Consider the following 72089-nt stretch of genomic DNA (forward strand, 5'->3'; position numbering starts at 1 on the left):
CGTTGGTTGTTTGTCCTGTTGGGTGTGGTCTTTCATTAATCCTATTGTGTTTCTTGGATTTACTGTGAGTGTCTGCAAGAAACGAATCTCAGAGTTGTGTATGGTGATATATGTGTACTTATATAATAAATTTCTTTTGAACTTTGAAGTTTTGTATGTTTGAAGTTTGTTTAATAAAGACATTCTTTTACAGCCCGAGAGCACTTCCTGCCTCGAAATGTGTGTTTGTTTAAAGATTATCTTTCATCAGTTGATTTGGTAAAACTCCAATAATCCAGCATACTGGTCATGTCAGACTAGGATTTTACAGACTATTTAATGCTATTCATATTTGGGATTTCCTCCGGGTGCTCCGCTTTCTTCCCACTTTCCAATGACATACAAGTTAGCAGGTTAATTGGTCAGGTGGGTGTAATTGGGGCAGTGCGGGCTTGTTGGTTTGGAAGGGCCTGTTACCGTTCTGTATCTCTAAACAAAAAGTGTTAATAATTATTATTAAAATCACAAGTTTAGAACACAGTGCATTACAGCACAGTATTGCATTGAACTGTTGCTGCTCAGTTAACAAATTTCATGTCACATGCTGATGATGATAAACCTGATTCTGATCGTGATGTTGTACCAGCCTTTTAACCTACTCCGATCAATCTAACCTTTCCCTCCTATATAACCCTCCATTTTTCTACCATTCATGTGCCTATCTAATAGTCTGTTACATGCCCCGACTGTATCTGCTTCTACCACCACCCCTGGCAGGGCATTCCACGCACCCACCTTCTCAGTGTAAACTAAACTTCACTCTGACATCATCCCATCTATGCTTTCCTCCAATCACACTACAATTATGCCCCCTAGTGTTAGCCATTTCCACCCTGGGACGAAGTCTCTGGCTATCCACTCTCACTATGCCTCATCATCGTGTATACCTCAATCATGTCACTTCTCTTCCTCCTTCGCTCCAAAGGGAAAAGCCTTAGCTCACTGTGGTGGGCAATTTGAACCAAATCAAATTGCCACTGCTGGCAACCCCCATAATCAACACAGCACTAAGTTCAAAGTACATTTATTATCGAAGCATGTCTACATTATACAACCCCGAGATAAGTATCCTAACAGGCAGCCACAAAACAAAGTAACCCAAAAGAACAAACACGAGGAAATCTGCAGATGCTGGAAATTCAAACAACACATACAAAATGCTGGTGGAATGCAGCAGGCCAGGCAGCATCTATAGGGAGAAGCGCCATCGACGTTTCGGGCCGAGACCCTTCGTCAGGACTAACCGAAAGGAAAGATAGTAAGAGATTTGAAAGTAGTGGGGGGAGGGGGAAATGCGAAATGATAGGAGAAGACCGGAGGGGAGTGGGATGAAGCTAAGAGCTGGAAAGGTGATTGGCGAAAGTGATACAGAGCTGGCGAAGGGAAAGGATCATGGGATGGGAGGTCTCGGGAGAAAGAAAGGGGAGGGAGGAGCACCAGAGGGAGATGGAGAACAGGCAGAGTGATGGGCAGAGAGAGAGAAAAAAAAAACAACCAAATATGTCAGGGATGGGGTAAGAAGGGGAGGAGGGGCATTAACGGAAGTTAGAGAAGTCAATGTTCATGCCATCAGGTTGGAGGTTACCCAGCCGGTATATAAGGTGTTGTTCCTCCAGCCTGAGTTTGGATTATAAAGTGTTGTTCCTCCAACCCAAAAGAAGCCAGATTAAAAATAAAACCGTCAAACACCCAATGTGCTGAGAAAAAAAGCACATCTTGCAAACAGTAACACAGTTCTGAACTGGAGTCTGCAAAGAGAGGCCCATCAATCAACACAGAATGCAAAGCGGGTAGAGAACAGATGCATGGCTCCTACACTCACTTTAATTAATTTCTTTTGGATATTATACTATAGATAATAATAGATTATTTAGTGAAACTGGTAAATTTGAAGGGAGTGCAGGAATGTAGGCACTGGTAAGTTTCAGATTTCTAGGGCAGGAGTGCTCACTCTCAGAAGCCCTAGTCTTGTAAAATAACCAAATGCCACATTTTTCTTGATTTATCCTAGCTGCGTGTCTGGGCAGCTCCCTGGCCGTGGGGTTAATGGAAGATGTCAGCTGTCAGGGGGAGTATGTGTTACGTAATAGTTGCATTCCTGAGTACTGCCCGTACACTGATTTCTCTATAAGCAACACACACACACAATGCTGGAGCAACTCAGCAGGTCAGGCAGTGCCAATGGAAACAGACAGATAATTGACATTTAGTGCCGAGGCCCTTTTTCAAGACTGAGAAGGAAAGGGGAAGATGCCCAGGATAAAAGATGGTGGGAGGGGAATGAGGATAGCTGGAAAGGGATAGGTGGGAAAGGGCAAGGGCTGGAGAAGAAAGAATCTGATAGTAGAGGTAACTTCTATAACTTCTCTGTAAGTTAGAAACATCTGTCATTTCTATCTGCTCACGTTGATTCACTCTACGTACACTTGCCTTAATGCTTTCATCACCCTAACACTACCCATAATAAACTTTATGGAATAAGCATGGTCGGCACAACATGGTGGGCCTCAAATGTGCTGTTGATTTCTCTATTCTATAAATACTGTGACAAGTCCTTAATGAATACATTATTATTCACCTCAACTCTGAACTGATTCCACAACCCATGGACTCACTTTCAAGAGAAAAAATGTGCAGTTGTACAGTAGGAGCAATCAAACTCCTGTCATCTGATGTCGAACATTGAGGTATTAATGAACATAACAAAGTACTAAAGCACGTAAGCAGTCCCTTTGGCCCATCCAGTCCATGCTGAAATATTATTCTGCCTAGCGTCTCTTGCATCTGGACCATAGCCCTATCCATCCCTTCAAGTAGCCCTGATAATCTGCCAATCCCGGACCCATCAATATCCTAAATCATCCGAATTGTTAGTGTTTTATTATAATAATGTAAAGATTATTTGTCACGTGTACAATGAAATGTGTTATTTTGAGTCAATGGCCAACATAAGTCAGAGGATGTGCAGGGGCAGCCCGCAATTGTTGCTGTATTTATGTTTAGTATACATAAACATAATTTTTATTTTAGTAATTATTTAAGTTGAATAAAATTAATTGTTTTATAAATATTTAATGAAATTAAATAATTTTATATTTATTGTAATAATGCATTCTACTGCGGCCTAAATAATTGCACGTCCTCTCTTTGAGCAGTAGAGGGAGCTACTGATCAACAGTAAACTGGGCGAATTCAACAGGATACTGACAAGTGTTAAAAGTTACTGAATCTCAGTTATCTGATAATTCAAAAACGTTTAAAGCACTAGATCCTAAACTACCTATGTCATTTAAAATATCAAATGGTTAGCTGGATTCCAGTTTTTTAGGCAGAAGTCTGATGCTTGAACTATGAAGTCGGAACTTCATTGTCGGGGTTTGCACGTTAAAGCCTTCGGAGTTTTTGCTGTTCACCGAAGTTCAAAGTTCAAAGTAAATTTATTGTTAAAGTACATTTATGTCACCATGTGCAACCTTGGGATTCATTCACACTTCACAAGCAATTCATTCACAATTGTTTCAAATAAAACAGTTTGATTTATAGTGTGTGCAAATAGGAGATGAAGACAAAGGCATCTCTGCTCATAAAACACACCTTATTCAGATCAGAGTGGGACTGGCTGTAGAAGGAAGACCAAAGTGCAACATACTGGGGGTGGGGGGTGGGAGAGTGTTGTACAAGGCAGTGCTCGGAACTGAGCTTTGGAGGTATGCCCTTGAGTACCGGAACAGAATAGGTTGGGAGCTCGATCACAATTTACTCTGAGCTACGGGCGCAGGATTTTTAATGCTGATTTCTTTTTGCAGGTAGGAAACTCTGATAACTTATCTACAATGGAAATCTGCGCCTGCTTTGGTGTTTGGTTTTCCTGTTAGTGGCCATTGTTCAGAGTACTGGTTTATGCCGGTTCGTAACCGTGGATGAAGAGGGGAAATAATGTTAAATTTCATTAGGTTTGCCATTCTTTACACACGTTGTCGTCGGAACCTGGAAATTGTGTGTGTCAGAGACTTTTCAGTAATGCAAAAAATCTTGCACCTACATAGTGAATGAAAGACAGTAAAATGTCCCCAGGCATAATATGAAACTGGGTCCCCTCGGGAGATGTCAGGACAGGGAGTGAGCTTTAAAGGGAATATTGAAGGAGGTGGGTGGCGGGGTCTTTACCGGAGAATGTGTAAGGCACCCCTTCCCTTCACTGGCCCCCAGATCATCTTTGGGCAAGGTGTAGCACCTGCCTAGCAACTCCCCTGATCAGTGTCACATGAAATACTTATGCACTTAGAGTATTGTGTTCAATTCTGGCCACCTCATTATAGGAAGGATGTGGAAGCTATGGAGAGGGTGCAGAGGAGATTTACTGAGATGTTGCCTGGTTTGGGGAATAAGTCATAAGAAGCAAGGTTAGCAGAGCTGGGACTTTTCTTTTTGGAGTGTAGAAGAATGAGAGGGGACTTGACAGAGGTCTACAAGATTATGAGAGGCATAGATAGAGTGGATAGACAGTACCTGTTTCCCAGGGCACAATAGCAAACACCAGAAGGCATATGTACAAAATTAAGGGAGGGGAGTTTAGGGGAGACATCAGGGGTAAGTTTTTTTACACAGAGGGTTGTGAGTGCCTGGAATGACTTGCCAGGGATGGTGGTGGAGGCTAAAACATTAGGGGTATTTAAGAGCCTCTTGGACAGGCACATGGATGAAAGAAAAATGGAGTGTTATGGGGTTGTGTGGGTTTAGTAGTTTTTTTTTAAGGATTATATGGGTCGGCACAACATGGAGGGCTGAAGGGCCTGTACTGTGCTGTAGTGTTCTATGGTTCTATGAAGCCATGGGAGTAGGTGGTGGATGGTCGTATGAGCAGCTGGTGCATATCACAAGTCCTGGTTATGTGACCACTGAAACCAGGCAGACAATCTCTGAAGAGTATTGATAACGGCTGGGGTCACCCATCTGGTAAAGATACTGCCCAGAAGAAGGCAATGGCAAACCACTTCTGTAGAAAAATTTGCCAAGAACAATCATAGTCATGGAAGGATCATTATCGTCCACATCATAGGACACTACACATAATGAATGAATGAAAGGATAAATGAGTTGAAGGAGGAGTGAAATAAAGAGATGCTGGGGGATATGTGGCGGATGCTGGAGAGTTTATCTTGCAATTAAAATCTCTGCAGTAAAATGAAGGGATCCGGGTCTTGTGCGACTGCATTGCTTCCTAGTTAACTGAAAGTACAATGCAGCATCAGCTCTATCTGCTCACCCCACCAGTATATTTGTAAACACAAGAGGTTTGGCAGATGCTGCAAATCCAGAGTAACACACACAGAATGCTGGAGGAACACAGCAGGTCAGACAGCGTCCATGGAGAGGAAAACCAGTCAACTTTTCAGGCTGAGAGCCTTCATCAGGACCTGGTGTCCCGATGAATGGTCTCAGCCTAAATCTATTACTTCCTAAGGCCTTCAACCCTACTGGAGCACAGGCCACCATTAGCAGTTTGCCAGGGTCCTCTGTCCTGGGCCTGTCTTTCATGTTGCCTCCAGGTGTAGCCCATTTTCTTGCTGTATCCTTCCTCTCTCCCAGGGTTGAGATGTTTGGAGCCTCTGGTGGAGTTTCTGTCGCTCTGGGCTTATAGGATGGGGTTGCTAGCCCCATGCCCAACCCTCCTCTTTTTGTGGTGTATGGTGGACTGATGTTTTATTCCTCTCCATTGATGCTGCCTGTCCTGCTGAGTTCTTCCAGCATTTTGTGTGGAGCACACTTGCTGAGGTAACTTTTTACTTACATAAAAAGTTTACGTTTTTAAAAAATGTGGAATTGAATGCAAAATTCCATCTTCCCAGAACATGCTGATACAATTCTACACAGTTATCACAGAGAGCTTCCTCACGTCAGCCATTACTGTCTGGTTTGGTGCAGGATCCTCACACGATATCTGAAAATTACAGCAAATTGTCAGATCAGCAGAAAAGATTTGTAGTCTACCATCGCTGCAGGACATGTATGTGTCCAGGATAAAGAAATGGACACGAAAACCCAATGTAGACACTACCCACTCAGCAAACTGCCTTTTCCTAAATCTCCCTTTTGGAAAGCGTTGTAGGGCTACTAAAACAAAAGCTTCACCCCACCTCAAAAGTTTCTTCCGCCAGACAGTATTCTGATCCACCATTCAAATTAACCCTGTCACTGCAGTGCACTGCAGACACTCTAAACCACTTCTTACAATACTGACATGACACACATGAAATGCTGGAGGAGCTCAGCAGGTCAGGCAGCATCTATGGAGAGGATTACAGAGTCGATGTTTTGGGTAAAGAACCTTCATCAGGGCTGAAATGTTGACTCTTTGTTCCTTTCTATAAATGCAGCCTGGTCTGCTGAGTTCCTCCAGCCTTTTCAAATTCAAAATTCAAGGTAAGTTTACCATCAAAGTACATATACATCACCTTGAGATTCATTTTCTTTCGGGCATACTCAAAAAACAAAATAGATTCAATGAAAGGCCCCACCAACAAGTGTGAAAAAGACAACAAACTACAAATAGAAAAAGCAGGAAACCATATAACCATATAACAATTACAACACGGAAACAGGCCATCTTGGCCCTTCTAGTCAGTGCCGAATGCTTACTCTCACCTAGTCCCACCGACCTGCACTCAGCCCATAACCCTCCATTCCTTTCCTGTCCATATACCTTTCCAATTTTACTTTAAATGACAATATCGAACCTGCCTCTACCACTTCTACTGGAAGTTCGTTCCACACAGCTACCACTCTCTGAGTAAAGAAATTCCCCCTCGTATTACCCTTAAACTTTTGCCCCCTAACTCTCAACTCATGTCCTCTTGTTTGAATCTCCCCTACTCTCAATGGAAAAAGCCTATCCACGTCTACTCTATCTATTCCCCTCATAATTTTAAATACCTCTATCAAGTCCCCCCTCAACCTTCTACACTCCAAAGAATAAAGACCTAACTTGTTCAACCTTTCCCTGTAACTTAGGTGCTGAAACCCAGGTAACATTCTACTAAATCTTCTCTGTCCTCTCTCTATTTTGTTGACATCTTTCCTATAATTTGGTGACCAGAACTGTACACAATACTCCAAATTCGGTCTTACCAATGCCTTGTACAATTTTAACATTACATCCCAACTCCTATACTCAATGCTCTGATTTATAAAGGCCAACATACCAAAAGCTTTCTTCACCACCCTATCCACATGAGATTCTACCTTCAGGGAACTATGCACCATTATTCCTAGATCACTCTGTTCTACTGCATTCTTCAATGCCCTACCATTTACCATGTATGTCCTATTTTGATTATTCCTACCAAAATGTAGCACCTCACACTTATCAGCATTAAACTCCATCTGCCATCGTTCAGCCCACTCTTCTAACTGGCCTAAATCTCCCTGCAAGCTTTGAAAACCTACTTCATTATCCACAATGCCACCTACCTATCATCTGTATACTTACTAATCCAATTTACCACCCCATCATCCAGATCATTAAAGTATATGACAAACAACATTGGACCCAGTACAGATCCCTGAGGCACACCACTAGTCACAGGCCTCCAACCTGACAAACAGTTATCCACCACTACTCTCTGACATCTCCCATCCAGCCACTGTTTTACTGCTTCAATATTAATACCTAATGATTGAACCTTCCTAACTAACCTTCCATGTGGAACCTTGTCAAAGGCCTTACTCAAGTCCATATAGACAACATCCACTGCTTTACCCTCGTCAACATTCCTCGTAACTTCTTCAAAAAATTCAATAAGATTTGTCAAACATGACCTTCCATGCACAAATCCATGTTGACTGTTCCTAATCAGACTCTGTCTATCCAGATAATTATATATACCATCTCTAAGAATACTTTCCATTAATTTACCCACCACTGACGTCAAACTGACAGGCCTATAATTTCTAGGTTTACTCTTAGAACCCTTCTTAAACAATGGAACCACATGAGCAATATGCCAATCCTCTGGCACCATCCCCATCTCTAATGACATTTGAAATATTTCTGTCAGAGCCCCTGCTATTTCTACACCAACTTCCCTCAAGGTCCTAGGGAATATCCTGTCAGGACTCAGAGATTTATCTACTTTTATATTCCTTAAAAGCACCAGTACTTTCTCCTCTTTAATTGTCATAGTTTCCATAACTTCCCTACTTGTTTCCCTTACCTTACACAATTCAATATCCTACTCCTTCGTGAATACCGAAGAAAAGAAATTATTCAAAATCTCCCCCATCTCTTCCGGCTCCACACATAGCTGTCCACTCGGATTCTCTAAGGGACCAATCTTATCCCTCACTATCCTTTTGCTATTAATATAACTGTAGAAACCCTTTGGATTTATTTTCACCTTACTTGCCAAAGCAACCTCATATCTTCTTTTAGCTTTTCTAATTTCTTTCTTAAGATTCTTCTTACTTTCTTTATATTCCTCGAGCACCTCATTTACTCCATGCTGCCTATATTTATTGTAGATATCTCTCTTTTTCCTAACCAAGTTTCCAATATCCACTGAAAACCATGGCTCTCTCAAACTTTTAACCTGTCCTTTCAACCTAACAGGAACATAAAGATTCTCTACCCTCAAAATTTCACCTTTAAATGACCTCCATTTCTCTATTACATCCTTCTCATAAAACAAATTGTCCCAATCCACTCCTTCTAAATCTTTTCGCATCTCCTCAAAGTTAGCCTTTCTCCAATCAACAATCTCAACCCTGGGTCCAGTCCCATCCTTCTCCATAATTATATTGAAACTAATAGCATTGTGATCACTGGACCCGAAGTGCTCCCCAACACATACCTCCTTCACCTGATTTCATTCCCTGATCACTAATTCATTCCCTAACAGAAGATCCAACTCTGCCCCTTCTCTAGTCAGTACCTCTATGTATTGCTGCAAAAAACTATCCTGTACACATTTTACAAACTCCAAACCATCCATCCCTTTTACAGTATGGGCTTCCCAGTCTATGTATGGAAAATTAAAATCTCCCACAATCAAAACCCTGTGCTTACTACAAATATCTGCTATCTCCTTGCAAATTTGCTCCTCCAATTCTCGCTCCCCATTAGGTGGCCTATAATACACCCCTATAAGTGTTACTATCCCTTTCCCATTCCTCAATTCCACCCAAATGGTCTCCCTAGACGAGCCCTCTAATCTATCCTACCAGAGCACCGCTGTAATATTTTCTCTGACAAGCAATGCAACACCTCCCCCTCTTGTCCCTACAATTCTATCACACCTGAAGCAACAAAATCCAGGAATATTTAGTTGCCAATCACACCCCTCCTGCAATCATGTTTCACTAATAGCTACAACATCATATTTCCAGGTATCAATCCATGCTCTAAGCTCATCCACCTTTCTTACAATGCTCCTAGCATTAAAATAAATGCATTTAAGAAATTCTCCACCTCTTCCTCTCTGTTTATCTCTAACAGTACAAAGAACTTTACTGTCTTCTTTTTCTTCCTTCTCCCATAAATCTGTTCCTACACTCTGGTTCCCCTCCCCTCTCATATCTAGTTTAAATCCACTGGAGCCTCTCTAGCAAACCTACCTGCAAGAATATTTGTCCCCCTCTAGTTCAGATATAAACAGTCCCACCAGAACAGGTCCCACCTTGCCTGGAAAACTGCCCAATTATCTATAAATCTGAAGCTCTCCCTCCTGCACCATGTCTTCAGCCACGTGTTGATCTGCACTATCTTACTATTTCTAAACCCACCTTCATGGGGCACTGGTAGCAATCCTGAGATTGCTATCCTGGAGGTCCTGTCCTTTAACTTGGCACCTGGCTCCCTAAACTTACCTTTCAGGACCTCCTCACTCTTCCTACCCACGTCATTGGTCCCTACATGGACCACGACATCCGGCTGTTCACCCTCCCTCTTGAGAATACTGAGAACTCGATCCGAGATATCGCGGACCCTGGCACCAGGGAGGCCACAGAACATCCGGGATTCTCGACTTCTTCCACAGAACCTCCTATCTGCCCCCCTAACTATCGAATCCCCTATCACTACTGCTCTCCTCTTTTCCGTCCTTCCCTTCTGAGCTGAGGGTCCAGTCTCGGTGCCAGAGACGTGACCACTGCAACTTGTCCCTGGTAGGTCGTCCCCACCAACAGTATCCAAAACGGTATACTTATTGTTGATGGGATCGGCCACAGGGGTGCTCTGCTCTTCCTGTCTACTCCCCTTCCCTCTCCTGACAGTCACCCAGCTACCTGTCTCCTGACTCCTAGGGGTGACTATCTCCCTGAAACTCCTGTCTATTTCTGCCTCCGCCTCCTGAATGATCCGAAGTTCATCCAGCTCCAGCTCCAGTTCCCTAACACGGTTTGTCAGGAGACAAACAAAAGCAAAAGAAATAGTAATAAATAAATAAGCAATAAATTTTGAGAACATGTGATGAAGAGTCCTTGAACGTGAGTCACATTGGTTGTGGGAACAGTTCAGCGATGGGGCAAGTGAAGTTGAATGAAGTTATCCCCTCTAGTTCAAGAGCCTGATGGTTGAGGGGTGATAGCTATTCCAGATCCTGGTGGTGTGAGTCCTGAGGCTCTTGTACCTTCTTCCTGATGGCAGCAGTGAGAAGGGAGCATGGCCTGGTTGATGGGGGTCCCTGATGATGGATGCTGCCTTCCTGTGGTAATACTCCATGTAGAGGTGCTCAGTGGTGGGGAGGGCTTAACCCGTGATGGACTGGCCCGTATACACTACTTTTTGTGGGCTTTTCCATAAGGCATTGGTGTTTCCATACCAGGCCATGAAGCAATCAGTCAGCATACACTGCACTGCACATCTATGGAAGTCTGTCAAAGTTTTAGATGACTTGCCGAATCTTTGCAAAGTTCTAAGAAAGTAGAGGTACCGTCTGAAATGATAACACAGAGAAGTTTAAAGTTGCTGACCTCCTCCACCTCTAATTCCCTGATGAGGACATACCTCTTATTGTATTACGTATTGCAATGTAAACTAAAAAAAATTCACGACACACGCCAGTGATATTAAACCTGATTCTGATTCTGATTACAAGATAATAAAAGGCAACGATAGATTGAACAGCCAGAGATTTATTCCCAGGGCAGAAATGGCTAATACAGGAAATTGGAGCACGTTTGAGAAAGTTGCGGGTTGTGGAACACCCTGTTAGGGGTGATGGTAGTGGTAGATACATTAAGAACATTTAAGAGACTCTTAGGCACAAGGATGAAAGAAAAATAGAGGGCTAAGTAGGAGGGAAGGGTTAGATTGATTTTAGGGTAGGTTACATTATCTTGGGTCAAAGGGCTGCTACTTTGTGGTAGTGTTCTTTGTTCAGTTACATTTTATTCTGCAGTGTTATTATTTGATCATAATTAAGGACCTTTATCACCCAGAACATGTCATCACTTCAGGAAGTCTGATCACCTGGCTGTACTTCTACTCCTGAGTACAGGCAGAGACTGAAGACTGCAGCACCAGCAGTGAGGACCAAGAAGGTACGGACAAGGGAAGCACAGGAGTGCCTACAGGACTACTTTGATCCAGCCCAAGATCTTAAGGCACAAACTAACGGAGATGGGAGTAGACTCTCACATGGTGGATTGGATAGTGGACTACTTGACAGATAGACCTCAGTATGTGCGGTTGGGAGACTGTAGGTCTGACACGGTGGTCAGCAGCACAGGGGCGCCGCAGGGAACCGTACTCTCTCCGGTCCTGTTCACCCTGTACACATCAGACTTCCAATATAACTCGGAGTCCTGCCATGTGCAGAAGTTCGCTGATGACACGGCCATAGTGGGGTGTGTCAGGAATGGACAGGAGGAGGAGTATAGGAAACTGATACAGGACTTTGTGATATGGTGCAACTCAAACTACCTGCGTCTCAATATCACCAAGACCAAGGAGATGGTGGTGGACTTTAGGAGATCTAGGCCTCATATGGAGCCAGTGATCATTAATGGAGAATGTGTGGAGCAGGTTAAGACCTACAAGTATCTGGGAGTACAGTTAGACGAGAAGCTAGACTGGACTGCCAACACAGATGCCTTGTGCAGGAAGGCACAGAGTCGAATGTACTTCCTAAGAAGGTTGGCGTCATTCAATGTCTGTAGTGAGATGCTGAAGATGTTCTATAGGTCAGTTGTGGAGAGCGCCCTCTTCTTTGTGGTGGCGTGTTGGGGAGGAAGCATTAAGAAGAGGGACGCCTCACGTCTTAATAAGCTGGTAAGGAAGGCGGGCTCTGTCGTGGGCAAAGTACTGGAGAGTTTAACATCGGTAGCTGAGCGAAGGGCGCTGAGTAGGCTACGGTCAATTATGGATAACTCTGAACATCCTCTACATAGCACCATCCAGAGACAGAGAAGCAGTTTCAGCGACAGGTTACTATCGATGCAATGCTCCTCAGACAGGATGAAGAGGTCAATACTCCCCAATGCCATTAGGCTTTACAATTCTACCGCCAGGACTTAAGAACTTTTTAAAGCTATTATTAATGCTTTTTGAGATGGTGATTTAGATGCATATCATATTTTTTTTACTGAGTTAAGTATTGTATGTAATTAGTTTTACTACAACAAGTGTATGGGACATTGGAAAAAAGTTGAATTTCCCCATGGGGATGAATAAAGTATCTATCTATCTATCTTGAATCGGTGGACTGGACTGTATTCAGGGATTTATCTTCGAACCTGGATAAGTATGCTATAGTTGTTACCAACTTCATTAAAGCCTGTGTGGATGAGAGTGTGCGTGCAAAGACTTACTGTCCATTCCCAAACCAAAAGCCGTGGATGAACCAGGAGGTATGTCGTCTGCTGAAGGCTAGATCTGTAGCATTCAAGTCTGGCAACCCAGCCCTGTACCAGAAAACCAGATATGACTTGTGGAGGGTTATTTCAAGGGCAAAGAGATAATTTCAAATGAGGTTGGAGGCAACATCGGATGTACGGCAATTCTGGCAGGGTCTGCAAGACATTACTGCCTACAAAGCGAAACCCAATAGTATGAATGGCAGCGATGATTCACTACCAGATGAACTCAATGCCTTCAATGGACGCTTTGAAAGGTTGAATATAATGACAGCTGTGAAGATCCCTGCTGCACCTGATGACCCTGTGATCTCCGTCTCAGAGAGATGTTAAACTGTCTTTAAAGAGAGTGAACCCTCGCAAGGTGGAAGGTCCCGATGGAGTACCTGGTAAGGCTCTGAAAACCTGTGCCAAACAACTAGCGGGAGTTGGCAACAACTAAAGGCAACAATCATACCAGTGCCTAAGAAGAATAATGTGAGCTGCCTTAATGACTATCGCCCGGTAGCACTCACATCGACAGTGATGAAATGCTTTGAGAGGTTGGTCATGACTAGACTGAACTCCTGCCTCAGCAAGGACCTGGACCCATTGCAATTTGCCCATCGCCACAATAGGTCAACGGCAGATGCAATCTTAGTGGCTCACTACACGGCTTTAGACCAGCTGGATAACACAAACACCTACGCCAGAATGCTGTCCATCGGCTATAGTTCAGCATTTAATACCATCATTCCCACAATCCTGGTTGAGAAGTTGCAGAACTTGGGCCTCTGTACCTCCCTCTGCAATTGGTCCTCAACTTCCTAACCGGAAAACCACAATCTGTGCGGATTGGTGATAACATATCCTCCTCGCTGATGATCAACTCTGGTGCACCTCAGGGGTGTGTGCTTAGCCTGCTGCTCTACTCTCTGTATACACATGACTGTGTGTCTAGGCATAGCTCAAATACCATCTATAAATTTGCTGACAATACAACCATTGTTGGTAGAATCTCAGGTGGTGACGAGAGGGCATACAGGAGTGAGATATGCCAACTAGTGGAGTGGTGTTGCAGCAACAACCTGGCACTCAACATCAGTAAGACAAAAGAGCTGATTGTGGACTTCAGGAGAGGTAAGACAAGGAACACATACCAATCCTCATAGAGGGATCAGAAGTGGAGAGAGTGAGCAGCTTCAAGTTCCTGGGTGTCAAGATCTCTGAGATTCTAACCTGGTCCCAACATATCGATGTAGTTATAAAGAAGGCAAGACAGCAGCTATACTTTATCAGGAGTTTGAAGAGATTTGGCATGTCAACAAATACACTCAAAAACTTCTATAGTTGTACCGTGGAGAGCATTCTGACAGGCTACATCACTGTCTGGTATGGAGGGGCTACTGCACAGGACCGAAAGAAGCTGCAGAAGGTTGTAAATCTAGTCAGCTCCATCTTGGGTACTAGCCTACAAAGTACCCAGGACATCTTTAGGGAGCGGTGTCTGAGAAAGGCAGCGTCCATTATTAAGGACTTCCAGCACCCAGGACATGCCCTTTTCTCACTGTTACCATCAGGGAGGAGGTAAAGAAGCCTGAAGGCACACACTCAGTGATTCAGGAACAGCTTCTTCCCCTCTGCCTTCCGATTCCTAAATGGACGTTGAATCTTTGGACACTACCTCACTTTTTTTTAATATACAGTATTTCTGTTTTTGCAATTTTTAAAATCTTTTCAATATATGTAATTGATTTACTTGTTTATTTATTATTATTATTATTTTATTTACTATTAATATTATTTCTCTGCTAGATTATCTATTGCATTGAACTGCTGCTGCTAAGTTAACAAATTTCATGTCACATGCTGGTGATAATAAGAACATAAGAAATAGGAGCAGGAGTAGGCCATCCGGCCCATCGAGCCTGCCCCGCCATTCAATAAGATCATGGCTGATCTGTCCGTAAACTCAGCTCCATCTACCTGCCTTTTCCCCATAACCCTTAATTCCCCTACTATGTAAAAACCTATCTAACTGTTTCTTAAATATATTTAGTGAGGAAGCCTCAACTGTTTCCCTGGGCAGAGAATTCCACAGATTCATCACTCTCTGGGAAAAACAGTTTCTCCTCATCTCCATCCTAAATCTCCTCCCCTGAATCTTGAGGCAATGTCCCCTAGTTCTAGCCTCACCTACCAATGGAAACAACTTTCCTACTTCTATCTTATCTATCCCTTTCAAAATTTTGTATGTTTCTATAAGATCCCTTCACATTCTTCTGAATTCCAGAGAGTATAGTCCCAGGTGACTCAATCTCTCCTCATAGGTTAACCCCTTCATCTCTGGAATCAATCTAGTGAACCTCCTCTGCACTGCCTTCAAAGCCAGTATATTCTGGAGACCAGAACTGCACACAGTACTCCAGGTGCGGCCTCACCAGTACCCTGTATAGTTGCAGCATGACCTCCCTGCTCTTGAATTCAATCCCTCGAGCAATGAAGGCCAACATTCCATTTGCCTTCTTAATAACCTGTTATACCTGCAAGCCAACTTTTTGTGGATTCATGAACAAGCACTCCCAAGTCCCTCTGCACAACAGCATGCTGCAAATCCTTCACCATTTAAATAATAATCTGCTCTTCTATTACTCCTTGCAAACCTGATTCTGATTCTTCTCATTATTGCCATCAGGGAGAAGGTACAGGAGCCTGAGGACTCACACTCTATATTTTAGGAACAGTCTCTTCCCCCGCCATCAGATCTCTGAACCGTCAATGAACCTATGAGCACTTTTGCACTATTTATTTTGATTGTAACATAGTAATTTACTTTGTGTTGCACTGTACAGCTGTCACAAAATCATCAAATTTCATGACATATGTCGGTGAAAATAAACCAGATTTGATTCTTATTATTTTTGCTGTGTTCTACCTCAACGCACTGCGTAATGATTTGATCTGTATGAACTGTCTGCATGACAGGCTTTTCACCAGTACCTATGACAATAATAATAATAAACCAATTGTTGTGTCTGCACAACTTTACATACAATTAAATAAAAGCACACACGTGGGTGCTGGTGTATTGAATTGAATTGAATTGACTTTATTTCTTACATCCTTCACATACGTGAGGAGTAAAAAGCTTTATGTTACGTCTCCGTCTAAATGTGTAATGTGCAATCATAGTAATTTATAATAAATAGAACAGTCAATGTAATATAGAGTACACTCAAATCAGCGTGTGTTCATCAGTCTGATGGCCTGGTGGAAGAAGCTGTCCCGGAGCCTGTTGTAATGAGGGAATTCACATCGTAATGAGAGAGAGAGAGAGAGACAATGCGCGTACGTAAACAACAGTGTATGTGCAGACAACAGATCAATACCTAGTGCTAGGGGGACATTGCTGTAAAAGAAATAGATCCATACATTATTCCTCCTTCTTTAGATTAATGCAACATAAAACTGTATATGTCCAAAACATTCAATTTCCCTTTATTAAACCCATATTCCCTTTTAAACATGCTTTCACAATATCAGACAATAACTAACTTCACTGATTCGATCTTCCGGGTGGCGCTCTTCCCCTTTCAGGATCACACCTCTGGCCTGCGGAGTGGCATCGGGTTTGGCAGGTGTCTTGTCTAGGACAACATTTTTGGCTTCCCGTGTCAGTGACACAATCAGTCACGGTGACTGTAATGTGTCCGTCTGTTGGATGCAGTCAACTCAAGTGTGTCCTTCGGTTGAGCATCCAGTATCGGCTCCACGGGACGTCTCCATGTCTGATCTCCAACGTCCACTGAGTACATCAGTGATCCAGGTCCTGTAGCTGTCCTACCAGATGTCGTCTTGTCTTCTCTTGGCAACTGGCTGGACTGTTTATTCTGCACCTCCCTCCGCAGGTGGGATTTCATGACATTATGCAAGATCTCAGATTCCTGTTCATGAACGGCATTACTGTGTTTGATTTGTCGTTGCATGAACAGAGTTGTGAAACACAAAAAGGAAGCTGTCCACCTTGCGCTGTAGAGAAATCTCTTCCTTGTCCATCAATTTAATGGACTTCTTGAAGGTTTGGATAAACCTTTCAGCTAATCCTTTATTGCTGGGTGGTGAGGAGCCGACTTGAAATGTCTGATGCCATTTTCCATCATGAACAGTCAGAACTCTTTAGACATGTATTGTGGTCCATCGTCAATCACAATTTGTCTGGGTAAAGCCGTTTCTGGTGAAGGTAGTCCTCATACCGGAGACAGTCTTTGCTGAGGTGGTTGACTTCATTGGTATAACCTCCGACCACTTTGAATGAACATCCACGGCATTCGGAAACATGGAGGCCATGAATGGCCCAGTAAAGTCAATATGTACCCTTTGCCACGATGGCTACTCCCACGGGTGTAACTCTGCTCATGGGGGTGCATTTTGAACTTTTTGGCATCCCAAACAGCTTTTGGCCAAGCCTTCAATGTGTTTATCTATTCCCTTCTCAAATATCTTCTTTCTAGCGTTAACCTGCTGTGCCAGTCTCTGGCTAGTGCTACCACTTGGTCTGCAGTTGCCTGTTAATGCCACACTGAGAGATTTGATTGAGTGCTGGTCAAGTTGGGTTTTTCTCAACCATTCATATCTGAAATGTGCTGGTGTTCCACTTTTTAATACATAAAGCTCTAACTGCTGTGTGTGGCCTCCATATGTCATATTCACCTTTAATTTGGCTTTGGGAGACACTTTTTCACCTGTGTAAGTCTTTAGCATCTCTGAGGTCTTCTCTAATGGTATCTTAGAAAACAATCTGTTGTAGTCAGCCTCTGGAATCATGGACAAAGTGGAGCCTGTGTCCAGCTCCATTTTCAGATTTACATTGGACACATCTATTGTGATCCTAATTATTATGTAATCTGTGTCAGTTATACTATGCAGTTCTAGGTATGACAGTTGACCTTTGTCAAACTCTACACTGTCTGAATCTGTTTGCCATTCAGTAACTTTATGTATTTGCTTAGTTTTGTGTTTGAGATGTTTCATTCAGATGTGCTTTTTGTCTGCCTTGCATACTCTCTCTATGGTTACATCCACACTACGCCGGATAAATCCGTAACCAAAGCTCTTTCTCTTCGATTTTACCCTCAGTCCACACTAAAACGGCGTTTTCATCCCCCCAAACTGGAGCTTTTCAGAAGCGCTTTCCAAGGTGGGTATTTTTGAAAACTTTGCTCGGGCAGATCAGTGTGGACGGAGTAACCGGAGACTTCTGAAAACGCTGTCAGACGGCAGTGCACCATTTCATTGTTTTCTTGAACGCAACCTAACAATTTCAGAACAGACAGCAAAGAGACTGAAGCCAGAAGAGTTAGAAATGTACTCACCAAATACTTTGACCCATAACTTACTGAATAAATAAGTATACTGTACTCACTTTGCCCTGTTTTCTGTCCTTGCTTGTATGAAGGTGGTTTACCTATTTATGCAAGTACTTCTCTGACAATAGATGTGTAACAGCCTAATGTAACATTGTATGGAAATACAAGATAACACTGATGCAGACATGTTTTATACATTTAACAAGGTGCTTTATTAATGCAACAGAGTTAGTCAGTTTTTCAATGTTCATCGTCAGCCGGGTCAATCTGTCTGTGAACCAGTATTTGTTTTTTTTAGTTTTAAATTTTCCTGCACAAGGGCCAACAGCTGCCCGTCGTTTTAAGTTTTTCTAGTATGTAACTACACAAATGCCCACTTTTATGGCGAGATTCAACACCAAACACGTCGCTTGTTTTCGGTAGATGTGTCCTGTGCATGCACAGGAAGAGGAGATTCGCTGAAATCTCTGTTTCAATGTGGATAGAGATATTTTCAAAAACACATAGTGTGGACGCCTATCGTTTTTACGTGAAACCAGCATTTTCAAAATTATCCGGTCTAGTGTGGACGTAGCCTATGTGACCTTGTCTGTGACTCTTTCTGCAGACCTTTTCTTTGAACCAACAGTCATTTGCATCATGGGAGGATTTGCCACATCATTAACATCTTTGGCTTTTTGCACCATTCAGGAACATTTGTGCATTCCACATTCTGACCTCCTTTTCTGTAGTTCTGCTGCATCCTTTGCTGCAGTCTCTAATGACATTGCAATGGTCAATGCCCGTTCTAAGGTTAGATCTCTTTCTGACAGTAGCATCTTCTGACTGCTTTGACTATGCATGCCACATACAAACCCGTCCCTTAATGGATCAGAAAGTCCATCTCTAAAGTCACGTTACTGGGAAAGTTTGCGCAGTTCTGCAAAGTATTCGGAAAGGCTTTCATCTTTTGACTAGTTCCCTTTGTAAAATCTAAATCTCTCAGCTATTACCAGCGCTCAAGTAACTTTGTGAAATTGTAACAATTTAATTGAACGTCTTGCTTGCTGGCTTTGCTAGGTTGCATAAGAGACTGTACGTTCTTCGGTCCATTCAGCTAAGAAGTGTAGAGGCTTTCTTTTGTTCCTCCACATTGTTTGCATTACAATACAGCTCAACCTTCTCAATATATGACTCCCAGCCTTCATTAGCACCATATTATTTGTCACCTTTCCCGACTGAAACCATTGCCACGGTATTTTCACTTCAAATCCAGCACGTCTTTCACTGTTGCTATGCACTCTATTCACGTGTTTGTCTGTGTCCGCGACGGCCTCCTCATGCTGCTTAACTCTCGCTGTTTTGTTCCGTAACTTTTGGTGCAGTTCCTGATATTTCGGACATTTAGGTTCATACTCGTCCCCCATTTGTGGTGTCTGTGCACAAATACATATCAATGAAATAAAAGCATGCACATGGGAGATGGTTGTAACTGGTGTATATTCACATTGCAGTGAGAGAGAGAGAACAATGTGCATGCACAGACAACAGATCAATATGTAGTGCTAAGTGGGTGGGGGGTGATTGCTCTAAATGAAATAGATCCATACATTACAGCAGTAATCATTTCTTTGTTAAGTGTAGTAGTGTAGGGTGTATGGGGTGTCCAGCGAGGAGTAGCCCCTCTGATGAAGGGGCTAATGTCCCTTCTGGGGCAGCTTGCTCAGCTTTGGTCCTCACCGGACACTCAGCTCTCACCTGTGGCTCCAAGTAGCTGTCTGACTGTGACAGTGGCCACACCCCGATATAGCTGTTCATCTTAAAACTGTCAAACTTACCACAGATTCATGCAGCGCCAAACAGGCCCAATACGCTAACTGTTTTCCTTTCATGCTTTCAGGAAACGTGTGCGACTTTCGGGGGCCCACCTTCGAATGCAAGCGCTCACCGTCCCCTTTACTGACCAGTCTGGGGCTGCACCATGGCGCTCGGCGTGCACCTCCTGGCCTGTATATTCGGCACGGGCTCGTGGATCGCCATCAACGGACTCTGGGTGGAGCTGCCGCTCATCGTGAATGTACTTCCCGAGGGCTGGGACCTCCCCTCGTACCTCACTGTCATTATCCAGCTGGCCAATGTGGGGCCTCTGTCAGTCACTCTCATGCACAAGTTTGCACCAGGGAAGATGAAGGAGATTATCGCCATCTACATCATCATCAGCATTGGGATAATGGCTAGCTTGTTGATGGTGTTCTTTTGGAAGGAAACCACACTCCTGGCGGGCAGATTGCACAGCACAGCATTTCTGATCCTGACGTTTTTCTTATCGTTGGTGGACTGCACCTCTTCCGTGACATTCCTCCCATTCATGATGAGGCTCCAGACCTCGTACATCACCACCTACTTCATCGGAGAAGGGCTGAGCGGTTTTCTCCCGGGTCTAGTGGCCATTGGCCAAGGCGCAGGGATGATCATGTGTGTGAATGTCTCGAAACCAGCCAACGTGACCACGGAGAACATCACTGATGGGGCAGGTCTCCACCAGACCGAAGCCCGCTACTTGCCTGCCAACTTCTCCACTGAGACCTTCCTGGTTTTCCTCACGGTCATGATGGTCTTCTGCCTGGTGGCTTTTGCTCTGCTCACTCGGGTCGCCTGCTTACCTCACAAGAATCCCAGCGAAGAAGGGGTCTCCAATCAAGTAGTTTGTGTCTCCACCACTGAATCAGAATCGAGCAAATACATCTCCAAGAGACCAGCAGACGTCCAAAACCCTGGTATGAACAACCTTCAGAAACAGGCCGCCAATTCTGCGCGGGCAGCTGATGCACAAAATCTGACAAGCGGAGTGCTGGCGGGGTATTCCAAGCATCAGTTCCTCTTCCTTTACCTTCTGGTGGTCTGGGTGAATTCACTGACCAATGGCTTCCTACCACCAGTGCAGAGTTACTCGTGTTTGCCCTATGGAAACACTGCCTACCACCTGTCTGCTGCCTTGAGTTCCTTTGCTAACCCTGGCGCTTGTATGATTGCTTTAATCCTGCCCAACAGGTAAGTCACAATGGTGATCCATGGGTTTTACTGAAATGATAGAATCAGAATTGGCTTTATTATCACTGACATATGTCATGAAAGATATTGTTTTGTGGCAGCAGTACGGTGCAATACAAACAGTACTGCACTACAGTGTTTTTCTCCTCCGGCTGTCCACCGATTTTCGATGATGACTGAGGCCTGGGCAGGGTCGTGTGGAAGGCCGGCAGTTGCCCAAGCTGCAAGTCTCCCCTCTCCACTGATGTTATGCAAGGGAAGGGCATTAGGACCCATATAACTTGGCACCGGTGTCGTCGCAGAGCAGCGTGTGGTTAAGTGCCTTGCTCAAGGACACAACACGCGGCCTCAGCTGAGGCTCGAACTAGCGACCTTCAGATCACTAGACCGATGTCTTATCCACTTGGCCACGTGCCACAGTGCAATACTTTTAAAAACATTATAAATAAATATAGTGCAAAAGTTGAATAGTGAAGTAGTGATTTTGGGTTCAATACCACTCAGAAATCTGATGGCAGAGGGGAAGTACAGTATGTATCTGTTCCTAACACCATCTTTAGGCTCCTGTTCCTCCTGGTTGATGGTGGTAACGAGAAGAGGGCATGTCCCAGGTCGTGAAGGTCGTTAATGATGGAGGCCACCTTCTTGGGGCGCTACATTTTGAGATTGTCCTCGATGGTGGGGAAAGGGGTGTCTGTGATGGAGCTGGCTGGGCCTACAACCCTTTTCTAGGGGTAAAGTGTGGTATAGGTACTTCCAGTACCTTCGAGTCGCCCCACCCTGCAACCCCTGATTTAACCCTAGCCTAATCACAGGACAATTTACAATGATCAATTAACCTATCAATTGGTAGGTCTTTGGAGTGTGGGAGGAAATCAGAACAGCTGGAGGAAACCCACTCAGTCACAGGGAAAACATACAACCTCCTTACAGGCAGCAGCAGGAATTGAACCTGTGTCGGTGGTACTGAAAACTACTACACTGCCATGATCCTGTGCATTGACGCTGCTATAGCAGACGGTGAAGCAACCAGTCAGAATGTTCTCCACGGTACATCTGTGGAAATTTGCTAAGAGTCTTTGGTGACAAACCAAATCACCTCAAGGTCCTAATGAAATATAGCCATTGTGTTGCACCAATGTGTTGGGTCCGGGACAGATTCACAGAGAAGTTGAAACATACTCTGAATAACATATTGATGTCTAAAAAACTTGACACCAGCTTTTTGGGGCATTCTTTTTCTTTAAATTTTTATGTTCACAAGCTGCCCATAGATTGAGGGCATACACTCAGTGGCTACTCTATTTGGTACATCTGTACACCTGCTTGTTAATGCAATTCTCTAATCAGCCAATCATGTGGCAGCAACTCAATGTGTAAAAGCATGCAGACATGGTCAAGAGGTTCAGTTGTTGCTTGGACCAAACCAGAGAATGGGGAAGAAATGTGATCTAAGTGACTCTGACTGTGGAATGATTGTTGGTGCTAGATGGGGTGGTTTGAGTATCTCAGAAGCTGACGATCTTCTGGGATTTTCATAGACAACAGTCTCCAGAATTTACAAAGAATGGTGCTAAAAACAAAAAAACATCCAGTGAGTGGCAGTTCTGTGGATGAAATGGCCTTGTGGATGAGAGAGGTCAGAGGGAATGGTCAGACTGGTTCAAGCTGACAGGAAGGCAACAATAACTTAAATAACCACACGTTACAACAGCGGTGTGCCCGAAAGCATCTCTGAATCATAACACATCAAACCTTGAAATGGATGGGCTACAGCAGCCCGAACCCATGAACATATACTCAGTGGCCACAGAGTATATTTGTCAATTGCTATCTGTCCATATGAGGAAACATTTGGTTTGAAGACCATTTTTGTTTCTATTTGTCAGTGTTAAATTGTATTCATTCCAATCGGCAGCGGAACAAATAATCTGGTTATCATTTCAATAACTTAAACATTGACCAAAAACAGACACAAATACTCAGAGGCCATTTTATTAAGTGGACCTAATAAAGTGCCAATCATGGTCTTCTGCTGCTGTAGCCCATCCATTTCAAGGTACAAAGTGTTAAGATTCAGAGTTGCTTTCCTGCACACCACTGTTCTAACGCGTGGTTATCTGAGTTACTGTGGCCTTCCTGTCAGCTTGAACCAGTCTGACCGTTCTCCTCTAACCTGTCTCATTAACAAGGCCTTTTTGCCCACAGAACAGTCACTCACTGGATTTGTTCTTTTGTTTCTTGAACCATTCTGTGTAAACTCTAGAGACAGCTGTGCATGAAAATCCCAACAGTTTCTGAGATACTCAAACCACCCCATCTGGTACCAACAATCATTTCACTGTCAAAGTCACTTAGATCCCATTTCTTCCCCATTCTGATGTTCGGTCTGAGCAACAACTGAACCTCTTTACCATGTCTGCGTGGTTTAATACATGTAATTGCTGCCACATGATTGGCTGATTAGATATTTGCCTTAATGAGCAGGTGTACGGGTGTTTCTAATAAAGTGGCCACTGACTGGTTAAGAGTGAATACTGCAGTGGGTGGTCTAGGGGGAATAAGGTGGGAAGGTTATTATCCCTGAATGTCATTAGGGAACACAGAAGGGCTCTTATGACAATTTTAGGTGTGCTGTCTATGAGTTTCTAAACGTTACAGATTGGTTTTAATTACTTGAAGTACACTCTATAGTGGCTGAGATTTAGCATTAATTTCAAGAGCATGAGAATATAAAAGCACAGATCAGACCACACGGAGTACTGTAAGTAGATTTGGGTCTCTTCTCTGAGAAAAGATGTGCTGGTATTGAGAAGAGTCCAGAAGAGGTTCATGAGTATGATCCCAGGAGTGAAAGGGTTAATGTACGAGGGCTGTTTGATGGCTCTGGGCTTGTACTCACTGGTGTTTAAAGGAACAAGGAGGCGATTCTTTGAAACCCAGTGAATACTGAAAAGCCTAGATAGAGTGGGAGTGGAGAGGATGCTTCCTATATTGGGGGAGCCTATGATCAGAGTAGATTCAGAATATAAGGATGCCCCTTTAGAACAGAGATGTGAAGGAATTTCTTTAGCCAGAGGGAAATGAATCTGTGGAATTCATCACCATAGGTGGCTGTGGAGACCAAGTTATTGGGTATATTTAAAGTGAAGGTTGCTAAGTTCTTGATTAGTAAGGGCATCAGAAGTTATGGGGAGAAGACAGGGAATTGGGGTTGAGAGGGATAATAAATCAGCCATGATTGAACGGTGGAGTAGACTCAATGTGCTGAATGGCTTAATTCTGCTCCTATGTCTTAATGCATCTACTGAGCCTGTAATTTTCAAACAATAATCTGTCAGGAAAGGCAGAAATGGAATGCAGTGGAATTTGCCTGCAAGCAAATATGCATTTTAATAGAATAAAATGTTCTGCTTTGCAGAAAGCTTAATAATAGACCTGTTATTGCAAAAGAGATCTGTTGACCTGCTATTTCTTCGCCCTTAGAAAGATGTGTTATGATCAGTAAATATCTGCCTGCAAGTACGATTGACAATTTCATTATTAAGGATAGGAGCAAGGGATTGTGAGGTCTGATCATCAGAGTCTCTCTTCCACCCTTCGGGGTGACACAGTAGCATGGTGGCTAGCACAACGCTTTACAGCACCGGAGACTTGGATTCAATTCCTACCGTTCCCCGTGACTGCGTGGGTTTCCTCTAGGTGCTCCGGTTTCCTTCCACAGTCCACGGACATACCAGTTTGTACGGGTTTGTGGGTTGTAAATTGTCCTGTGATTAGGCTAGGGTTAAATCAGGGGTCAGTGGGCAGTGTAGCTCAAAGGGCTGGAAGGGCCTATTTCACGCTGTATCTCAATAAAATAAATAAATATTTGTCAGGAACACTGCGTACTCAGGGCCTTTAGCATTTTCACAGGTCACTCCCATCCTTCCCACAATCTCTTTAATCCTCTACCATCAGGCAGGAGTTACCATAGCATTAGGGCAAGGACGGTTAGGATTGGATACAGCTTCTTCCCCCAGGCCGTGAGCCTACTGAACTCCTCACCACCACCCAGGTCTCATCACGTCTGAAGTGTCACTGGAGTCTTACTATTTACTCTTTGACCTGGGACATAAATGCACCATATGCTAAATGTCAGTCTCCTGGAATATATTTCATTATTTGTTAATTTATTCGTGGCAATGTTTCTTCACTGTGTTGCGTGTGAGTTATGTGCTGTGTTTGTGCAATGCGGAACATTGTTCCGTTTGACAGTATGCATGACGATGGTTGATGACAACAAACTGGAACTCATACTTGAAGAGCGAACCCTAAGCAGTTGCATGTGACATTCAACAGCAGAGTTACTGCGATGTCCCCGACCGTCAATGTTCTCGGAGCAAACATCACTTGCATTTTTCATTTGTATTTTCCAGTGTTTTGATCCACGCTGGCCTGACTGTAAGGACAGATATTATTAATATTTTAATCAGGGGGTAGCAGTAAACACTGGCCTTGCTGTCATCCCATAATAGAATAAACTCTTTGATAAAAAGAGGATGACTGCCGTTATTAGAATGGTTTACATTTATATTGAGAAATATTTATTTAAAGATACAGTGTGGTAAGAGCCCTTCCTGCCCAACAAGCCCACACTGCCCAATTACACCCATATGGAGAATTAACTTACGCCTTTGTAATGTGGAGGAAACCCACGGTCATGGGGAGACCGTGCAGACAGCAGTGTTTGCATGCTTTTCTGCATCTGCGTGCTTTTATGCACTGAGCTGCTGCCACGTGATTGGCTGATTAGATATTTGCATTAACAAGCAGGTGTACCTAATGAAGTGGCCACTGAGTGTGTAATTCTGGGCAGAGAGACACAAGAAGGAATGAGAGGACAAACGTATTTACTCAGGGGTAAAAGGTGGGCAGTGCAGTGCCACCAGGCATCTAGGTCCTATCCCAATCTCTGCTGGCATATAACCATATAACAATTACAGCACGGAAACAGGCCATTTCGGCCCTTCTAGTCTGTGCCGAACACTTACTCTCACCTAGTCCCACTGACCTGCACTCAGCCCATAACCCTCCATTCCTTTCCTGTCCATATATCTATCCAATTTTTTTTTTAAATGACAATATCGAACCTGCCTCTACCACTTCTACTGGAAGCTCGTTCCACACAGCTACTACTCTCTGAGTAAAGAAGATCCCCCTTGTGTTACCCCTAAACTTTTGCCCCCTAACTCTCAACTCATGTCACACAACACACACAAAATGCTGGTGGAACACAGCAGGCCAGGCAGCATCTATAAGGAGAAGCACTGTCGACGTTTTGGGCCGAGACCCTTCGTCAGGACTAACTGAAAGGAAAGATAGTAAGAGATTTGAAAGTAGTGGGGGGAGGGGGAAATGCGAAATGATAGGAGAAGACCGGAGGGGGTGGGATGAAGCTAAGAGCTGAAAAGGTGATTGGCGAAAGTGATACAGAGCTGGAGAAGGGAAAGGATCATGGGACGGGAGGCCTCAGGAGAAAGAAAGGGGGAGGGGGGAGCACCAGAGGGAGATGGAGAACAGGCAGAGTGATGGGCAGAGAGAGAGAGAGAAAAAACAAACAACTAAATATGTCAGGGATGGAGTAAGAAGGGGAGGAGGGGCATTAACGGAAGTTAGAGAAGTCAATGTTCATGCCATCAGGTTTAAGGCTACCCAGCCGGTATATAAGGTGTTGTTCCTCCAACCTGAGTTTGGATTCATTTTGACAGTACAGGAGGCCATGGATAGACATATCAGAGTGGGAATGGGACGTGGAATTAAAATGTGTGGCCACTGGGAGGTCCTGCTTTCTCTGGCGGACCAAGCGTAGGTGTTCAGCGAAACGGTCTCCCAGTCTGCGTCGGGTCTCACCAATATATAAAAGGCCACACCGGGAGCACCGGACGCAGTATACCACACCAGCCGACTCACAGGTGAAGTGTCGCCTCACCTGGAAGGACTGTCTGGGACCCTGAATGGTGGTGAGGGAGGAAGTGTAAGGGCAGGTGTAGCACTCGTTCTGCTTACAAGGATAAGTGCCAGGAGGGAGATCGGTGGGAAGGGATGGGGGTGACGAGTGGACAAGGGAGTCGCATAGGGAGTGATCCCTGTGGAAAGCAGAAAGGGGGGGGAGGGAAAGATGTGCTTGGTAGTGGGATCCCGTTGGAGGTGGCGGAAGTTACGGAGAATTATACATTGGACCTGGAGGCTGGTGGGGTGGTAGGTGAGGACAAGGGGAACCCTATCCCGAGTGGGGTGGCGGGCGGATGGGGTGAGGGCAGATGTGCGGAAAATGGGAGAGATGCGTTTGAGAGCAGAGTTGATGGTGGACGAAGGGAAGCCCCTTTGTTTAAAAAGGAAGACATCTCCTTTGTCCTGGAATGAAAAGCCTCATCCTGAGAGCAGATGCGGCTGAGACGGAGGAATTGTGAGAAGGGGATAGCATTTTTGCAAGAGACAGGGTGGGAAGAGGAATAGTCCAGATGGCTGTGAGAGGCTGTAGGCTTATAGTAGATATCAGTAGATAAGCCGGCTCCAGAGATGGAGACAGAAAGATTAAGAAAGGGGAGGGAGGTGTCGGAAATGGACCAGGTAAATTTGAGGGCAGGGTGAAAGTTGGAGGCAAAGTTAATGAAGTCAACGAGCTCAGCATGTGTGCAGGAGGCAGCGCCAATGCAGTCGTCGATGTAGCGAAGGAAAAGAGGGGTACGGATACCCGTATTGACTTGGAACATGGACTGTTCCACAAAGCCAACAAAAAGGCAGGCATAACTGGGACCCATACGGGTGCCCATGGCTACACCCTTGGTTTGGAGGAAGTGGGAGGAGCCAAAGGAGAAATTATTGAGAGTAAGAACTAATTCCGCTAGACGGAGGAGAGAGGTCATAGAGGGGAATTGGTTAGGTCTGGAATCCAAAAAGAAGCAAAGAGCTTTGAGACCGTCTGGGTGGTGGATGGAGGTATATAGGGACTGGACGTCCATGGTGAAAATAAGGCGGTGGGGGCCAGGGAACATAAAATCACTGAAAAAATTCAAAGCATGAGAAGTGTCACGACATAGGTGGGAAGAGATTGAACAAGGGGGGATAAGACAGTGTCAAGGTATGCAGAAATGAGTTCGGTGGGGCAGGAGCAAGCTGAGACAATAGGTCTACCTGGACAGGCAGGTTTGTGGATCTTGGGTAGGAGGTAGAAACGGGAAGTGCGGGGTGTGGAAACTATGAGGTTGGTGGCAGTGGATGGGAGATCCCCAGAGCTGATAAGGTTGGTGATGGTATAGGAGACAGTGGCCTGGTGCTCCTTAGTGGGGTCATGATCAAGGGGTAAATAAGAGGAGGTATCAGAGAATTGTCACTGTGCCTCGGCCAAGTAGAGGTCAGTATGCCAGACAACAGCTCCCCTCTTATCAGCGGGTTTTATAGTGAGGTTGGGATTGGTGCGGAGGGAGCGGAGAGCAGAGCGTTCAGAAGGATTTAGGTTGGAATTGGAACACGGTGTGATGAAGCCGAGATGGTTGATGTCCCGTCGGCAATTAGCAATAAAGAGATCCAGAGCAGGCAGAAGACAAGAGCAGGGTGTCCATGAAGAGGAGGAGGGTTGAAGACAGGAGAAGGGGTCATTGGTGGGGGTAGGAGAATCCTTGTCAAAGAAGTAAGCTCAGAGACGGAGCCGGCGGAAGAAGAGTTCAGCGTCATGGCGTACACGGAACTCGCTGAGGTGTGGGCGAAGGGGGACAAAGCTGAGGCCCTTACTGAGGACAGAGCGCTCTGCCTCAGAGAGTTGAAGGTCGGAGGGAATGGTAAAGACCCGGCACGGATGAGAGATGGGATCAGAGGGGGGAGGGAGGCTGGTGGTGTCAGTGGAGAGGGGAGGGTTGGAGTGAGAGGAAGATGGAGCCTCTGAGGGCCCAGGAGCTGACGATGGGATCTGAGGGAGAGGGGATTGCAGAGTGGTGGTGGGGGAAGGGGAGACGGGAGTCACAATCGCAGCATGTGAAGACCCGGCCTGGAGTTCAAGGCTGGAGTCACAGTCGGTGGTTGCACAATCGCTTTGAAGCTGTCCATGGTCGTTGGAACACGCGTTGATGGTGCTGGAGTCCGGGTTTTCAATATGCCCTGGGTTGCTGGGGCAGCCAAGATCAACGGCCGGGGCCAATCCATGGTAGTTGGAACCCACGTTGATGGTGCTGGAGTCCGGGTTGTGAATATGCCCTGGGTTGCTGGGGCAGCCGAGATCAACAGCCGGGGCAAATCCATGGTAGTTGGAACCCGCGTTGATGGTGCTGGAGTCCGGGTTGTGAATATGCCCTGGGTTGCTGGGGCAGCCGAGATCAACGGCCGGGGCAAATCCATGGTAGTTGGAACCCATGTTGATGGTGCTGGAGTCCGGGTTGTGAATATGCCCTGGGTTGCTGGGGCAGCCAAGATCAACGGCCGGGGCCAATCCATGGTAGTTGGAACCCACGTTGATGGTGCTGGAGTCCGGGTTGTGAATATGCCCTGGGTTGCTGGGGCAGCCGAGATCAACGGCCGGGGCAAATCCATGGTAGTTGGAACCCGCGTTGATGGTGCTGGAGTCCGGGTTGTGAATATGCCCTGGGTTGCTGGGGCAGCCGAGATCAACGGCCGGGGCAAATCCATGGTAGTTGGAACCCACGTTGATGGTGCTGGAGTCCGGGTTGTGAATATGCCCTGGGTTGCTGGGGCAGCCGAGATCAACGGCCGGGGCAAATCCATGGTAGTTGGAACCCACGTTGATGGTGCTGGAGTCCGGGTTGTGAATATGCCCTGGGTTGCTGGGGCAGCCGAGATCAACGGCCGGGGCAAATCCATGGTAGTTGGAACCCACGTTGATGGTGCTGGAGTCCGGGTTGTGAATATGCCCTGGGTTGCTGGGGCAGCAGAGATCAACGGCCGGGGCAAATCCATGGTAGTTGGAACCCGCGTTGATGGTGCTGGAGTCCGGGTTGTGAATATGCCCTGGGTTGCTGGGGCAGCCAAGATCAACGGCCAGGGTGAATCCATGGCCATTGGAACACGTGGTGATGGCGCTGGAGTCCGGGTTTTCAATATGCCCTGGGTCGCTGGGGCAGCTGAGATTGACTACCGGGGCCGGAGACGCGATACGAAGACCATGCTCTGGGGTCTGCAGATGGAAGATCTTGCGATCCTTGCAGGACGTGATAAAGTCAAAGAAACGGCGATTGCACACATGGATCCGACAGAGGATGAAATAACGGACAGGTCCATTGCAAACGGAGAAAAAAGTGTCCCGGGGGCGTGGAAGGGATTGTGATAGGGACGCCAGGTACCTTCTCATGGCGGAGAGTGTCACCCTCAGAGCTCGACGGGAGAAACAACGGGAGGCAGAGTCAATTAAATGTGAGTACCTGGGATCCTCAGAAGGTCCAATTTGAGAAGCTCGAAAACGGATCCTGAAGCCAACTGGAGTCAGTTGGCGGCGGAGACACGGTCCAAGGAAGGATATATGGCTGTAATAGCGGGTCTGGGTCAAAATGTGATCGAAAAGTTGAAGGGCCGAAGGAATTGTAGATGGGGAGCAGCGAGAGAGGGTTCTCATGTCCTCTTGTTTGAACCTCCCCTACTCTCAATGGAAAAAGCCTATCCACGTCAACTCTATCTATCCCCCTCATGATTTTAAATACTTTTATCAAGTCCCCCCTCAACCTTCTACGCTCCAAAGAATAAAGACCTAACTTGTTCAACCTTTCCCTGTAACTTAGGTGCTGAATCCCAGGTAACATTCTAGTAAATCTCCTCTGTACTCTCTCTATTTTGTTGACATCTTTCCTATAATTCGGTGACCAGAACTGTACACAATACTCCAAATTTGGCCTCACCAATGCCTTGTACAATTTTAACATTACATCCCAACTCCTATACTCAATGCTCTGATTTATAAAGGCCAGCATACCAAAAGCTTTCTTCACCACCCTATCCACATGAGATTCCACCTTCAGGGAACTATGCACCATTATTCCTAGATCACTCTGTTCTACTGCATTCCTCAATACCCTACCATTTACTATGTATGTCCTATTTTGATTAGTCTTACCAAAATGTAGCTACCACTTCACACTCATCTGGGTTGAACTCCATCTACCACTTGTCAGCCCAGTTTTGCATCCTATCGATGTCCCTCTGTAACCTCTGACAGCCCTCCACACTATCCACAACACCTCCAACCTTTGTGTCATCAGCAAACTTACTAACCCATCCCTCCACTTCCTCATCCAGGACACTTATAAAAATCACGAAGAGTAAGGGTCCCAGAACAGATCCCTGAGGCACACCACTGCAGGGCGATGGGGAATGAGTGAAGGATTGGAAGTAAAGGGATTGCATTGCTAGGATTGGCAATGGACCAAATGGCTTCCTGCGGTCAGTCAGTAAGCCCATCATCCCTACTGGGGCGTAGTCCTCTGTCTTGGGCCAGTTTTACAAGTTGTCGAAGATCCTTCCTCCTCCAGGATTAAGTTGTTTGGAGCTTTTGTTTGTGTTTGTAGCTTTGGGTTTTTATGGGATGGGGTTGCTAGCCTCATGCCCAAACCTCATCCTTTCACAGTCAGGCCAGGAACCATCCATGGCAGAGTTATCTCCTCCTGTGCTCTAATGATTCTGCGATGGATTGAGTGTGCTATAAATAGAGTTTTAGTCATAGAGCTTTACATTACAGAAACAGGCCCTTTGGCCCATCTAGTATATACTGATCTATTATTCTGCCTAGTCCCATTGACCTGCACCGGGACCATAGCCCCCCCCCCACCCCTCCCATCCAAGTACCTATCCAAATTTCTCTTAAGTGTTGAAACCTACCCTGCATTCACCACGTGCGTTGGCCGTTCATTCCACACTCTCACCACCTTCTGAGTGAAGAAGTTTCTCCTCACGTTCCCCTTAAATATTTCACATTTCATCCTTAACCTATAACCTCTAGTTATAGTTTCAGTGGAAAAAGCCTGACCCTGTTTTTTGTTCATCATGTGCCCTATTGTCTGGCGTGGGTGATCATGGTCTAACCATGACCATTCACAAACAAGAGAAAACCTGCAGATGCTGGAAATCCGAGCAACACACACAAAATGCTGGAGGAACTCAGCAGGCCAGGCAGCAACTATGGAAAAGAGAACAGTCGGCGTTTCAGACTGAGACCCTCCAACAGGTCTTGCTGAGTTCCTCCAGCATTTTGTGTGAGTTGCTAACCATGACAATGATCGTTCTTGGCAAATTTTTCTACAGAAGTAGAACCATTGCCTTCTTCTGGGCAGTGTCTTTAACAAGGCAGGTGACCCCAGCCATTATCAATACTCTTCAGAGATTGTCTGCCTAGTGCTGGTAGTCGCATAACCAGGACTTGTGATATGCACCAGCTACTCATACGACCATCCACCATCTGTTCCAGTGGTTTCACGTGACCCTGATCGAGGGGCTCAGCTGGTGCTACACCTTGCCCTAGGCTGGCCTACAGGTTAGCGGAGGGAAGGAGTGCCTTACACCTCCTTTGGTAGAGACGTATCTCCTCCCCACCACCCAAATCTGTACCCTGCATTATATACCACTATCAAATCTCCCTTACACTTCAGAAGAGCTGCAATAGTTAAAGTCTATGTTAATGCAGAGCAGTCTCAAATTGGGAAGCAATCACCATTTATAATATTTTCTCCTTTCCCTGTGGAAGGCACTAATTAGAATTTTGTTGGCTGCACTCTGCTCTTTGCCTTCGTGCTGCTGATTTTCCCTTCCGTCAGCACTTTCTTGTTACTCTGCAGGTCACAATGACCTCGCCGCATTCTGTTCTTTCATCATTCAACAAGGGCCGATTTAGGACATAGGACATAGCGCAGGTACAGGCTCTTCAGCCCACAGCGTTGTGTTAAACAAATTAAACCAGTCATTAAAATCCTAACCCCTTCTGCAGATACACAATAAGGGTGCCACTGTGGTGTAGCGGTTAGCACGATGCTTTTATAGTTAGGGGCGTTCTGGAGCTCGGAGTTCAATTCCGGCGTCCTCTGTTATTCCTGCGAAGGTGTGGTCTTCCTCCGGGTGCTCTGGTTTCCTCCCACCGTCCAAAGACCGACTGGTTTGTAGGTTAATAGATCATTGTAAATTGCCCTGTGATTAGGTTAGCATTAAATAAGTGGGTTGCTGGGCGGTGTGGCTCAGTGGCAGGAAGGTCCTGCCCCAAATAAAAATAGAAGTAAACAGCACAGGAACAGCCCTTCAGCCCACTGCTCTGTGCTGGATAAATTAAACTAGTCATTAAAAGCCCAATTCCTACTCCCTAGACAAGGTCCGTATGGGCGCCACGGCGGTGCAGTGGTGAGCGTGACGTTATCGCAGCTCGAGGCGATTTGGAGTTCGGTGCTCAATACCGTCGGGAGTTTGTACGGTCTCTCCTCTAGGTGCGCCAGTTACATCCCACAGTCAAAAAAACGTACCGGTCAGTAGGTGGATTGGTCATTGTAAATTGCCCTGTGATTAGGTGGGTTACTGGACGGTGCCTTTTCTGCATTGTATCTCTAGGTCCCTCCATTCTCTGCATATTCCTGTGTAATAACCTTCTGAATGCCTCTATCATATTTACTTCCATTACCACCCTTGATAGGGTCCAAGCCTAAAGCTGTCAAAGCAACTTACTTGCCCCACACAACATTTCTGAACTTTCTCACCTTAAATGCCTTCCATTTTGTATTAGTCAGTCTGACCCTGGCAGAAAAGTACTGGAGGCACTGGTAGCACAAAACAGGGTGGTGCGGTGGCGTAGCACTTTACAGTGCCAGCGAATGAGGTTCAATTCCTGTCTCAGCCTGTTCTCCCGCAGGGGTTCCCTCCAGACGCTCTGGTTCCCTCCCACAGCCCAAAGTAGGTTAACTGGTCACACGATGGGCAGCGTGGGTTCATTGAGCAGGACGGGCCTGTTACCGCGCTCTGTCTCTAAATGAGTAAGTAAACAGTGCAGCACCAGAACAGGTCCTGACGCTCACAGTGTCCATGCCAAATATGAATCTGTACTAAACAACACAATCTATATCCCTCCATTCCCTGCAAATCCATGTGTCTATCTAACACAGGGGTTCCCACCCTGGGGTCCACAGGTGATTATTGCTATTTGTAAAAAAGGCTGGGAACCCCTGATCTAACAGTTTCTTTAACACATCTGCTTCCAGCATCACCTCGATGGTCCACTTCAGGCACCCATCACTCTGTGTGTACAACCATCAGACTCCTGTACCTAAGTGGCTAACTTTGCTCACCTCAACTCTGAACTGATTTCACAACTTCACTTTCAAGGAATTTACAACTCAGTATAATTTATTTATTTTCCATTATTTGCACAATTTGTCTTCTTTGGCACATTGGTTGTTTGTCTGTTTTTGTTACTAATGTATGGCATCCGAAGGTCCCGCGAGACCATGGATCTGCTCCTGGGAAGTTTTCTCCAGGGCGCAGGCCTGGGCAAGGTTGTATGGAAGACCGGCAGTTGCCCAAGCAGCAAGTCTCCCCTCTCCACGCCACTGATGTTGTCCAAGGGAAGGGCAAGGGCTGATACAGCTTGGCACCGGTGTCGTCACAGGATTTACCAGAGCGAGGTTGAAGGCAACGCCGGACCGCCTTAGGGACTCCAGCTCTGGATTTGTCCTCAGGATTTACTCCCAAAGCCTTTCCCATAAGTGGGTATGGCCGCAAGGAAGCGGAGGTTTGAAATCAGAGTTTTCCCCCTCTTAGATGGACTGCCTTCCCAGGCTGACAAGCTCCATCTACCCGAATTGTTACTTATAGGTTTTCAGAAATTCTAATGTATTTCTTTATTTTCCAGTAAATCCTTGCAAGAAAACAAGACTCAAGATAGTACATGGTGACACACTTCGTACTTTGATAGTACATTTGAACTTTGAACTTTCACTTAATGCCTGCCTACCTGACCCTATCCTGATTAACTCTGACTACATGTGTCAGAGTCAGGTCAGGCTGGCTGTGTATTCTGATGAAACATTGGTGTGTGGATCTTCATCAGGTTGGGATGATTTTTTTCAGGATTGATTCATATGTTCTCTATTCTTGGTCGATGTTTGGTGTTTAATACTCCAGTTGTTGTTTGCAATTATTACATTTAGAATCAGAATCAGGTATAATCTTGCTGGCATGCGACATGAAATTTGTTGTTGTCCAGCAGTAATACATTGCAATACATAGTAATAAAAAACTGTAAATTACAGTAAATATATATATGTTAAATTAAATAAGTAGTGCAAAATAGAAATAAAAAAAATAGTGAGGAAGTGTTCGTAGGCTCAATGTCCATTCAGAAATCCGATGTAGGAAGGGAAGAAGCTGTTCTTGAATCATTGAGTGTGTGCCTTCAGGCTCCTGTACCTCCTCGCTGATGGTAGCAATGAGAACAGAGTATGTCCTGGGTGGTGGGAGTCCTAAATGATGGATGCTGCCTTTTTAAGGCATCACTGCTTGAGGATGTTCTGGGTGCTGGGGAGGCTAGTGCCCATGATGGAGCTCTGACTGAGTTCACAACTTTCTGCAACTGTTTGATCCTGTGCAGTAGCTTCACACCGCCCCCCCCCCCCCCAGACAGTGACTCAGCCAGTTAGAATGCTCTCCATAGTACTTCTGTAGAAATCTGCGAGTGTCTTTGGTGACAAACCAAATCTCCTCAAACTCCTAATGAAATATAGCCAATGTTGTGCTTTCTTTGTAACTGCATCAATGTGTTGGGCTCAGGACAGATTCTCAGAGATGTTGACACCTGAAACTGCTCTCCCTTTCCACATCTGATTCCTCTATGAAGACTGGTGTGTGTTCTCTCGTCTCAGCCTTTCTGAAGTCCACAATTAATGACATTGAGTGCAAGGTTGTTGCTGCAGCTCCCCTCAAGCTGTACGCCTTCTCATCACCATCTGAAGATCATTCTGCTAACAATAGTACATTTATAGTACAATTTATACTTGGGTCATATACTGTATGTAAGATATTATAAACCTTCAGGTGCTGGTCGGGATTTAAGTTACCCGCTAACTCCATGTTAAAACCATGGTTCACTCCACCTTCATACGAACAGCTGAATAAGGAGCGTACTTTCCATTCCTGCTGGTGCTCTCAGTGTAGAGGCTCATCTCTTCTGTGAAGGTGCAGGGTTCACAGATACTGCATGAGAACACATTACGACTGGAAGAATGATGTAAGCACAGGATGTTTGCCAGTATCGGAACTAGTCACGGGATAGAGCTGGCACTGGCTATGTACAAATGTTTGTAGAAGTGAATTGCCCAAGGTTAAAGGAGAAACATTAATGAGAAAGATTAGCTTGAATTTGTCACGTGAACAACAAAATGTTAAAACATACAGCAAAATGCATTGTCTTGCGTCGAATCAAAGTGGATTGTGCTGGACAGTTGTTAAGTGTTGCCATGCTCCTGGTGCCAACCTAGCATGCCCATAACTTACCTGAATGTCTTTGCAAAGTGGGAGGAGACTGGAGCACCTGGAAGAAGCTCATGGGGGAGGGGGGTGGTCACAGGGAGAACAAATTATAGGCAGTGGTGGGAATAGAACCCAGACTGATGATCTTCTGGTGTTGTAAAGTGATCTCCAACCACACTACAATGCCACCCTGGTAATGAGCTGTTGCCAGGTCGTAACTTGACCAAGAATGCAAGGTTGCCATTAAAAGAACTGGCATGAAAAGGCCAGATAGCTCAACAAGACTATTGGGAGCCTGGCTCAGGATTCATTGAATTTACAGCTCTGACACGTTATCTCTGGCCCAGCTGCTCAACAGCAGTTTCCTCTCACTCCTCTGCATGTCCTCCTCTTACGTTCTTCCCCTCATTCCGGGGATGGAGGCCCTTGCCTGTCTGGAGTTCGAGGCCTGGAGTTTGGAGCCTTGTGAATCAGAATCAGGTTTATTATCACCGGCATGTGTTGTGAAATCTGTTAACTTAGCAGCAGCAGTTCAATGCAATGCATAATTTAGAAGGATAAATAAATAAGTAACAATATACGTATATTGAATAGATTAAAAATTGTGCAAAAAATAGAAATATATATTAACAAAGTGAGGTAGTGTTCATGGGTTCAATATCCACTTAGGAATCATATGGCAGAGGGGAAGAAGCTGTTCCTGAATTGCTGGTGTGTGCCTTCAGACTTCTGTACCTCCTACCTGATGGTAACAGTGAGAAAAGGGCATGCCCTGGGTGCTGGAGGTCCTTAATAATGGACGCTGCCTTTCTGAGACACCGCTCCCTGAAGGTGTCCTGGGTACTTTGTTGCCTAGTACCCAAGATGATTAGCAAGTTCGGGAGTCAATAACAAAGATCAAAGGTCGAAGACTGAAGTCAGCGAGTCAGAAGTGGAGTCGCGATGGTTGACGCCCTGGGTTGCTGTGTCCAGATGTTGTAGGCCCAATGTTTGTGAGTCTAATGGGGAAATTAGAGGCCTGATGTCTGAAGTCCAGGAGTCTGCTGGAAGCTGGACACCCAGAAGCAACCTGTGTTGGGATTAGCGGACTGTCTGATTGCGGGGGAGGAAAGGAGCTCGTTTTGCTGCTGTTGTCCTGCTGGACATCATGGGCAGGCTGTGCCGGTGCTGGAATGTGTGTCGACGCTAGCAGGCAGCTCCTCAGCACATACTCGGCTGTTAATGCAAGCGGTGCATTTCATGGTATGTTTCAATGTACACGTGATAAGTAAATGAATCTGTGTTCCATGAACACTAAATACAAAGTGCACTGCAGATGCTGCGGTCAAATCAAGACGTACAAAAAAGCTGGATGAACTCGGCAGGTCGGGCAGCATCTTTTGTACGTCTTCCATGAACACTACTTGCTTCAAATACTTCCAGACTGGTCAATTCCATTGCACTAATCACACCTGAGGATTATTGATATTCATGTCCACCGGACTGGACTCTCTAGCAAGTGGAAATATCTGCTCTACATCCAAACTACAAAACACTTCTAGAGTCGTAAAGATTTCTGTTGTGAGACTCCTGAGTGGTCCATTACCCTCATCATCATGTGCCGTGTCATATGACATGGGCAATCACAGTCTTTCCATGACCACGATTGTTCTCGGCAAACTTTTCTACAGAAGGGGTTTGCCATTGCCTTCTGGGCAGTGTCTTTTCAAGACGGGTGACCCCAGCCGTTATCAATGCTCTTTGGAGATTGTCTGCCTGGTGCCAGTGGTGGCATAACCAGGCCCTATGATGTCCATGAGATGCTCATACGACCATCCACCACCTGTTCCCATGGCTTCACGTGACCCTGATCGGGGGCTAAGCAGGTGCTACACCTCGCCCGAGGGTGAGCTGCAGGCTAGCGGAGAGAAGGGTCACCTCATACCACCTTTGGTAGAGACACATCTCCACCCCACCACCCTGCCACAAATATTTCTTGTTTCAAATACTTCCAGGCTGGTCAATTATCATGCACTAATCACGTCTGAAGGTATTGATTGTCATGGCCACTAGACTCTCCAGTGAGTGGAAATATCCAGATTATAAAGCACTTCCATTTATAAAGATTCCTGTTATGAGATTCTTGAGTGGTCCATCATATGATAATATGGTCTCTTTTAAGCTGATTGGAGGAATATTTGTGGTGGGGGGGGGGGGATGCCAAAGGTAGGTTTTTACATAGAGAGTGGTGAGTGCCAGAAATGCCCTACCGGGGTGGTGGTAGAGTCAGATACATTTGGGGCATTTAAGAGACTCTTAGATAGGCACATTGGAGGGTTACGTGCTCCGTAGGAGGAAAGGGTTAGGTTGGTTGTGGAGTAGGTTTAAAGGTTGGTACAACATCGTAAGCTGAAGAACCACAACTGTACTGAACTGTCCTGTGTTCTGTGTTCTTGGTCTCAGAATTTATCTCGTTATGACCTTGCTTCTTCTTGTTCGCCTGCAGTACATTTTCTCTGTAACTGGAACACTCTATTCTGCATTCTGCTATTGTTTTACCTTGTGCTACCTCAGTGCACTGTTGTAAAGAAATGATCTATATGAATGTCATATAAATAAAATAAGATTTTCATTGTACCTTAGTACATGTGATGATAGTCACCCAATTCCATTTCCAATTCTTTCTGGTCATTCACTGACGTTGTGACTAACGTAACTCTTCCTTTGGACAATCCATAGATTATATCGTCAGAAAAGAATGTTCTAGATCCATAGCACAGATCATCAGAATGCCTAGACCTACTATCAAGGAGGCAGTTTGTCAGCAAATGTTGCAAAAAAAAGTTGCCAAGCTTCTTGTCTTCTCTTTTTTGCAGGTCCTTATTGCTGCTGGGATCCCTGTCTCTGCTTGGGACGATGTTCGGTGCCTATAACATGGCCATGGCTGCCTTGAGTCCCTGCCCCTTGCTGCTGCATTCTTCAGCTGGCCCTGCCCTGATTGTGAGTATGGGACAAGAAGAGATAGGTCTGGCCTGAAATGCCGAATGTTTATTCTCCTCCATAGGTGCTGCCTGATCTCCTCCAGCCCTTGTGTGTGTTGCTGAAGATAATGCTACACTGGGCAGTCATGTCCTTCAGTTCCAGCGTCTGTTAAAAGCAGTATTCTTGACATCACATGAAGAAAGTTTATGAGACTGTTACCAGGATGTGAGATTCTGAGTTACAGGTAGATGATGGCAGGGTAGGGCTTTACTGTGTAGACTTGTATAAAATCATGAAGAGCATATTGTAGATAGGGTCTTATTCCTAGGGAAAGGGAACCAAAAACTAGAGGGCATGAGGGTTAACATGGGGTGGTGGGTGTGGGGGGATGATTTAAAATGGATCAGAGGGAAAACCCCTTGACGCAGAGGGCAGTGGATTTATCCTGCCTGCCAGGAATCAGGATTGTTGGAGGTTGCTGGGCAGAATGGCTCGAGGGGTTGGAAGGGCCAATCCGTGCTCTATCTCTAAATAAACAAATATAGCAGCTGAGGTAGGTGCAATAATGGGGGACACCACCCTCTCCCTTGCCAGGGAGAGAGAGAACCTGTGGTTTGTCGAATGTCGGATGAATTGCGAAGCCTTTGGGGTAACTTTGGTCTGTGTCTTTGCTATTGCTTAGCTCACGCTTGGGCTCGGTGATGGTACCGATGCGCCTTTCTTTTTGCTGGTGGGGGAGGGGTGATTGTTGCTTATGCTGCTTATGCGCGGGGGGATCTTTGGGGTTCTCACGTTTAACTGTTGTTCATTCTTCGGGGCACTTCTCTGTTTTTGTGGATGTTTGTGAAGAAAAAGCATTTCAGGATGTAGATTGTATACCTTTCTCTGACATTAAATTGGACCTTTGAACCTTTGAGTAACATTATTGAAAGCGATTTGGATAGGGATATGGATAGGAAAGAGGGATACAGGCCAAAAGCAACTCAGTCTTTGCAAAATCTCGATATTTGTTGCTTATTTATTTATTATTATCCTTTCTTTCTCTTCGTATTTGCACAATTTGTTGTCATTTGCACACTGGTTGAACACCCAGGTTGGTGTGGCCTTTCATCTGTAATGGATTTATTAAGAATGCCCGCAAGAAAACGAATCTCAGGGTTGTACCTGGTGACATATATGTACTTTGATAATAAGTTTACTTTGGACTTTGACTAGCTAAGGTGGGCAGCTTGAGCTGAATAACCTGTCTCTGTGCTATATGAATCTTCATCACATCCGCTTCCGTCTCACTCTCCATGTGGCGTCAATGAGCACCAGGAGTCTTGGCCCGAATCATTGACTCTTTATTCCTCTCCCTATAGATGCTGCCTGACCTGCTGAACTCCACCAGCATTTTGTGTGTGTTGCATTGTTTTGGGATGTGTGATTTCTGTGGATTCCTGATACAGTCCGTTGGTAGAGTGGGCAGACAAATATACTGAGGAACAAGGAGAGTCCCCCAAAAATAGTTTGTCCCCATTATTCAAGTATATCAGGCATGTTTGATGGCACTGGGCCTGTACTTGGTTGAGTTCAGAAGGTGGAATTTTCATTGACACCTACCAGATATTGAAAGGCCTGGATAGAATGGATGTGGAGAGGATGTTTCCATTGGTAGGAGAGGCTAGGATCTGAGGGCACAGACTCAGAATAAAGGGATGTTTCTTTAGAACAGAGAAGAGGAGGAATATCTTCAGCTAAAGGGTGGTGAATCTGTAGAACTTGTTGCCGGATATACCTGTGGAGGCCACGTCATTGGAGGTGCATTTAAGTCAGCAATTGATAAGTTCTTGAGTGGTAAAGCTGTTAGGGATTACGGGGAGAAAGCAGGAGAAAGGAGTTGAGAAAAAGTCAGCCATAATTGGTTGGGTCTGGATGATATAGGCCGAGGGGCCAACTTCCATGCTGTAAAGGTCTGTGGTGATTCTCTGATGAATGGCTCCCCCCCACAAGAGCATTAGTTATTCATTGCAAAGCTGACTAGGAGTGCATCTGTTGAACAGAAAGGTAAGATCTATTATCAGAATTAGGCCATTCAGTCCATCAAGTCTGCTGCACCATTCCATCAGGGCTGATTTATTATCCCACTTAATCCCATTTTCCTGCCTTCTCCCCATAACCTTTGACACACCAACTAATCAAGAACCTATCAACTTCTGCTTTAAGTATATCCATTGCCTTGGCCTCCACAGCTGGATATGGCAATGAATTCCACAGATTTACTACCCTCTGGCTAAAGGTATTCCTTCTCATCTGTTCTAAATAGATGCCCCTCTATTCTAAGGCTACGTAATCTGGTTTTAGTCTCCCCAACCATCGGAAACATCCTCTCCACGCCCACTCTATCTAGGCCTTTCAATCTTTAATAGGTTTCAATGAGTTCCTCCCTCATTCTTCTGAACTCCAGCAAGTACCATCAAATACTCCCCATACATTAACCCTTCCATTCTTGGTGTCATTCTCGTGAACCTCCTCTGGACCCTCTCCAACGCTAGCACACCTTTTCTTAGATAAGGAGCCCAAAGCTGCTCACAATACTCCCAAGTGCAGTCTGACCAATGTCTTATAAGGCCTCAGAATTACATCCTTGTCTTGGATTAAAGATAAACATGAGCTTATCATGAAAACATTGAAACATAGAGTGATTCACATCAAGGACCGACACAGTCAGAGGATGTGCTGGGGCAGCCTGCAAATGTCGCCATGCTTCCGGCTTCAACAGAGCATCTCCGCACAACTTCCTAACCCCGACCCTGACCTGTAATCTTTGCAAAGTGCGAGGAAACCGCAGCACCTGGAGGAATCCCGCACGGTCAGAGGGAGAACATACAAACATCTTACAGATTGTTGTTGTTCCTCTCCGTGCATCAGACGGCAACCTTGCCATTTCTTTAGCATCTGTCTGTTTTTTACAAGGCTGATGAGTTGCTAGCTGACCGAGTACGAATGGAAAGTCTGCAAGGAGTCGGCCGGATCTGAACCTGTGACCACTCGCTTCGAAGTCCGGTGTGGGTGCCAGCCGGACAAATTACTGATAGTAGTGGGAATTTAACTGCAAGCCTCTGATTACTGGCACTGTGAAATGTTAACACTGACTGCTGCGCTACCCGCTAGGCTGCCAGTTTATTCAGATGTTAAAATCTCTGCTATACAATGGCCAATTATGCAGAGTCCCTCGTTCCCACTCCTACTCACTTCCATTCAGCACTGTTCCCTCCCAACATCTGTAGTCAGAGATCTGAACAGCTCCTCCACTTCCTTGATTCATGTAGGCTAGAGGTCGTGAGAATTGACCTGAGTTTTTCACACAAGGATTAATTTCTCAGTACAATCCATAAATCAATCATGAGCTTACTTAGTTCTTTTAGCACAATCCTGCTTCAATTCAGAAACTGTAAGTGTAACTTGAACTCTTTTCTGTGCTGGTACATCTTTGGACTCTGGGAGGAAACCAGAGCACCCAGAGGAAACCCATGTGCTCATGGGAAGGATGTACAAACTTATTACAGTGGATGCCAGAATTGAACTCCACACTCCGACACCCTTAGCTGTAATAGAATCATGCTAACTGAGGCATCCCCACAGACACCAGACTTCTGTCAGTGTGCTGAGGAGGTTAGAATGCTTGAGTCCATATCTACTGAAGGCTGGAGGCCTGTCCTGGGGTTGAAGGAGTGTGTGTGTGTGTGTGTGTGTGTGTGTGTGTGTGTGTGTGTGTGTGTGTGTGTGTGTGTGTGTGTGTGTGTGTGTGTGTGTGTGTGTGTGTGTCTGTGTGTATGTGTGTGTGTGTGTGGGTGTGTGTATGTGTGTGTGTGTGTGTGTGTGTGTGTCTGTGTGTGTGTGTGTGTGTGTGTATGTGTGTGTGTGTGTGTGTGTGTGTCTGTGTGTGTGTGTGTGTGTGTGTGTCTGTGTGTATGTGTATGTGTGTGTGTGTGTGTGTGTGTGTGTGTGTGTGTGTGTGTGTGTGTGTGTGTGTGTAGGAGGAATTATGATTGTTTTGTTGCTTGTTGTGTTCTGTGTTACGGACATGCTTTTCTGGTGCCAGAGTGCGTGGCGACCAGTGTTCCCTCCAGGGTGTGCGCGTGTGCACACGTCTTTTGCTACTAGCACGCAAAGGAATTTAAACTGCACACACAAGCCTGTCACCCTCTAACTCGTTGGCATGTTAAGTATATTTCATGATCGACCACAATCACATTTCCTTTTCCAGTTTCTGATCTGCAGTGTGTTGAACAACATGGAGCTTGCGATGACTTGGCATACGGTGCATTGGCCTTCATCAATCGTGGGATTGAGTTTAAGAGCCGAGAGGTAATGTTGCAGCTATATAGGACCCTGGTCAGACCCCACGGAGTACTGTGCTCAGTTCTGGTCGCCTCACTACAGGAAGGATGTGGAAATGATAGAAAGGGTGCAGAGGAGATTTACACGGATGTTACCTGGATTGGGGAACATGCCTTATGAGAATGTTCCCCAATGTTCAGCCTTTTCTCCTTGGAGCGACGGAGAATGAGAGGTGACCTGATAGAGGTGAATAAGATAATGAGAAGCATTGATCGTGTGGATAGTTAGAGGCTTTTTCCCAGGGCTGAAATGGCTAGCATGAGAGGGCACAATTTTAAGGTGCTTGGAACTAGGTACAGAGGAGATGGAGGAGATGTCAGGGGTAAGTTTTTTTACGCAGAGAGTGGTGAGTACGTGGAATGCACTGCCGGTGGTGGTGGTGGATACGACAGGGTCTTTTAAGAGACTCCTGGATGGATACATGGAGCTTCAAAAAATAGAGGGCTATGGGTAAGCCTAGGTAGTTCTAAGGTAAGGACATGTTGGGCACAGCTTTGTGGGCCGAAGGGTCTGTATTATGCTGTAGGTTTTCTATGTTTCTAAGACTTATCTGCAGATTTTAGAACTAGATTATTTGTGCTGTTTTTATAGAAGAACTTATTGATTCAGTATGTCAAATTCCAAACGGCGTGTAAAGCAGCAGAATTGCCCGTTCATTTAAAGCGGAATGTCTTAATGAAATGGTAGAAACCGCTACACCGAAAGCTCATGAGGTCAGGAATGTGCAGCTGCAACAAACATTTATGTACAATACAGAAACTGGTGTTGCCATGATGCAAAAGTTGCTGGAGAATTTGCAAGTGGGAAGAAGTGGAGTGATATTTGGAAACTTGACTTTTTAAAGCATCATTTAGCAAGCAAATCTCATATGGATGGTGTGCAGAAGCTCCGGCAAAAAAATCCTTCATTATCTGCTTTGTGTGTTTTGTGAGAGTGCAGATGAATGAGATGAAAACAATCAAACCCAGAGGAGATCAAAGTTGTTATTGTCAGTGTTTTGCTAGCCGTTAAAATGAATACCTCTCTATATAAAATTCAGTGCGCACCGGTTGTTGTCACTGAGCAAAAAGTTGCACAGCACACGATTTTTGGGCACATTGGTCATTACAAATTAGAGGGGACAATGGCACTGGCACTTGCAGGCTGCCCCAAACACACCCCTGAGTGTGTTGGCTGTTAACTCAAAAGATGCATTTCACTGTAAGTTTCAATGTACACATGACAAATAAATTTGAATCTTGAATTCAAAGTCTTGGTGCAAAGAACAAGCAAGGAAACCAAAGGAGCTTTTGTATTATTAAAAAAAAACAATGGTGTAAGGTAAGCTATGCTTGCCTTTTTGTCAGCTACGTGGAACAGTCCATGTTCCAAGCTCACAGTGGCATCACTCCCCAATTCTTCCCACTTCTCCTCGTAACCTTTGACACCCTTACTAATCAAGAACCCACGAACCTCTGCTTTAAACATACTCAATGATGTGGTCTCCACAGACGTCTGTGGCAATGAATTCCACAGATTCACCACCCTCTGGTGAGGAAGTTCTTCCTCATCATCTTCTAAAGCAGTAGTTCCCAACCTGGCATCCACGGACGACTTGCTTAACGGGTTTGGTCCATAGCATAAAAAAGATTGGGAACCCCTGCTCTGAAAGGACATCCTTCTATTTTGAAGCTGTGCGCCCTGGTCCTAGACTCCTCACTATAGGAAACATCCTCTCCACATCCACTTCACCTAGGCCTTTCAATATTTAAGATGTTTCTATGAGATCACCCCTTGTTCTTAACAGCAGCAAGCAGAGGCCCAGAGCCATCAAATGCTCCTCATACATTAACCTGTTCATTCCTGCAATTATTTCCTTCTTTTCTGCATTTTTTTTGTTTTCCATATGCTAAGAGTTAATTAAAGGGAGGTTTAATATTACATAAAACCTTTAAATGTTTTGAACAAAGGAAGCTACTTTCAGTGATCATCATTATCATTATGTGCCATATCATATGACATAGTCGAGCATGATCCCATGACCGTGATTATTCTTGGCAAATTTTTCTACAGAAGTGGTTTGCCATTGCCTTCCTCTGGGCAGTGTCTTTACAAGATGGGTGACCCCAGCCGTTATCAATACTCTTCAGAGATTGTCTGCCTGGTGTCAGTGGTCACATAACCAGGACTTGTGATTTGCACCGGCTGCTCAAACGACCATCCACCACCTGCTCCCACAGCTTCACATGACCCTGAGCAAGGGGCTAAGCAGGTGCTACACCTCACCCAAGGGTGACCTACAGGTTAGCGGAGGGAAAGAGCGCCTTACACCTCCTTTGGTAGAGACGTATCTCTACCCCGCCACCAACTTCAGTGATGAAGGAAATTCAAGGAAATTGTCAAATGAAATCCAAACAAAATAAAAATATTAGTTCTGCTGTGAGCTGTCAGTAGAAGGGCATTGGACGTAGGTTCACTGGTAGTTTGCAAAAGAGAATTCTGTAGATTCTTACAATGTAAGTATTTCAAAGTTCAAAATAAATTTACCATCAAAGTACCTATTTGTCACCATGTGGTACCCTGAGATTCATTCTATTGCCGGCATTCACAATAGAACAAAGAAATACAATAGAATCAATGAAAATACACACAAAGACTGACTAACAACCAATGTGCAAAAGAAAACAAACTGTGTAAATGGCTAGCACGAGGGGGCACAGTTTTAAGGTGCTTGGAAGTATGTACAGAAGAGATGTCAGGGGTATGTTTTTTATGTAGAGTGTGGTGAGTGCGTGGAATGGGCTGCCGGCAATGGTGGTGGAGGCGGATACGATAGGGTCTTTTAAGAGATTCCTGCATAGGTGCATGGAGCTTAAAAAAATAGAGGGCTGTGGTTAACTCTAGGTTTCTAAATACATACATACACACACACACACACACACACACACACACACACACACACACACACACACACACACACACACACACACACACACACACACCCATATATATACATAAATAAATAATACTGAGAACATGAACAGTGGAAACATTAAAAGTGAGTCATAGGTTGTGTTCTGTGATCAGTTCAGTGAAGTGAGTGAAGTTATCCCCACTGGTTTGCGAGCCTGATGGTTGAGGAGTAATCACTGTTCCTGAACCTGGTAGTGTGGGTCCGGAGGCTCTTGTACCTCCTGCATGATGGTAGTAGTGAGAAGCGAGAAAGCCCTGGAAGATGGGGGTTCTTGATGATGTCCACTGCTTTCTTGTGGCAGCGAGCTTTCTCGACATGCTCAGTGGTGGAGAGGGCATTTCCCAGGGCATGTGATGAGCTGGATTACACCCACCACTTTAGAAAACATAGAGACAAGAAAACCTACAGCACAATACAGGCCCTTCAGCCCACAATGCTGTGCTGAACATGTATTTACTTAGAAATTACCAAAGGTTATCCATAGCCCTCTATTTTTCTAAGCTCCATGTACCTATCCAGGAGTATCTTAGAAGACCCTATCATATCTGCCTCCACCACTGTCGCTGGAAGCCCATTCCACACACTCATTACTCTCTGCGTAAAAAAATTACCCCCGACATCTCCTCTGTACCTACTTCCAAGCACCTTAAAACTGTGCCCTCTTGCGTTAGCCGTTTCAGCCCTGGGAAAAACTGCTGACTATCCACCCGATCAATGCCTCTCATCATCTTATACACCTCTATCAGGTCACCTCTCATCCACTGTTGCTCCAAGGAAAAAAGGCCAAGTTCACTCAATCTTTTCTCATAAGGCATGCTCCCCAATCCAAGCAACATCTTTGTAAATCTCCTCTGCACCCTTGCTATAATTTCCACATCCTTCCTATATTGAGGTGACCAGAACTGAGCACAGTACTCCAAGTGGGGTCTGACCAGGGTCCTACATAGCTGCAACATTACCTCTCGGTTCTTGAACTCAACCAATGGTTGATCAAGGCCAATACACCGCAAGCCTTCTTAACCACAGAGTCAATCTGTGCAGCAACTTTGAGTGTCCTATGGACTCACACACCAAGATCCCTCTGATCCTCCACACTGCCAAGAGTCTTACCATTAATACTATATTCTGTCATCATATTTGATCTACCAAAATGAACCACCTCACACTTATCTAGGTTGAACTCCATCTGCCACATCTCAGCCCAGTTTTGCATCCTATCAATGTCACTCTGACAGCCCTCCACACTATCCACAACACCCCCAACCTTTGTGTCATCAGAAAATTTACTAACCCATCTCTCCACTTCCTCATCCACGTCCTTATAAAAATCACAAACAGTAGGGGTCCCAGAACAGATCCCTGAGGCACACCACTGGTGACTGACCTCCATGCAGAATATGACCCATCTACAACTACTCTTTGCCTCCTGTGGGCAAGCCAATTCTGGATCCACAAATCAATGTCCCCTTGGATCCCATGCCTCCTTACTTTCTCAATAAGCCTTGAATGGGGTACCTTATCAAATGCCTTGCTGAAATCCATATATATTACATCTACTACTTTACCTTCATCAAGGTGTTTAGTCACATCCTCAAAAAATTAAGGCACGACCTTAAGCCATGCTGACTATTCCTAATCATATTATGCCTCTCCAAATGTTCATAAATTCTGCTTCTTAGGATCTTCTCCATCAACTTACCAACCACTTTCTATGGGCTTTTCCATTCTTGGGCACTGGTGTTTCCATACCTGGTATTTCCATGTGCGTAGGAAAATGAGGTTCGTGAAATTATTGAAAGTGTTATCATACGAGCAGCGTTTGATGGCTCTGAGCCTGTACTCACTCAAATTCGGAAGAATGAGGGGGGAGCTCATTGAAACCTATCGAATACTGATAGAGTGGATGTGGAGAGGGACATCGAGTTAGAATGCGGATGAGGAGGAATTTCTTTAGCTAAAGAGTGGTGAATCTGTGGAATTCATTGCCACAGGCAGCTGTGGAGGCCAAGTTATTGGGTATATGTAAAGCAGGTGCTGGTAGATTTTTGATTAGTCAAGGCATGAAGGAATACAAGGAGAGGGCTGAGAGGGAATGGATCAGTCATGATGAAATGGTGGAGCAGATTCAATGGGCCAAGTGACCTAATTCTGCTTCTGTATCATATGGTTTTATGGTCTAAAATAGAGGGGATGGGGTAGTCAAGCAAGAGCCGGTGTTGGTAGAATGGACAAGGTACCTGCCCTCTTCTCTGCTTTCTCGTTCCACAAAGGCGTACACAGTGAGAATGTGTTCTCTTTCTCTATTCCTTCTAAGTATCTCAATAGATTAATAACCAGTTAAACTGGATCCAGAGAGACTTTTAAATCAGCGCTGTGGCTGTGGTTGAGCACTTGCCTGCTCCCTTGAGGCTAAGTTTGTACAATATAAAAACATCATTATAATTAGTTTCCGCTTAATGCATTTATACAGTATATCAGCATTTTTGTGGTTTACAGAGATATTACCTCTCATCGTAAAGTAACACTGTAATTATATAATCACACTTACCATAACATGGAGATTGCCTTAATAATATTGTTCCTTTTTTTAAAATCCCAAAGTGCTAATTTTTCTTGCAGCAACAACTTACATTTGAATTCCTCGTTTTTGTGGCACCACTATTGTGCCTGCTTTTGGTGACCTTTGTTAAGTAGTATTTCGGCTGTAATGAGTGAGGCCAGGCAAGGCTAAGGTACACTAAAAACCGATTAATACTTCACACAGTGCACACAGATCAATACATTCCAAAAGTGCACTGTGGTTGTGCAAGGTAAAGCAATAAGAGAATGCAGAATAAAGTGTAACATCTACAGAGAGAGTGCAGGAAAAAAAAATGCAAGGACACGACTATGTAGATTGTCAGGTCAAGAGTCTAGTTTATCATACTAGGGAACCATTCAATGGTCTTATAACAGCAGGGTAGAAGCTGTCCCTGCACATGCTGGTACATGCTTTCAGGCTTTTGTATCTTCTGCCTGATGAGTGAGGGGAGAGGAGAGAACATCCTATGTGGATGGGGGTCTTTGATTATGATGGCTGCTTTACTGAGGCAGTGAGAAGTGCAGCCAGAGTCCATTGGGGGGGGGGGGGGGGAAGGCTGGGTCCAATACGAGACTCACAAAATGCTGCAGGAACTCAGCAGGCCAGGCAGCATCTATGGAAAAGAGTAAACAGTCAGCATTTTGGGTCTCGGCCTGAACCATCTTTTCCATAGATGCTGCCTGGCCTGTTCAGTTCCTCCGGTATTTTGTGTGTCTTGCTTTGGATTTCCAACAACTGCAGATTTTCTCGTGTTTGTTTTCAGTACAAAACTATTGTATGTTGTGTCTGTTTTTCTTGATTATTTTGTGTGTTTTTGTATAACAAGGTGTGATTCCTGTTCGTACAGGTCCTATCGTGGATTTTATTTACTGGGACCTTGTCCTATGTCAAGGTGATGATCGGAATCATTTTCCGTGATAAGAGCCACAGCGCCCTGGTGTGGTGTGGAGCAGCAGTGCAGCTCGGTTCCATGATTGGAGCACTGACTATGTTTCCGCTTGTAAATGTGTTTGAGATTTTCAAAACCGGGGACAGCTGCAGTACAAACTGCTCCCTCTAACCAAAAAGCAACGAAGGAGACTCCAGTGGTGAAGAAAGAGAGGGGAAAGAGTTTTGCTGCCAATGAACTTACTGTTTCCAAGTCATTGAATAATTTACAGCTCAGTCTCACATGTACCTCCTTGAGAGTTATCTGTTGTCCTTTCACCTGTCAGATTCCCAACTTAAAGGTTAATTTCACTTTAGAATAAAATGCTGGAAACACTCAGAAGGCTAGGCAGTATCTGTGCGGGGAGAAACATAGTTAAGATTTCAGATTGGTGACCTATTGTTAGAATGGAGAAGAGGTTAGGAATGTAAGAGCAAATGGAGCACACAATGGAAGATCTGTGCTTGGTTGGACATCAAGAGGGCAATGGCTGACAGAGTGGTAGTGGTGCTGGCTGACAGAGGGAAGTGATGGCTAGTCCTGTACTACAGAAAGCAGATGACCTGCTTTGCCTTCTTTTGTCGAGGCATTGCATTGAAGAGTCAAGAAATTATGCTGCAGCTTTATAAAACTCTGCTTCAGTCACACCAGGAATATCGGCTCATCCCATTAGAATCAGAAACAGGTTTAATGTCATCAGCATATGTTGTGAAAAATGTATACAAAAAATAAATAAGTAGTGAAAAAAGAGGAAAAATACAGAGGAAGTGTTCATGGGTTTGCTGTCCATTCAGAAATCTGTTGGGGGAAGAGACAAAGCTGAACTGTTGAGTGTGTGTCTTCAGGCTCCTGTACCTCCTGCTTGATGGTAGCAATGTGAAGAGGGCATTAGGGGATTAGGGTTAGGATTGATGGGGGTCCTTATCGATTCATGCCGTCTTCCTGAGACTTCGCCTTTTGTAGATGCCCTGGATACTGGGGAGACTAGTGCCCATGATGGAGCTGGCTGAACTTACAGCTTTCTGCAGCTTTTTCTGATCCTGTGGAGTGGCCCCTCCATACCAGACATGAAGCAACCAGTTAGAATGTTCTCCACGGTACATCTGTAGACATTTGTGAGAGTCTTTGGTGACAAACCGGTTCTCCTCAACTCTTAGCTGCTGTTGTGCTTCCTTTGTAATTGCATCAGTATGTTGGGCGCCAGGATAGATCTTCAGAAATGCTGACACCCAGGGACTTGAAACTGCTCACCCTTTCCACTTCTGATCTCTCGCTGAGGACTAGGGTGTGTTCCCATGACTTTCTCATTCTGAAATCCGCAGTCACATCCGTGGACTTACTGATAGTGAGTGCAAGGTTGTTACTGCAACACCACTCAACCAGCTGATCTATCTCGCTCCTGTATGCCCCCTTGTCACCATCTGAAATTCTGCCAGCAATAGATGTGTTGTTGGCAAATTAATAGATGGTGTTTGAGCTGTGCCTGGCAACATAGACATGGCCACATATTACAGGAAGGATGTGGAGGCTCTGGAGTGGGTGCAGAAGAGGTTTACCAAGATGTTGCTTGGACTAGAAGACATGAGCTATCAGGGGAAATTAGACGAACTTGTGTTGTTTTCCCTGGAGTGTCAGAGGCTGAGGGGAGAGTTGAAAGATGTTTATAGATCTATGAGAGACATAGATAGAGTAAACAGCCAGCATCTTTTTCCAGGGTCGAAATATCTAATAAGAGAGAAAATGCATTTAAGATAAAGGGGAAAGTTCAAAGGAGATGTGCAGGCAAGATTGTTCTACAGTGAACGCCTGGAATGTACCGCATGGGGAGGTACTGGTAGAAAATATGAAACAGGTGTCTAAGAAGCTGTTAGACAGACTCGTGAGCGTACAGAGAATTGAGAGGTACGTACGTTATATAGGCAGAAGGCCTATATTAGAAACTCCACCTCTTCAGCAAAGCTGTTCTTCTACTCCAAGGTTGTTCTGTTTTACAACATTCCCTGGGGCCCAGTCATCTACTGTGAGAGGCTCGCCTGGATTCAGCCTTCCAAGATGAAAGTCCAAGGCCCTCTGTTGTTCGGGGTTGACCGTGGATATTGCGTTCTGGGTGCCTACATGATGCGCATGCCAGTACACAAGCCATGGCGGTACGTGATGGGGAGCAGGCCGTTGCCCACGCAGCAGGCTCCCCCTCTCCACACAGCCGACGAATCCAGAGGAACAGCAGAAACCGATACAACTTGACCCCTGCGGCATCGCAGGAGTTGCCAGTCAGTGTTGGACTCAGTGTAAGCCTGCCTCAGGAATTCCAGCTCTGTATTTTCCCTGAGGGTTTACTGCCAAAGCCTTCCCCATGAGTGGGTGTAGAGGTTATGGGAAGAAGGCTGGAGACAGGGCCTCTGAGGCCATGGCCTGTCAATCTCCATCTTAAATACACCCCAACGGCCTGGCCTCCACAGCTGCCTGTCGTAACAAATTCCTCAAATTCACCACCCTCTGGCTAAAGAAATTTCTCCGTATCTCTGTTTTAAATGGACGCCCCTCTATCCTGAGGCTGTGCCCTCTTGTCCTAGAATCCCCCACCATGGGAAACATCCTTTCCACATCCACTTTGTCTAGGCCTTTTAACATTCAAAAGATTTCAGTGAGATGCCCCCTCATCCTTCTGAATTCCAGTGAGTACAGACCCAAAGCCATCAAGCATTCTTCGTATGATAACCCTTTCGTTCCTGGAATCAGCCTTGTGAACCGCCTCTGGACCCTCTCCAATGCCAGCACATTTTTTTTAGATGAGGAGCCCAAAACTGTTCACAATACTCAAGGCGACACTTCACCAGAGCCTCAGCATCACATCCTTGCTCCTGTATTCTAGACCTCTTGAAATGAATGCTAACATTGCATTTGCCTTCCTCACCACCGACTCAACCTGCAAGTTAACCTTTAGGGAATCCTGCACAAGGACTCCCAAGTCCCTTTGCATCTCAGATTTTTGGATTTTCTCTATGTTTAGAACATAGTCTGCACATTTAGGGTGAGAGAGATGACTGGGAAATTGACCATACATGTTATTGGTCAATTATTATCGTTACATGTATTGTGATACATCGAAAAATCTTACTTTGCACACCATCCATACAGGTCATTCCAAAACGCTCATGGCACGGTAGCATTGCAGTTAGCGTAATGTTATTACAGCACCAGCAATCACTGATCGGGGTTCAGTTCCTGCCATGTTCCCACTGTGATCACATGGGTTTCCTCTGGGTGCCCTGGTTTCAACACATGACCTCTGGTATTAGACATTTCAACCCTGGGACAAAAATTACTGCCTGTCTACTCTGTCTATGCCAGAGCTTAGCAAGAAGGTACAGTCCAGCTCAGAAATGAGTAAACTTCATGGAGCAGCGAGCTGAACCGGCTCATCTTAAACAGTTATCCTTCAGTCATATCCTCATGCTAACCTCAGGCATAGATGGAGTATCTTCTTCCCAGGGTTGAAATGTCTAATATCAGAGGGTGTGTATTGAAGGTGAGAGGAGATCGATTCAAAGGAGATAATGAGGGGCAAGTTTTTTACACAGGGATTGTTGGGTGCTTGGAACGCACTGCCTGGGGTGGTGGTAGAGGCAGAAAAATTAGGAACATTTAAATAAACGCATGAATGTGAGGAAAATGGAAGGGTATGAATATTCTTCAGGCAGAAGGGATTAATTTAGTTAATCATTTGATTACTAATTTATTTGGTTCAGTGCAACACTGTGGACTGAGGGGCCTGTTCCTGTGCTGTACTGATCTATGTTCTATAAGATATAGGAGCAGAATTAAGCTATTTGGCTCATCATTTTCTCCACTGTTTCATCATGGCTGATCTATTTTCCCTCTTAGCCCCAACCTCCTGCCTTCTCCCCATATCCCTTCATGCCCTGAGTAATCAAGAATCAACCTCTGCCTTGAACATACCCAGTGATTTGGCCTCCTCAGCTGCCTGTGGCAACGAATTCCACAGATTCACCACCCTCTGGCTAAAGAAATTCCTCCTCATCTCTGTTCTAAAAGGACGCCCCTCGATTCTGAGGCTGTGTCCTCTGGTCTTAGACTTCCCCACCATTGGAAACTTCCTCTCCACATCCACTCTTTTGAGGCCTTTCACCATCAATACGTTTCTAACCCATCTTCTTGATCCCCCTTCCTCCTATTGCTTTCACTCATTTTAAAAACGGTTTAATTTTTTTTTTAACTGCTTCCAGTTTTGATTAAAGGCCCTGAATGTTAACTGCATCACTCTCCGCAAATACTGTCAGCCCTGAGGAGTTCCAGCAATTTCTGTTTTTACTCTATAGTTCCAGTACCTTGTTTTGCATTTATTAATTTTATTCACTGGGAAGTGAAAGTGGATTTTAATCTACAGCCTTTGAACTATGGATTTGCATTTTGAAATTGCCCCTTCCTTAAGCGTGATGCTTATGGGCACCTCACTGCTCTCTGAGGAGTCTGCAGATAAGCAGGCTGTTTCCAGTGGTTGAGTAACCACTACAAAGGAACAGAGACATATGATTTAGGATAGGGATCAGCAGCAGATTACAAGGCGTTGTGCAATTGTGAAATACTATTGGAGTCAATGCACTGGACTTTGATAATCCTTCTTTGAACCCTTGCAAGTTTTACAACTTTAAAGATGCTCTAACAACGGGATTTTTTTATTGAATGAAAAATCGTGTCAATTGTAAGAATTGGTTGGAGAGCGTTCTGCTGAAAAGAGATGGTGGGAGGCAACTAATATGGGATTAGGATTACTGCTTGGTTGCATCCTTGTACGCTGCTAAAAATCACATTTATAACAAAACGCATTAAAAATAAATTACCCATAAAATTGTGTGTTTTTTCTTCTGTGTTAGAGATGGCTGTGAGACTAACCTGTGTCTGGATCATTGGGTTCTAATTGAAAATTTTGCCTGAGCCTTGGATTCGCAGAGTTTCCAACAGCCATTGACAATTTCTGCGTGCGGGAGAAGCACTGACTGGTCGGTTTATTCACTGTAGGGTGTGGGAATTGCTAATCATCATGAACTCTCCTCAAGGAGGAGGGATTGATGAAATGCTTTAGAGTCAGAGAGCACTACGGCACAGAAACAGGCCCTTCAACCCATCTAGTCTGTGCCAAAATATTATTCTGCCTAGTCCCATCAATCTGCTCCTGGACCATAGCCCTCCATACCCCTCCCATTCATGAACCTATCCAAACCTCTCTTTAAATCTGAAATCGAACCACACGCACTGCTTCTGTTAGCAGCTCGTTCCTTATTCTCACTACCCTCTGAGCGAAGAAGTTCTCCCCTCCACCTTTCTATCTTAACACATGACTTCTAGTTCTAGTCTCACCCTTGATAGTTTGGTTTGTTATGTATCATTCCGATTGATGTGGGCGGTCACGGTCTTTCCATGACCATGATTGTTCTTGGCAAATTTTTCTACAGAAGTGGTTTGCCATTGCCTTCTTCTGGGCAGTGTCTTTAAAAGACAGTCATTATCATTACCCCAGCCATTGGCAGTACTCTCCAGAGATGTGCAGTCCCTATACACCTCCATCTCCCATCAGGAGGGCCTTGAAGCTCTCCATTTCTTTCTAGACAACAGACCAAACCAGATCCCCCCCCCATCAGCACTCCCTCTGTCTAGTGGAACTGGTCCTCACTCTCAATAATTTCTCCTTTGACTCCTCCAATTTCCTTCAACCCAAAGCTGTAGCCATGGATCCCAGCTATGCCTGCCCTTTTTGTCGGTTACATAGAACAGTCCATGTTCCGAGCCTACACCGGTATCGCTTCCCAACTCTTCCTACGCTACATGGACGACTGCATTGGTGCTGCTTCCTGCACCCATGCTGATCTCATCGATTTCAACAACTTTGCCTCCAACTTCCACCCTGCCCTCAAATTTACCTGCTCCATTTCCAACACCTCTCTCCCTTTTCTCGATCTCTCTGGAGACAGTTTATTGATTGCTATCTTTTATAAACCACTGATTCTCACAGCTACCCGGGCTATACCTCTTCCCACCCCGTCACTTGTAAGAATGCCTTCTCCCTCTCTCAGCTCCACCATCTCCACTGCATCTGCTCTCAGGATGAGGCTTTTCATTCCGGAACAAATAGGATATCCTCCTTCAAAGAAAGCAGCTTTCCTTCCTCCACTATCAACGCTGCCCTCAACCGCATTTCTGCCATTTTACGCATGTCTGCCTTCACTCCATGCCCCCGGTGCCTCAACAGGGATAGGGTTCCTCTTGTCCTCACCTACCACCCCACCAGCCTCTACATCCAGGACATGATTCTCGTAACTTCCGCCATCTCCAACGAGATCCCACCACCAAGCACATCTTTCCCTCCCCACCCCCCCGACACAGAAACAGGCCCTTCAGCCCATCTAGTCTGTGCCAAAATATTCTGCCTAGTCCCATCGATCTGCACCTGGCCCATAGCCCTCCATACTCCTCCCATTCATGAACCTATCCAAACCTCTCTTTAAATTTGAAATCAAACCACACACACTGCTTCTGTTAGCAGCTCGTTCCTTATTCTCACCACCCTCTGAGTGAAGAAGTTCTCCCCTCCACCTTTCTATCTTAACACATGACTTCTAGTTCTAGTCTCACCCAGCAATTCCCTTGTCCACTCCTTCCTCCCCACTAATCTCCCTCCTGGTACTTATCCTGGCAGGTGGAACAAGAGCTACACCTGCCCCTACACCTCCTCCCTCACTACCTCCCCAATCAGTCCTCCCAGGTGAGGCAACACTTCACCTCTGAGTTTGTACCCAGTACTCCGAGTGTGAGACAAAGAAATACGATAGAATCAATGAAAAACTACTCCTGAGCAAAAACGGACAGACAACGTACAAAAGACGACAAACTGTGCAAGCACACAGAAATTAGGTAAATAATACTGAGAACTGAGTTGTAGAGACCTTGAAAGTGAGTCCATAGGTTGTGAATCAGTTCAGTGTTGAGGTGAGTGAAGTGATCCACGCTGGTTCAGGAGCCTGGTGGTTGAAGGCTAATAACTGTTCTTGAACCTGGTGGTGTGGGACCTGAGGCTCCTGTACAACCAGCTTGTTCTGTTGGCCCTGGGTAACAGCAGATGGCCTGTGACTGTTTGTTGAATGCTTCACATGAGAGCTACTATTGGGAAAATTGTCCAACTGTTTAACTTAGCTCATCCATCCAGCGCAGGTCACATGACTGACATCTCACCGGCAAAAGTTGTCACTTTATAACTGCAAACCCATATTCCTTTTTGGAAATGAAGGATTTCCTCTTGACATCAACTGTCTAAGCTCCAAGATCTTGGAGGCGAATGAGGGTTTCGGCTGGCATGCAGAGAGCGGACTGAATGAGTTCCTTCTGTGCCATAAATTTCAAGGATTTTAAATTAGAAGTAGGTTTATTATCACTGACTTAGATGACATGAAATTTGTTGTTTTGTAGCAGCAGTACAATACAAAGAAATAAGACTATAATAAATTAGAATAATAAATCAAAATCATGTTTATTTGTTTAGTGATACAGTAGGTCCTGGTCCTTTGAACCCCACTTCCCCAGCAACCCCACAACCCCAATTAACCCTAACCTAATCACAGGACAATTTACAATGACCAATTAACCTACCCAGTGTGCCTTCGGACTGTGGGAGGAAACGGGAACACCCGGGAAAACCCATGCACTCTGCGAGGAAGGCATACAGAGACTCCAGAATGCCCGAGCAGTAATAGCACCACACCAACCCGCTATTCTATCGTTGTGCCCAAGTATCACTGGTTTTATATCACAGGCATAAAAAAGGAATGGAGTGGTGGTGTTCACGGGTGCATGGACTGTTCAGAAATCTGATGGCGGATGGGAAGAAGCCATTTTGAAATCATTGAGCGTGGGTCATCAGGTTCCTGTAGAAGATAGCATGTTCTGGGTGGTGAGGATCCTTAGCGATGGGTGCCAACGTCACGTGGCACCCCTTCCACCATGTTGTGCAAGATGCTGATGAGGTCAAATTTGGAGTATTGTGCACATTCTGGTCATTCACCCGTAGGAAAATTATTAATAAGATTGAAAGGGTGCAGATAAAATTTGCAAGGATGTTGCTGGATCTTGAGGACCTGAGAAAGGTCCCTCGAACATGGCAGGGTAAGGGGAGATTTAATAGAGGTATACAAACTTTTGAGAGGTGTAGACAGGGTAAGTGCAGGCAGGCTTTTTCCACTGAGGTTGGGTGAGACTAGAACTAGAGGTCATGGATCTAGAGTGAAAGATGAAATATTGAAAGGGAACCGGAGGAGGAACATCTTCACTCAGAGAGTGGTACAAGTGCGGAGCAAGCTGGCAGCAGAAGGGGTGGGCATGGATTCAATTGCAACATTTAAGGGGAGTCTGTATAGGTACATGGATGGGAGGGGTATGAAGGGCTATGGTCCAGGTGTGGGTAGATAAGCTAGGAAGAATAACAGTTTGGCACAGACTAGAGGGGCTGAAGGGTCTGGTTTTGTGCTGTAGTGCTCTATGACTCTATGACCTCCCTGCACTTGTCCTGGGTAGCAGAGATCATGGTAGTTGCTTAGTTGGGTTGCTTTAGTGCAACTTATATAGTAGACGCTGTGGCTGTACATCACCGAAGGGTATAACATCAAAAACGTTCACCCACACTCAATATGGAATGCTTTGGTCAAATCTACATCCACTGTAATTGAGACACACAAGAAATTCTGCAGTTGCTAGAAATCTTGAGCAACATCTGCAAGATGCTGGAGGAATTCAGCAGGTCAAGCAACACCTTTGGAGGGAAGTAAACAGTCAACATTTTGAGCTGACTCGATCCGAAATGTCCACCGTTTATTTCCCTCCATAGATGCTGCCTACATGGCCGAGCTCCTCCAGCGTTGTGTGTATGCCATTGCTGTTATGTTGTTTTTCTCACTGCAGTGGCAGGGCTGTACCAACAGGGGGCACTCATACCCTACAGATGAAGGAAGTAGTCTCAGCTTGGCCAATGATAAAAATCATCACAGTCTTTGGTGAAGAGTTTGCTGCATGGTCTCATCTTGAATTTTTTTTGTCTGTAATTTTCACTCTATGCTTTGTCCCCATTGCTTTGCAACCTAACTATCATTTGAATATTGATTTCTCCTTCCAGAAAACAAATTCCCACTCCCCCCCCACACCATTTCCCACTCTGATCTTTTACCACTGCTCACTTGCCTATTACATCTCCCTGGGTCCCCTCCTCCTTCCCTTTCTCCTAGGGTGCACTCTCCTCTCCTATCAAATTCCTTCCTTTCCAGCTCTTGACCTTTCCTGTCAACCTGGCTTCACCTATTACCTTCCCCTCTCCTCACCTTTTTATTCTGGAATCTCCTTCTTGAAGAAGCGTCACGGCCCGAAAAGTCGACTCTTTTCCATAGATGCTGCCTAGCCTGCTGAGTTCCTCCAGCATTTTATGTGTGTTGCTTTGGATTTCCAGCATCAGCAGATTTTCTCGTGTTTATGATTTGTGCTTTAAATCTACTTCATAGCTGGTCGCGGAGCTAAACCTGCTCATCCTATTATCCCTGCATATCGGAATGGGTAGCGAGCGGTCAGGAGCAAGGACCGGGTGCGAGGTCAGGGTGGAGGAGGAGCTGGTCACAAAACAACCTTACCCCACATCGCTCAAAGGGCACTGATTCCTGTTGGAGCATTCCTAACCCGAGAGAAACCAAACAACGGGATCAGATTGAAAACTTCCCTCTCACTCCAGCTCACTCACCTCCTGAAAAGCGAGGGAGACGGTGAACAGCACTCAGAATCACCTCCTCACATCACTGGAGATTTGTTCCAGAGCAACTGTGTGTCCATTTGAAAGGATCACAAACCAAGCCAGGGGTTAAGCAAATGGAAATGACTTCCTATGGGAACAAGGCATGAACACCCATTGAAGTGACACTGAATCACAGTATCAGCACCTTGACCCAGATTTCACAAGTAGTCAGTGGTCACTGTCTTTTAAAATCCATGGGTCGAGTACAACGTACATAAACCAAGTATAATTTTAACTGGACAAGTCTGGGAACAAAGCATGCCACACATAATGAGCACATTTTAAATGGTTCCCAAAGATATTCCACACCCTGTGTATCACAAAGGAGGATTTAGTTAAGACCATAATGTCATAAGAGCAGATTTAGGCCATTTGGACCATCAGGTCTGCCATTCAATCATGGCTGATTTATTATCCTTCTCCTATGTCTTATAGTCAACCCCATTCTCCTGCCTTTTGCTTATAAACTTTGATGACCTTACTAATCAAGAACCTATCACTCTCCGCTTTTGATATTTTAATAACTTGGCCTCCACAGTCATCTGTGCCAATGGATTCCACAGTTCACCACCCGCTGGCCAAAGAAATTCCATCTCATCTCTGTTCTAAAGGGATGTTCTTCTGTTCTGAAGTTGTGATCTCTGACCCTAGATGTTCCCCAAACTGAACACGGTGTTGTGTGCAGGTAGTCACTGAGGTACAAGGCCTTGATGAGATAAAGTGTGAAAGCCACAGAAGGTTCACCGATTCTCTCCGTAATGGAGGCAAAAGACTGTGGGTGTGAGACATCTCCCTCCTCTACCTACATAGGACCATGAGATATCGGAGCAGGATTCGGGTGTTCAGCCCATGGAGTCTGTTCCACCATTCAATCTCGGCTGAGTTCGTTTCTCATCCCCATTGGCCTGTCTTCTCCCTGTAACACTGTATGCTTCAATGATATATAAATCTGAACCTGAACGCTTAGCCCCTTACCAATCGAGAACCCATCGACCTCTGCCTTAGATATATACCCAATGCCGTGGCCTCCACTGTGCTCTGATGTATTGAATTGTCCACATTCACCACCATGTGGCTGAAGAAATTGATAATGGTATTGGTTTATTCCTCCAAGAGGACCACAAACTTGTAGGGTTTGGAGGCTTGCGTGCCTCAATGACCCGGAGAGCTATGCTGGCTGGAGTCAGGGCTTTGTGCTTTGACTCTTGGTGGGGTCACCCATGCCAAACAGGTCAAAGGGTAGATGCCAGTCTAAGAGTCCTCCAGATTCAGGGGTTCAGCTCAGGGCTAAACGCCTTGACTGGTAATACTAAACAAAATTGTTATGGAAACAGCAATGAAGAATCCTTCTCCCTCTGAGTGTGGCGGTATTCCTGAGTCTCCGGCCGGGACCTGCCTGACTGAGAGGAGTGAAAACCGAGAGGGAGCTATTCAGACCCTGGACACCGCCGGAGATGGAGGACCTTCATTGCTGCACCAAGCACCAGCGGTGTAACGGGCAGTAAGAACGATTGGTTTATTACTGAAAAGCTTGTTCATGCCGATCAGTTCATTACACTGAGGTAGAACAAGGTAAAACAGTAACAGTGCAGAATAAAGTGCAAAAGCTACGGAAAAGTGCAATGCAGGTAAACAATAAAGTGCAAGGTACTCATCGCAGTTTTAAAGGAATGTCCCTTTATTCTGAAGTCTTGCTCTTAGATCCTGGACTCTCTTCCTAAGGCAAATGCCACCTCTATGTCCAGTCTATCAAGGCCTTTTGGCTTTCAGTAGGTTTCCATGAGATGCCCGCCTCGTGCCCCATTCTCTCTCGATCTCTCAGCTGCCATGGAGTCCCTTTAAGAGTTGCTGTCTCTGCTGATGGTGGGGTGTTCGGGTGACAGTGAGAGGGAAGATTTCGGTTCAGCCTGGGTCTCTTTGTATTACTGCAGGCGGGTAGGCAGCACAGCTCCATCAGATGGTCAGAGCCACGCAGCTGGTTGGGTGGTGCGGTTGCCACCTGGCATTCCCCTCTTCTTCCACAAGTTTCGATCAGTGCCACGAGGAATGCTGTGTGAGAGAGACTGCTCCTCCATCTGCTCGAAGCTTTAACCCTCGCCTGTCTGCCTCCCCCCATCGGGCTGCAGACTCTATCGTGTCCCTCTTCCAGACACTGTGAGAAACTGGCAAGGCGATCCTGTAAGAAGATGCCTTGCTCCAAAGATAGAGCGCAGGAGAAGGCTGCTCAGCCCATCGTTCTGTCCTAGCCCTGCTCCAGGCTGCAAGTGGGCGCCACGGCAGCTTAGCGGCTAGTGCGACACGATTACAGCTCGGGGAGTCAGAGTTCTGAGTTCAATCCAGCTGTCCTCTGTAAGGAGTCTGTGTGCCTTCCCTGTGAATGTGTGGGTTTCCACCCACAGTCCAAACATATATGGGTTAGGAGGTTACTAAACCGTCCTGTGTTTAGCCTAGGGTTAAATAGGTGGGTGCTGGGTGGTGTGGCTCATTGGGCTGGGAGGGGCTGTTCCGCACTGTATTTCTAAATAAATAAACTGCAGAGAGTAGAGGTCAAAGCTCAGCACGCCAAAGGAGCCAACCTCCTTTCCATGGACTCGCTACCTCAGTAAAGCAGCCAGTATAATCAAAGACCCCACCCGATCTGGACACTCTCCCTTCTCCCCCACCCTCCCATCGGGCAGGAAGTACAAGAAAGTGAACATAAGAACAAATGAAATAGGAGCAGGCGTCAGCCATTCGGCCCATCGAGCTGGCTCTGTAAGTTCGAAACTTCAGAGTACATTTATTACCAAATTCCGTACACAGCATGCAGTCCTGACATTCATCTTCTCACAGACAGGTACACAGCAAAGAAACACCACAGAACCCGTTCAACAAACTAACATCAAACCAACAGCCCCCAACACAAAGAACAAAAAAACACAGAATATGAAACACAAAATTGAAGGAATATTGCCATCTTCGGTCCAGTTCAATCTAGCCCTGTGTTGTTCGTTATCCCTTTCAAAATCGCCCAGGGTAGCAACAAAAGAAAAGAAGCGACCAGAAATCAGAAAGACATCATAACATGAACTACAGAGTCCAGTCCATGAACTGTAGGAGGGAGGGAGACACTATTTGAAAGCGAGAGAGAGAGAGAGACCGTCACACGCAGACACCTTCCTCTGGCTGCAGACAGCAAGAAGCTGGTAGATGGTGCTGAACGTCACCCGCCTGCTGCTCTCGCCTTGATAATTTCAATCTTCCTTGACGCAAGAAATTCAGTCGATCCTGGGCTCATGCCCCATCTTCACGTTTCTTGGTCTTCAGGCCGCATGCTTCGCTGAAACCTCACCGAACTCCCTCAGAGACAGCAAAGCGCCAGATTGCTGATTTGGCTGTGCACTCTCTACCTATCTTTCACTCATAACCCCTAATTCCCCTGCTACCTAACTTTGGCTGGAATATATTTAATAAGGTAGCCTCTACTGCTTCCCTGGGCAGAGAATTCCACAGATTCACTATTCTCCAGAAAAGCAGTTTCTCCTCATCTCCACCCTACAGTAAAAGTCTATTCCCCTGAAACCTGAGGCTATGTCCCCTAGTTCTGGTTTCACCTTCCAGTGGAAAGAATTTTGCTCCCTCGATTGTATCAATTCCTTCTGTAATTTTATATGTTTCTACAAAATTCCCTCTCATTCTTCTGAATTCCAACGAGCGTAGTCCCAAATGACTCAATCTCTCCTTATAGGCTAACCCCCTTCGTCTCCAGAATCAACTTAGAGAACCTCCTCCGCATTGCCTCCAAAGTATATTTCCTCAAGTAAGGAGACCAGAACTGCACTCTATGAAATTGCCTACCACCAGGCTCAAGGTGAGTTTTAATCCCGCTGTTGAATGGTCTCCTGGTACAATAAGATGGAATCTTGACCTCACAATCAATTTTATTTTATTTAGCGGTACAGTGCAGAGTAGGTCCTTCCAGCCCCTCGAGCAGCACCACCCCAGCACCCCCCGACAACCCCGATTTAACCCTAATCTAATCACGGGACAATTCACAATGACCAGTTATCTTTAGACTGTGGGAGGAAACTGGAGCCACTGGGAGAAACCCAACATCCCACAGGGTGGATGTACAGACTCCTTACAGAGGATGCTGGGATTGAACTCTGAACTCTGACTCCCCAAGCTGTCATACCATCACGCTACCATGGCACCCATTTACCTCGTCGTGGCCTTGCACCCTGTTGTCTGCCTGCACTGCACGTTCTCTGTTACTGAAACACTCCTTTGCTCTACGCTTGGCTGTTGTTTTGCTCTTGTGCTACCTGAAATGATCCGTACAGACAGCATGCCAAACAAAAGTTTTTCACTGTACCTCTCTACGTGATACAATAATAAATCAAATACCCACTACCAATCAGCTCCTTCATTCCCACAGCTTGAAGGTGAATAAGTTCCAGTCGGTTCTTTTAAAAATAAGAAAATAAACAGTTTATTTATTTAAAGAGATACAGCATGGTACCAGGTTCTTCTGACCCAATAAGCCTGCATCACCCAATTACACGCACGTGACCATTGTCACGTACCATTGAGCTATGTCGTCTGAATAGACAATAACAAACTACAACAAATTCAGAGTGCATCAAATTATAGGCACATTTTATTCACTTGCAAGGGAAGCTCCTGTACACATTATCGTTGGAGAATATCTTCAGTCTTACAATTCAAACAAAGCTCTTTTATACCTTTTGGAGAGAATAGAGAGTAAGCACTTGGCACGGACTAGAAGGGCCGAGATGGCCTGTTTCCATGCTGTAATTGTTATATGGTTATATGGTTAGAATAGTACTTAGGTTGTTCCAGTCCATAACATTCCTCTGTTATCTGCATCATAACAGAGACAAGACTGCGCAGGCGCACAACATCAGCCAGTAGAGTGGGAAAGGTTTAAAAAGAAGGCAGCCATATCCAGCCGGCAGTGTTTGGAGTGGGCAGTGGAGTGAGAGGGAGGCAGAGTGATAGGGCTTTGGCTCAACGGGCTTAGGCGGTAACGAGGCGAGGTTGGTTTACCTGTACTAATGGCGGAAGGGAAGTAGTATGTGTGTGAGGCAAGTGTTCGGTGCTCAGTGTCAGATGTGGGAGGTCCTGGAGTCTCCCAGCCTCCCAGATGGCCATAATTGCACCCGGTGTGTTGAGCTGCAGCTCCTGAGGGACCAAGTTAGGGAACTGGAAATGCAGCTCGATGACCTTCGCCTGGTCAGGGAGAGCAAGGAGGTGATAAAAAGGAATCATAGGCAGGTGGTCACACCGGGGCCAGGGGAGACAGACAAGTGGGTCACAGTCAGGAGGGGGAAGGGGTAGAGTCAGGTTCTAGAGAGTACCTCTGTGGCTGTACCCCTTGACAATAAGTACTCCTGTTTGAGTACTGTTGGGGGGGGGGAACAGCCTACCTAGGGGAAGAGGCAGTGGCCGTGCCTCTGGCACAGAGTCTGGCCCTGTGGCTCAGAAGGGTAGGGAAAGGAAGAGGAAGGCAGTAGTGATAGGGGACTCTATAGTCAGGGGGTCAGACAGGTGATTCTGTGGATGCAGGAAAGAAACTCTGATGGTTGGTTGCCTCCCAGGTGCCAGGGTCCGGGATGTTTCAGATCGCGTCAAAGATGTCCTGCAGTGGGAGGGAGAACAGCCAGAGGTCGTGGTACATATTGGTACCAATGACACAGGTAGGAAAAGGGAGGAGGTCTTGAAAAAAGACTACAGGGAGTTAGGAAGGAAGTTGAGAAGCAGGACCACAAAGGTAGTAATCTCGGGATTACTGCCTGTGCCACGTGACACTGAGTAGAGGAATAGAATGAGGTGGAGGATAAATGCGTGGTTGAGGGATTGAAGCAGGGGGCAGGGATTCAGGTTTCTGGATCATTGGGACCTCTTTTGGGGCAAGTGTGACCTGTAAAAAAAGGACGGGTTGAACTTGAATCCAAGGGGGACCAATATCCTGGTGGGGAGGTTTGCTAAGACTACTGGGGAGAGTTTAAACTAGAATTGTTGGGGGGTGGGAACCGAACTGAAGAGACTGGGGAAGAGATGGTTGGCTCACAAATAGAGAAAGCTAGGAGTCAGTGTGTGAGGGAGGATAGACAGGTGATAGAGAAGGGACACGCTCAGACGGACGGTTTGAGATACGTCTATTTGAACGCAAGGAGTGTTATGAACAAAGCAGATGAGTTTAGAGCGTGGAGATGTGATGTGGTGGACATTACAGAGACTTGGATCGCTCGGGGACAGGAACGGTTACTTCAAGTGCAGGGTTTTAGATGTTTCAGAAAGGAAAGGGAGTGAGGCAAAAGAGGTGGGGGCGTGGCACTGTTGATCAGAGATAGTGTCACAGCTGCAGAAAAGGTGGATGTCATGGAGGGATTGTCTACGGAGTCTCTGCGGGTAGAGGTTAGGAACAGGAAGGGGTCAATAACATTACTGGGTGTTTTTTATAGGCCTCCCAATAGTAAAAGGGATATCGAGGAGCAGATAGGGAAACAGATCCTGGAAAGGTGTAATAATAACAGAGTTGTCGTGATGGGAGATTTTAATTTCCCAAATATCAATTGGCATCTCCCTAGAGCAAGAGGTTTAGATGGGGTGGAGTTTGTTAGGTGTGTTCAGGAAGGTTTTTTGACACAATATGTAGATAAGCCTACAAGACTTGATCTAGTGTTGGGAAATGAACCTGGTCAGGTGTCAGATCTCTCAGTGGAAGAACATTTTGGAGATAGTGATCACAATTCTATCTCCTTTACAATAGCATTGGAGAGAGATAGGAACAGACAAGTTAGAAAAGCGTTTAATTGGAGTAAAAGCAATTGTGAGGGTATCAGGCAGGAAATTGGAAGCTTAAGTTGTGAACAGATGTTCTCAGGGAAAAGTACAGAAGAAATATGGCAAATGATCAGGGAATATTTGTGTGGAGTTCTGTATAGGTACATTCCAATGAAACAGGGAAGTTATGGTAGGGTACAGGAACCATGGTGTATAAAGGCTGTAATAAATCTAGTCAAGAAGAAAAGAAAAGCTTACAAAAGGTTCAGAGATCTAGAAGATTATAAGACTAACAGGAAGGAGCTTAAAAAGGAAATTAGGAGAGTCAGAAGGGGCAATGAGAAGGCTTTGGCGGGCAGGATTAAGGAAAACCCCAAGGCATTCTACAAGTATGTGAAGAGCAAGAGGATAAGACGTGAAAGAATAGGACCTATCAAGTGTGACAGCAGGAAAGTGTGTATGGAACTGGAGGAAATAGCAGAGGTACTTAATGAATACTTTACTTCAGTATTCACTATGGAAAAGGATCTTGGTGATAGTGGACTGAAAAGCTTGAAAGAGGATGTGTTGGAGCTTTTGGAAAGCACCAAGTTGGATAAGTCGCCAGGACCGGATGAGATATACCCCAGGCTACTGTGGTAGGCGAGGGAGGAGATTGCTGAGCCTCTGGCGATGATCTTTGAATCATCAATGGGGATGGAAAAGGTTCCGGAGGATTGGAGGGTTGCAAGTGTTGTTCCTTTACTCAAGAAAGGGAGTAGAGATAGCCCAGGGAATTATAGACCAGTGAGTCTTACTTCAGTGATTGGTAAGTTGATAGAGAAGATCCTGAGAGGCAGGATTTATGAACATTTAGAGAGGTATAATATGATTAGGAATAGTCAGCATGGCTTTGTCAAGGACAGTTCGTGCCTTATGAGCCTGATTGAATTTGACTAAATACAGGATGTGACTAAATACATTGATGAAGGAAGAGCAGTAGATGTAGTGTATATAGATTTCAGCAAGGCATTTGATAAGATACCCCATGCAAGGCTTATTGAGAAAGTAAGGAGGCATGGGATCCAAGGAGACATTGCCTTGTGGATCCAGAACTGGCTTGTCCACAGAAGGCAAAGAGTGGTTGTAGATGGGTCATATTCTGCATGGAGGTTGGTGACCAGTGGTGTGCCTCAGGGATCTGTTCTGGGACCCTTACTCTTCGTGATCTTTATAAATGACCTGGATGAGGAAGTGGAGGGATGGGTTAGTAAATTTGCTGATGACCAAAGGTTGGGGGCGTTTTGGATAGAGTGGAGGGCTGTCAGAGGATACAGCGGGACATTGATAGGATGCAAAACTGGGCTGAGAAGTGGCAGATGGAGTTCAACTCAGATAAGTGTGAGGTGGTTCATTTTGGTAGGTTAAATGCGATTGCGGAATATAATGTTAATGGTAAGACTCTTGGCAATGTGGAGGATCAGAGGGATCTTGTGTCCAAGTCCATAGGACGCTCAAAGCAGCTGCGCAAGGGTGAAAGTGTGCAGAGGAGATTTACAAGAATGTTGCCGGGATTGGGGAGAATGCCTTATGAGAGTAGGTTGAGTGAACTCGGCATTTTCTCCTTGGAACAATGGAGGATGAGAGGTAACCTGATAGAGGTGTATAAGATGATGAGAGTCATTGATTATGTGGATAGTCAGAGCCTTTCTCCCAGGGCTGAAATGTTTGCCACAAGAGGACACAGGTTTAAGCTGCTGGGGAGCAGGTACAGAGGAGATGTCAGGGTAAGTTTTTTACGCAGAGTGTGGTGAGTGTGTGGAATGGGCTGCTGGCAATGGTGGTGGAGGCGGATACGATAGGGTCTTTTAAGAGACTTTTGGATTGGTACATGGAGCTTAGAAAAATAGAGGGCTATGGGTAAGCCTTGTAATTTCTAAGGTAGGAACATGTTTGACAGAACTTTGTAGGCCAATGGGCCTGTATTGTGCTGTAGGTTTTCTATGTTTCTATCACCTCTAGTTCCTGACATTTGTTCTGCAATTCTTCTTTAGAAGCTGTGTCCTATTTTTTTTGGTTGTTAAAACATACCACCCCCACTATAAACACACCCATCTTCCTGTCATAAAATGCACATCTTGATAAAAATGCACACAGACTTGTAAGCCTCCCATCCAAATCAGCAAACCAGCAAAGCACCCTGGGATCTCACAGGCTCCATTTTGTCACATTATATTTTACAAGTGTTGCAAATTCATGAAGACTTCCGGGTCGTACATACATTTCCACAACAATTATCCTACTAGCCTGTACGTCTTTGGAATGTAGGAGGAAACCAGAGCAACTGAAGGAAGCCCATGTAGTCACGAGGAGAACGTACGAACTCTTGCAAACTACGGCAGGAATTGAACTTGGGTCACTGGCACTGTAATGGCGGTATGCTACCGTGCCACCACACAATACAGGGTCACAGGGTAAGAGTTTATCCATTAAAATCAGAGGCAAATGCATCCTTTATGAATTATCTTTCCCTTGTGCTACAGATGGTAAGTGTGGAGATCTTCATTAGAATTAAATTTGACTTGAATCTTAATAAACCTGGAACATATTATTCAAGCCTCCTGTCACCCTTTGGCGATGAGAGGGAAGGGGATGATACGAGCCCCTGACCTTGTTTTGAATTCCGAGTCTGCCTTGCAGTAGAAAGCTTACAACAAAATAAGACTTCAGGGTAATTTACTTTCAAGGTTATGAATTCAAATCTTTCATGGGTTTCAAACTCTTCCAAGCAGAAAATACTCGCTGCATCGGCTGAGTGGGTAAATTTGTCTGTCATTATGATATGGAAGTGGAAGAAAAGCTTCCCACTGCCATCTGAAAGAAGCTCGTACATTCTCTCCATGACTGCGTGGCTTTCTTCCGGGCGCTCCGGTTTCGTCCCACATTCCAAACACACACGTCAATTGGCCGTATACGTACGATTGTGTGGTGCAGGATCACTGAGCCGGAAGGGCCTGTTACTGTGCTGTCTCTCTAAATAAAAATAAATAGTAATAATAACTTTAATTACAGAGCACTTTTCACACAGATGATATAGTTCAAAGTGCTTCACAGTGGGATAAAGAGCAAACACGAAAGTAAAAGACAAAAAAGTGTTAGTTAAAAGTAAGATTAAATAAATAGGTTTTGAGTTGGCGTTTAAAAGTGTCAATTGAGTCTGCATCCTATATAGTTTTTGGTATTAAGTTCCACAGTTCAGGAGTATAGTTCAAAACAGCTAACCTGCCAATTATCTTTTGAAGGACATTGTTTAAATTTAAGAGACCGGCGGAAGATGAATTGAGAGCTCGAGCAGGATTACAAAACCAAAACAATTCTGTGATATACTCTGATCCCAGACCATTAAGAGCTGTAAAAACAAGCAGAGAACCTTAAAATCAATTCTAAAAGATACAGGAAGCTAATGCAGAGTAGCTAGTATGGGATGATATCTTCTGTTATCCTGGTTTTGGTTAAAGGTCAAACATGTATTTGTGAATGAGTTGAAGTTTATCAATAGATTGGTTTGGAAAGCCAGTAAAAACTGCATTTTAGTAATCTAGTCTATTCGATACAAAGGTGTGAATTAGTTTTTCAGTATCATTACATGGCAGAAATGAACATACCTTTGCGATGTTTCTTAGTGTAGAAATGATGCTTTGGTCACTTTCTTTATGTGGGATTTAAAATTCAAATGGGAACCAAGAGTAACTCCCAGGTAGTTACTGCTGATTTTACAAGGGAGGCCAAGTTCCCAAGTTGAGAATGAAGTTAATCTCTTTTGACTTTGGGATCAATCGGAAGTATTTCAGTTTTATTTTCATTTAGTTTTAGGATGTTATTGCTCATCCACTTGCTTATTGCAGCCAGACCAGAAGTCAGAGAAGACAGTGTGCTGTCATTATCAGGTTTAACTGAGATGTACAGTTGTGAGTCATTGCAGAACTGTGGAAATCAAGTTTATGCTCTCTAATTATATATCCTAAGGGGAGCATGTATAAAGAGAAAAGTAGTAAACCAAGACAGCTTCCCTGAGCAACACCAAAAAGTACATCGTATTTCTTAGTTAAGTGGTCTCTGAATGAAACCAATTAAGAGCATTACCAGAGAGGCCAACCCAGATTTCAAGGCAATCTAGGAGAATGTTATGCCAATTATGTTGAAGGAAACACTTATGTCTAGAAGATTTAGAACTGAGATTCTGTTGGCATCAGTGCTGGCCTAATTTTGCTGACAATTGTGGTAAGGGCCATCTCCACGCTGTGGTTTGCTCTAAAACCTGACTGAAACTTTTCTAGAACGAAAGAAAATCTGCCGGTGCTGGAAGTCCAGGCGTTATGCACAAAATGCTGGAGGAACTCAGCAGGCCAGGCAGCGTCTAGGAAAAAAAGTACAGTCGATGTTTCAGCCTGAAACTTTTTTCCATAGTTGCTGGCTGGCTTGCTGAGTTCCTCCAGCATTTTGTGTGTGTTGCCTGAAACTTTTCTAGAATATTATTCTCATTCACAAAGTTGTTGAATTTAAAATGACTTTCTCAAGAATCTTGCCAAGGACGGGAAGATTTGATATCGGCCTATAGTTAGCTGGTACCTCACTATCAAGGTTTGGCTTTCTGATAATTTTCCTAACACATTTGAAAGCACTATTAAAAGAATCCTTACAAAGTGTGGTAGGACCAGGACGGAAACAGCAAGTAGATGGTTTCCTCTTTGTTACAATCGTACAGAGATAAATAAATAATAAACCAAATATGTTGGAAATATTCAGATTCAGGTTAACTTATTTATCACATGTACATTGAAACATGCAGTGAAGTGTGTTGTTTGTGCTGAGAACCAGTACTGAGAAGGATGTGCTGGGGGCAGCCCGCGAATGTCACCACACATTCCGGC

At 45.1% G+C, this 72089-nt stretch overlaps 1 protein-coding gene across 1 annotated transcript; it reads left to right on the forward strand.

The window, feature by feature from the left end:
• The first annotated feature begins 3713 nt into the window (after positions 1–3713).
• Positions 3714–55407, forward strand: slc52a3-1 (solute carrier family 52 member 3-1). Its single transcript, XM_073062124.1, has 4 exons — positions 3714–3845; positions 20116–21266; positions 39599–39722; positions 50469–55407. The coding sequence occupies exons 2-4, from the start codon at positions 20197–20199 to the stop codon at positions 50679–50681; spliced, it is 1407 nt and encodes a 468-aa protein (XP_072918225.1). The 5' UTR covers positions 3714–3845; positions 20116–20196; the 3' UTR covers positions 50682–55407.
• Positions 55408–72089: the final 16682 nt, after the last annotated feature.

Source organism: Hemitrygon akajei, chromosome 11, assembly GCF_048418815.1.
Source record: "Hemitrygon akajei chromosome 11, sHemAka1.3, whole genome shotgun sequence".
Classification (NCBI taxonomy): Eukaryota; Metazoa; Chordata; class Chondrichthyes; order Myliobatiformes; family Dasyatidae; genus Hemitrygon; species Hemitrygon akajei.

Bases quoted from the DNA above. Each gene is read 5' to 3' on its own strand.
- slc52a3-1 (XM_073062124.1), top strand. From the start codon at position 20,197: ATGGCGCTCGGCGTGCACCTCCTGGCCTGTATATTCGGCACGGGCTCG. The intron at 21,267-39,598 runs GTAAGTCACAAT...TCTTTTTTGCAG, and splicing joins GCTTTAATCCTGCCCAACAG to GTCCTTATTGCTGCTGGGAT. The intron at 39,723-50,468 runs GTGAGTATGGGA...CTGTTCGTACAG, and splicing joins CAGCTGGCCCTGCCCTGATT to GTCCTATCGTGGATTTTATT.